At 39.0% G+C, this 72,089-nt stretch overlaps 2 protein-coding genes across 5 annotated transcripts in view; both read right to left on the bottom strand.

The window, feature by feature from the left end:
* The window catches only part of ZNF558 (zinc finger protein 558), a 19,923-nt gene extending 6,868 nt beyond the window's left edge, over positions 1-13,055 (bottom strand). The window contains exons 1-8 of one of the 4 annotated variants that reach the window (XM_068537064.1): positions 12,974-13,055; positions 12,073-12,160; positions 4,878-4,964; positions 4,646-4,755; positions 3,872-3,997; positions 3,225-3,313; positions 2,493-2,579; positions 2,155-2,281 (exon numbers count right to left, since the gene is read on the bottom strand). In XM_068537064.1, coding sequence (XP_068393165.1) covers positions 2,155-2,281; positions 2,493-2,579; positions 3,225-3,313; positions 3,872-3,902 — 334 coding nt within the window. In that variant the 5' untranslated portion in view covers positions 3,903-3,997; positions 4,646-4,755; positions 4,878-4,964; positions 12,073-12,160; positions 12,974-13,055. The remainder of the gene's footprint in view (positions 1-2,154; positions 2,282-2,492; positions 2,580-3,224; positions 3,314-3,871; positions 3,998-4,645; positions 4,756-4,877; positions 4,965-12,072; positions 12,161-12,973) is intronic. The other 3 variants (XM_068537065.1, XM_068537063.1, XM_068537066.1) reach the window with 3 other exon arrangements.
* Positions 13,056-33,115: 20,060 nt separating this feature from the next.
* On the bottom strand, positions 33,116-48,898 carry LOC137759065 (olfactory receptor 7E178-like). Its single transcript, XM_068534981.1, is given in 4 exon segments — positions 33,116-34,038; positions 34,041-34,078; positions 41,296-41,396; positions 48,749-48,898. Coding segments are annotated over 4 exon segments (1,212 nt in total).
* Positions 48,899-72,089: the final 23,191 nt, after the last annotated feature.

Here is a 72,089-nt window from a genome sequence, read left to right as displayed (position 1 = left end):
ATATCTAAAGACACTAACAGGTTGAAAGCCAACAAGTGGAAAAAGATATTCCATATAAACCACAGCTAAAAAAGAGAGAATGTGACTATACTAACATCAGGCAAAATAGACTTTAAGACAAAAATTCTCACAAGACACAACAAAAGATATTATATGATGATTAAAAGATCAATTAATCAAGAAGATATAATAATTACATATACGTATCTAACAACAAAGGTCTAAAATACACAAATTCAAAACTGACAGAATTGAAGGGAGAAATAGAGTTCTACAATAATAGTTGCAGACTTCAATGCCCCACTTTTAATAATGGGTAGAACAACTAGTTAAAAGACCAACAAAGAAACAGAGGACTTAAACAATCCTATAAACTTACTAGACCTAACAGACATAAAACACTTCACCCAACAACAGAATACACATTCATCTCAAGTGCATGTAAAACATGCTCCAGAATAGAGCACACGTTATTCCACAAAACAAGTCTAAATAAATTTAAAAACAATGAAATCATACAAAGTATCTACTCTGACCACAACAGAAGCAAATTAAAAATAAGCAACAGAGGATATGTATTGAAAAATTTAATATTGTTAAGATGACAATAATAGCCAAAATCATCTACAGATTCAATGAAATCGTTATCAAATTTCTAACAGCTTTTTTTACATAAATGGAAAGGTGATCCTAAAATTCATATGGAATTGCAAGGCATCCTGAATAAACAAAGCAGTCTTGAGAAAGAACTAAATAGGAGGAATCACACTTACTGACATCAAAGCAATGGTAATATGGTAATGGCACAATGCTAAACACAGATTAATGGAAAATAATTGAGAGAACATAAACTCGCATTTTATGGGCAAATAATTTTTGACAATTGTGCCAAAACAATTCAATGGGGGAAAGAATAGTCTTTGCTACAAAGATGCTGGGACAACTGGATTAATACATGCAAAAGAATGAAGCTGACAATTTCTCCTAAGCCATGTAAAAATTAACTCAAAATAGATAAAAGATTTCATTGAAAAGGTAAAACTATAAAATTTTTGGAGGAAAACATAGAGGTAAATTTTCAGGACCTTGGTGGCAATAACTAGGTATGATACCAAATGCATAAGAAAAAAAAGGAAAAAGTACATAAATTGGACTTTGTCAAAATTAAAACTTTTGTGTATCAAAGGATACTATCAAGAAAATGAAAAGATACCATACAATGGAAGAAATCATTTGCAAATAGGATCTAGTATTCAGAATATAATAAACCTCTAAAACCCAAAAACAAAAAAGATAACCCAACTAAAAAATTGGCAAAGAACTTGAATAGACATTTCTCCAAAAACGATATACAAACAGCCAACAATTACATGAAAAAAATGTTCAGTGTTATTAGTAATTAGGGAAATGCAAATCAAAAGAACAGTGAGATACCACTTCATACCCAAGAGGATGGCTATATTCAAAAAAGCAAACGTTGGGGAAGATATGGAGAAACTGGAACCCTCATATATTGGTGCAGCTGCTGTAAAAAACAGGTTGGCAGTTCCTCAGAAAGCTGAACATAGTAATCTATAACCCAGAATTCCACTCCTAGATACATACTGGAGAGAACTGAAAATAGGTGTTTGAACAAAGACTTGTACACAAATATTCAAAGCAGCATTATTTACAATAGCCAGTAAGTGGAAACCACCCAAATGTTTATCAACCAAATGAATGGATAAACAAAATGTGGTATATAGCCATAAAATAGCATATTATTCAGTCATAAAAAAGAATAAAGAAACTATACATGCTACAACATAGTTAAACCTTTAAACATAAAGTTGCCTGAAAGAAATGAGACATAAGGATCACACATTTTATGATTCCATTGATATGAACTGCTCTGAATAGGCAAATCCATAGAGACAGAAAGCAAATTAGTGGTTGCCAGTAGTGGGGAGTGGGGAAGGTAACAGGTACTGGCCACTTAATGGGTACAGGTTTTAGGGGTGATGCACAACACTGTGAATTTATCAAAAGCCACTGAGCTGCATACTTTAAAACGATTAAAATGGTGAATTTTATGTTATGTGAATGATACCTCAATTTTTAAAAAGTCTTGTTACCTGAGTCATTAAATAAATGCAGGAATGATGTCAGGCTTACCAAGTGAAGCCAGGTTCCTGCAGTTCTCCAGCATCACATCTCTGTACAGTGTTCGCTGAGAAGGGTCCAGCAGTGCCCACTCTTCCTGGGTGAACTCCACAGTCACATCCTCGAAAGTCACCAAGTCCTAAACCACCACAAACATCACGGCTTAGCCAAGGACCAACCCCACCAATGTTGACAGGAAAAGAGCCAAGGATGAGAGAGGAGTAGGAACAGGGAATCCAAAGCAGAAGCTGTATGGGCAGGGTTCTGATCTCTGCTCTCAACTGCTCCCAGGGTCAGCCCTGAACTCTCTTCTCCTGTCTATTCATGCCCACCCCCAATGTTAAATGTACCTCTAACACACAGGTGATTTTCTTTTCCAGTGAGACTGTGACATCCTGCAATCGAATTCCCCTCAACCTCAAAGGATGAGCATAGGCCTAGGACAGTGCAGAAATCAGAGAAGTACTTGGTAAATGGATGAATGATGCCCTAACGGCCATCACCAACTGCCTGAGTTTAGGGCACAGTCATGTCTTTCCTTAGCTTCCCCTTAAAACTCTCAGCAAAGGGGGAGGAGAGTAGGGAGGGAAGGATTGGGAGTTTGGGATTAGCAGAGGTAAACTATTATATATAGGATGGATAAACAGCAAGGTCCTACTGTATAGCACAGGGAACTATATTCAATATCCTGTGATAAACCATAATGGAAAAGAATATGAAAAATAATATATATATACACACACACACACACACACATATATATATATATATATTCTGTCACTTTGCTATACAGAAGAAATTAACATGACATTGAAAAGCAACTATACTTCAATAAAATTAAAACAACAACAACAAAAAACAAAAAAAAACTCTCAGCAGAACATGGTGTAGACAGTGACCCTGGAGGAGGCTCTACATTGCAGTAAATGCTGACATACGCTAACACTGTTTGGGTTGCCCCAAACCCTCCATCAGATGCCCGAAGACCTGATTTGACTCTGATGCTGCAGGTCACTGAAGGATAACAAGTCCAACTTCTGGTCAAAGGAATAATGATTTGGAAACAGGAATATCTGACTCACCTGTAACCAGTGTGTCAGGAAGCCATCAGCCAACCCTTCCTCCTCTGTGCATCCTTTCTGGTGAGAGGCTGGGTACGGGGAAGACTGAGCTGGAGAAGAAGAAATGTCCCAAGAATACAGGCTTGCCCCCTGTTCTCACACTCACAAATCTGGAGGCTCCCTCACCTACTTGTGATTGACTGCATCCCCAACAGACACAAATGACTATTCCCACACACAGCACATACCGACACCCAAACACCCACACCCAGCTTCCACAGGAAAACGGAACAGAGCACTCTCTCACCCAGGGCCAGAAAATAGGGCCAAGCGTCCCACCACGCTGGAGGAAAAGACTACTATTTCCATTTTGCGGATGAAGAAACTGAAGTCCCAAAGGACACCACTATTATTTTTTTTTTTCAGTTTATAGGAAGAATTAGAAGTATAATTCAAAAGCTCCCACACATTTGCCACGCAGGTGACATCTCCACAGACACTCAAACCAGCTAAGTCCCAAATCCCAAGAACCACAGAGTCAGGCACCAATGACGTCCAGGTTCCTGGGGTAACACACCCGCCTCAACTTCTCAGTCCCTTCCCTCTACCTGCTCTGTGGTGCAGGGGCCTTTAACACCGGGGCTCTGAGGGCTGACCCCCAAACTCACCACAAGTGGGGGACAGAACCATGGTGGCCATCCTGTGCTTCAGACAGTAAGTTTTCCTGGGCAACAGGGAGCGGAAGAACGAGGACGCTCCTCCTCTTATCCCCGCAGTGCACTCAGGACAGGGCTCTGGAATGAACGGGAAAGCACAAAGTGTTCACGACCAATTTCCCTCTCCAGGCTACTGAGGATGAATCTTTCTTAGCCTGTCCACCGTTTCCTCCTTCAAAATGCGTCTGCCTCTGCCCACAATGGTGGCCACTGCTCCATCTACCTTAAAACCTCAGCTTCGCTGAGTCTCAGGGCACATTCTTCCCATCCACGTGGTTGTCACAAACACATTCCCAGCTACAACCCCTCATTCACTGGAGACTGTGGCCCCTGACTCCCCATATTCTTTCAACCTCCCATCCTACCGCACTCGAATGACATCAGAGCACAGGAGGGTGACCCTCACAGTACTACGAAGTCTGTCCTCACTCCACCTTGGCCACGCACTTCCCCAGGCACCACCCCAGACTTTGTCATCACCCGACATGATTCTACACCTACAACAACAGTCCAGAAATTTCTCTCTCTGAAGCCAACCTCCCAAACTTCGACCTTGCTCATTCATGTTTTTCTTTCACTATATGTGTTCTTCTCCCACGCAAAGGGCTCAGTCCACACACTCTCCTACCCTCCTGCTAGAGCCACCTCCTCTCCTCATTTTTTACTTTCCCAGCTTGGGTCTCACCGTCCTTCATTTCAACAAATTTCTTCACCCCTACCTCCTACCTTCACTCTGGCCCAGCAGAACTCCAGCCAGGCATGATTCCAATCATCTGCCTGCTCCACGGCAACATCTGGGCAGACCAACCGGCACAAGAGTGGTCATGTTGCCACCTCTAGAAAAACACGGTCAGCAACGTGAAAAGAGCCCTCAACACAGCAGGGCAATTCTATAAGTCAATGTAACTTCCTACTCATGAACCCTTCTCTTATCTCTTTAAATCTCACACAGCCTCACCTTTTCCCTCTATGGTTATCAGCTTCCCGAATAGCTTGAATGATCCAAGCTTCCTGGTATTCACAGCCACACTGAATCAGGGCTGACCTGTGTGACCAACAGAAAATTGTGGAGGTGACTTCTGAGGGTAGAACCCTACAAGGCACTGTAGCTTCTGCTTGGTCTTCTGAACTGCTTGCTCTAAGGGAAGGCAGCTGCCATGTTTCAAAGACACTCAAGCAGCGCTGTGGAGAGACATACTTGGAAAGGAACTGTCCCCTCCAACAGTCAGCACTGATGTGCCAGAATGTGAGGGAACCTCCTTGGAAGTGAACCCTTCGGCACCAGTCAAGCCTTCAGATGACTGCAGTCCCAGCTGATAACCTCCTGCAGCCTAATGAAAGTCCCAAGCCAGAACCTTCCAGCTAAGCTGCTCCTGAATTCCGGAACGACAAAAACTGTGAGAGATGGCAAATGATTATTGTTTTAGTCACTAAGGTTAGGGATGATCTGTCATGCAGCAATACATAACAAATACACCCTCACTTTCAGCAGATGGTCCTGCACCTTACTTCTCAAAGTCATCTTCACGAGAAGGAATCTACCTTCGTATCTTGCCACCAAAACTATATTCTGCACCATGGTTTCCTGCCTCTCTCGTTATAAACCAGGACCTGCCTTTTCTATAACACTGGGCTCTGCAGTTCTGTTCTGTGTTCCACTCCATCTGCCTTTTTAGGAGCAGACACCATCGATTCTCTCTCCTTGACACTTCGCTTCAAGCTCTCCCACTCTACCAGACTCCCTCACACCATTTAAACTCAATGAAGTGTTTTTGGTAGTGAGACAAATTTATCCTAAGGGCATAGTTTTCTTTCTAGTTACCACCCAGTCTGTCTCTCTCATCTTTTTTTTTTTTTTTTTTACTCTCTGTCTCATTTCCTCATGTCCCACCCACTCTGAGACACAGTTTAATTTGGTTTCCACCACTACCAATTCAATCAGTAGAATCACCATTGATCTTATTCACAGAACGAAGATGTAGATTGCAACTACACTGATACCATTTCTTATCTGTCAGATCAACAAAGACACAGGGGACCACATCTTTCATTGGCAAGGCTGTAGAAAAAAGCACTCTCATACACTGTTGGGGTAGAACACCTGTGGAAGGAAATTTGTTATCCTCAAGCAAAGTGCAAAAACATTTATCATTGCCCTGTCAATCACACTACAAGGAATCTATTTGAAAGATACACAAATACTAAAAGACATGAGCAAGGTTATTCACTGTAGCATTATTTATAATATCAAAGGATTGGAAACAACACAAATTGCTATATATAGGAAATTGGTTCAGTAAACTACAGAATATCCACATAATGAAGAAGCATGAAGCCAAAAAAAGAAAGACACAATCTCTAGGTATTGATGGAGAGTTTTATCTCCAATAAATTTAAATGAAAAACAAAAACAACAACAACAAAATCAAGGTACAAAGCAATAGAAATGGAATGTTTCCTTTCTATAAGGGAATGCCTCTTCTCCCTGGAGTTACAGAATACAACGTAACTCCATAAAACCAGCTTCTCAAGGTGTCTGTGTTCTTCCTGCATCCAAAAGATAAAAGCAATAAAGTGAGTGTGTGCAGGGAGGGGAACACTGGACACTACGGTTGAGTGTCCAGGTGAAAAACTGTCGCAGACAGTCTTTGACTCCTGGGCCTGTGGGGTAGACAGATTAATGCCTCTGCCCCAAAGATGTCCACGCTCTACTCCTCAGAATCTGTGAATATGTGACCTTACATGGCAAAAGGGATTTTGCAGATGTTAAGTAAGGTTAGGATCTGGAGATGGAAAAAATTATCCTGGAATATACATGTTGACCCAGTGAAATCACAAGGGTTCTTCTTTATAAGAGGGAGGCAGGAAGGTCAGGGTCAGAGAAGGAGATGTGAGAATGGAAGCAGAGGTCAGAGAAAAAGAGAGAGAGAGAGATTTAAAGATGTTCTCACTGGCTTTAGAGATGGAGGAAGAAGCCACAATCCAAGGAATACAGGTGGTCTCTACAAGATGGAAAAGGAATGCAGCTCTGCCAACCCATTTAGGATTTCTGACCTCCAGAGCAAGAAAATAAATGTGTTACTGTAAGCCACTAAGTTTATGGTAGTTTGTTACAGCAGCCATAGGAAACTTGAACAGCCTCTCATACCAAATCTTCCCTGAGGTCTTAGTGTGACTCCAGCAGACCCAGATAACTGCTGAAGAACTTCTCCACTCTCTGCAGGTGGAAGAAGTCTACATTCTTCCCACCAGGAACCCAATTTGCCTTTAGGAATAGTTACAGTCATGAGCTGAGGAGTGACAGGAGGGGTGGGATCCAGACACCCCCAAAGCCCCAAAAGGAAAGCAGGCTGGGAAGGTGCCCAGGACACTCTCAGGTCCTGAGTACCCTCTCCAGGTCTTCTGGCAGCTGAAGTCTCCTATTAGGGGAGGAGGGGTCTCTGTTCAGTTTACAGATTCAGTGACTCCTGCACCTGGAGTCAGTGTTGAGAGAGGGTCAGAGGATGGGCCACTCTATACCAGTGCCGCTCAACAGAACTTTCAGGTATGATGGAAATGTTCTATACTTCTGCTCTGTCCAACATGGCAGTTCATATTTTCTATTTCTCTGATGAAACAGAAAATCTAAACAGACTGATCACTAGCAAGGAGACTGAATCAGTAATAATCAAAAACCTCCCAACAAACGAAAGTCCAGGACCAAGCAGCTTCGCAGATAAATTCTACCAAACATTCCAAGAAGAACTAATACCAATCCTTCTCAAACTCTTGCCAAAAACAAAAGAGAGGGGAGTTCTTCCAAACACAGTTTACAAGGAAAGTATTACCCTGATACTGAAAACCAGACAAGGATGCCACAAAAAAAGAAAATTACAGGTCAACATGCCTGATGAATACAGATGCAAAAACCCTCAACAAAATATTAACAAACCAAATTCAACAATAAATTAAATCATACACCATGGTGTAATCATACACCATGACCAAGTGGGATTTATTCCAGGGATACAAGGATGGTTCAAATCAATCAATGTGATACACCACATAAACAAAATAAAGAAAAAATATGATCATCTCAATAGATGCAGAAAAAGTATTTGACAAAATTCAACATCCATTTATGATAAAAACTCTCCACAAAGCAGGTATAGAGGAAACACACCTGAACATAATAAAGGCCATATATGATAAGCCCAAAGCTAACAACATACTCAATGGTGAAAAGCTGAAATCTTTTCCTCTAAGATCAGGAACAAGACAAGGATGCCCACACTTTTGCCACTTTTATTCAGCATAGTATTGGAAGTCTTCACCAGAGCAATTAGGCAAGAAAAAGAAATGAAAGGCATCTAAATTGGAAAGAAAAAAGTAAAACTTTTTAACTATTTGCAGATGGTATGATTTTACATATAAAACCCTAAAGATTTCATTAAAAAACTGTTAGAACTAATAAACGAATCCAGTAAAGTTGGAGGGTACAAAATCAATACACAAAAATCTGCTGTTTCTTTGCACTAATAATGCTCTATCAGAAAAATAAATTAAGAAAACAATCCGTTCACAATTGCATCAAAAAGAATAAAATACCTAGGAATTTAACCAAGGGTGTGAAAGACCTATATATTGAAAACTATGAGACATTAATGAAAGAAATTGAAGAAGACACAAATAAATGGAAAGATATTCTGTGCTCATGGATTGAGAATTAATGTTGTTAAAATGTCCATACTACTGAAAGCAGTATGTAATCCCTATCAAAATTCCAATGGTATTTCTCACAGAAATAGAACAATCCTAAATTTTGTATGGAACCACAAAAACAATCTTGAGGAAGAACAAAGCTAGAGGCATCACACGCCCTGATTTATACTATATAACAAAGCTATAGTAATTAAAACAGTATGGTATTAGCACATAGCTCAATGGAACAGAATAGAGAACCCAGAAATAAACCCACTCATATGTCCAATTAATTTATGACAAAAGAGCCAAGAATATACAATGATGAAAGGGCAGTCTCTTCAAAGAATGCTGTTGGGAAAATTGGAGAGCCAAATGCAAATGAGTGAAACTGGACCACTACCTCACACCATACACAAAAATTAACTCAAAATGGATTAAAGACTTGAACATAAAACCTGAAACCATAAAACTCCTAGAGGAAAACATAAGTGGTAAGCTCCTTGACATAGGTCTTGGTGATGATTTTTTGAATCTGACACCAAAAGCAAAAATAAGCAAGTGAGACTACATAAAACTAAAAAACTTCTGCACAGCAAAGGAAACCATCAACAAAATGAAAAGGCAACCTACTGAATGGGAGAAAACAATTGCAAATCACATATCTGATAAGGGGTTAATGACCAAAATATACAAAGAACTCATATAACTCAATAGCAAAACAACAATCAGATTAAAAAAAAAGGCAAAAGACATTTTTCCACAGATGACATACAGATGACCAACAGGTACATGAAAAGATGCTCAACATCATTAATCATCAGGGAAATGCAAATCAAAACTGCAGTGAGATATCACCTCACTCCTGTTAGAATGACTACTATGAAAAAGACAAGAAATAAGTGTTGGTGAGGATGTGGAGAAAAGAGAACCATTGTGCACTGTGAGAAATATAAACCAGTGCAAACACTCAGGAAAACAGTATGGAGGTTCCTCAAAATTTTTAAATAGACCTACTATATGATCCAGCAATTTTACTTCTGGGTATTTATCAGAAGAAAACAAAAAGACTATTCAAAAAGATCTCTCTCTCTCTCTCCATGTTCACTGCAGCATTATTTACAATAGCAAGATATGGGGAAACAACCTAAGGATCCATCAATGAATGAACGGATAAAGAAACTGTTATATATATATACAATGGAATATTATTCAGCAATAAAAAAGAATGAAATCTTGTCATCTGCCACACATGGATGGACCCCGAGGGCATTATGCTAAATGAAATTAATCAGACAAAGACAAATGCCATATGATCTCTCTTATACGTACAATCTAAAGAACAACAACAACAAAAACAAGCTCATAAAGAATAGACTGGTGGTTGCAAGAGGTGGGGGATGGGGGTAGGAGAAATGGGTGAACTGTTTTTTTTCTTTTCTTAAATTTTAAATTGAATAAAATTTTTTTTAAAAAAAGAAAGAAATGTTCTATACTGCTCTGTCCAACATGGTAGCTACTAGTCACATGTGGCTCCTTGAAATGTGGCTTGTAGGATTGAGAAAATGAATTTTTAATAGCATTTTTCATTGGTTTAACTGAAATTGCTACATGTGGCTAATGGCTACATGTAGCCATTAGTAGTCCAGCCCTAGACATACTCAGGTCTGCCCTTCTTCTAGCATGTGGAGAAGGGGCCCTGTGAGAGGCAAAGTGGGGTGAAAAGGGGCCTGAGTGAGGGGAATGCCTGCAAGACTGCACAGCCAGCAGCTGGGAGCACAGAAAGAGTTCTGTGCCACCTAACAAATGCATAAATGAATGGAAACACCAGGACATTCTCTCAGTTCTAAACTCCAAGCTCTCTTCTTTCCAACTCCACAGCCATCATCCAGGCTTAGGGAATAATCATCTCATTCCCTAAACTTCCCTAATATCTTGCCTCTTAAGTCTTCATTCGTAATCCTGAAGTCCATTCTAATCCACGTGCACAGTCCAATCATTCTTCTGCTCACACCTCTTCGCTGTCTTCCCCCTGGTCTTAGAACAGAGTCCACAATGATGTCTGACCGGACCCTGCCCACTCACCATTTCAGTCTGGTTCGCGCCCCTTATCCCATGACCGGCTTGCCTCAGCCATCCCGTCTTCTCGGGTCATGAAGCACACCAGGCTCTCTGCTTCGGAGGCTCTCCACATGCAGCTCCCTCCGCCTGGACTGCTCTGTTGAGCCCTATGACTAGCTAAATCCAGTCCCAACTTTAGCTCTTTTGTAAATGTCAGTTCTTCTCAGGAGGGCTTCCCTGTTAACCTCAGGTTGAGTTCTCTTGTGCCAAGCTCTCCCATCACTCTTGCCATTAATTGTTTAAAATCCAAACTCCGTATTAGAATATAAATCTCACAGAGGCAGGACAAAGTCTGTTTGGTTCTCCAGGGTCCCTATACATCTGGCCCTAGGCCTGACTCATGGAGAGGATAAGCCATCCTGGTTTGCCTAGAGTTCTAATCCTAATTTGAACCCAAAATATCCTGTGTCCTGGCAAACCTCTCAGTCCTGAATAAAAGAGCATGGTTGGTCACCATAAATAGTGCACCTGAAGAATATCTATTGCATGACAAGCAAGCATTCCCCTTAAGAATGTTACAGGAAAGACAGAATGACAAAGGTGCACGCATACACACACAACTGATAAAACCCAACAATATAAAATTACTCAAAATGACTATCTGCGATATGAATCACCAGACTGTTATTTCATAAAAGTTTAGAGAAACAAAGTTAATTCTTATAGAAGCCAAGTTGTAGATTACAATCTTTGGAAACTATTGCCCTACCCTTCAATCTGCAAGTTGTTGCTTAGTATTCCTCCAAGTGATTTTAAATATCATGAAGAAAAAAAAAAACAAACAAAAAACAAAACAAGAAACAAAACCAAACAGAAAACACTTGCAAACAGCAAATACATCTGGTTGCCGGTCAATTCAATTTTAAATTTCTGTTGCCAATATAAAGAAGTTCAAATTATTTTTCCCCCATGTACCCCTATATTTTGAATCTTTGTGGAAGATTATAGGGTTTTAGAAGTCAAACTGAACTGGGCCTAAGGAATGTTGTTGAGTAATCCTGATACACACATAAAAAATTTATATATTTATACTTATATATAAAATCCTAAAATTTTTAGTATTATGGAATGCAAGTAAATCTATATTTCTGTTATTTATAGTTATTTACATGCTTGTTTAATGTGTATTTATTTGCACATAACTGTATTTACTTATTTACACTCACATCACCACACACCTTACTATCTTTCCCTTGAATATAATCCATCAAAGATAAATCTTTTTTTTTTTAAGATGCCCTCACTCTTAGTGACTCCTTGTGTTTACACCTGAGCACAGGGAAGGCCTATTAGCAGTTCTGCACAGCTGAGGCTGCTGGCACCTGTTGTTACAAGTTCCACATGGTACTCACCTGGTCACACAGAAATCCACGGGTTAGTGAGGACAGGTGAAATTTGAGGCTGGTTTCAACTCAAACTTGAACTCCAGAGATAACTTGTCTGTAGGAAAAAAAAGAAGGGTACAAAGATTTCTTTTGAGGCCTTTTATAGGGCATAATACAGCTGCTGGATGGAAAAGCCACACCACTCACTTTTCTTTTTTTTATTTACTGTACTGATTTAACGTGTAATTGTTGGCTATGACTGGATTTTCCTGATTCCTATCCAGCCATCTGCTCTCCAAGTGGGAGAAAGCGGCTTCATGCGGTGTGCATTCATTCGCCTTGCTGAACTCATCTGGCTGGATAGTGATTTTTTTGTGACTCCAGACGCTTTTAATACTGCTTGTCACTCAGGGGCGCTAAAAGTGACTCAGCTAACCTTTAAGTTCATTCAGGGGTTTGAAGATTGTAAGACCCTAGAGCAGGGTTTCCAAACCTCGGCACTACTGATAATGCTTTGTCACGGGTGCTGTTCAGTGCGGTGTAGGATGTCCAGCAGCATCCGTGGCCTCCACACGCTAGATGCCAGTAGCAGCCCCTCCCATTTGTAACAACCAAAACAATGCCTCCACACGTGACTAAAAGTCCCCTAGGGGGCAAAGTCACACCGGGAAAAGGTGATGGGGAGAGGGGGAACTCTGAGGAGGGGACGGCGGCGCCCAGAGCTAGGAGGAAACGGACGCTATGGGCCAACCAGCGGGATGAGCCTCAGGCCCCAGGGGTCGAAACGCGGCTCGCGGGAAAGGGGGAGGAACGCCGGAGCCTGTGACGGGGGTGCCCCAGACCCATGCCCCTCCCTAGACTCCTACGGGAGCCCCGGGACTGCCCGCCGCTCACAGAGTCCTGACCCTCGCACTAAGGCCGAACGTACCACGTGAACCCAGTCCCCCGCGGAGAAAACTTTACACACAGCGCAGTGAGGCGCCCCGCGACTCCTTCCTCAGCACCGCCCGGCGCTTCCGCTTCCGGTCTCGGGCTGTAGCCAGGGACTTCAGTTTCCGGTACCTAGCAGCCGCGGACAGCGGGGCATTGCGGGGCTCTGGGTTAAGGCGGCGGGCGGGGCGGCGGGCTGGGCGGCGGCTTTGCCCCCAAGCCTCCGACGAGGTATTCTCGTTTGCTTAGTGAGTGCAAGGCTGGGCAGTGGGCTGGGTCAGCGCCAGCGACTGAGACCCACTCTAGGGGCGGGGCTGTGGGATGGTACCAGCTTGTGGGCGGAACTAAGCCCAGAGGGCAGGGTTGTGGGCGGACACCCGTTTCTCGACGGGACTGAGGGCGGGGCTGTGGCTGGGTACCGGATCTGGGGGGCGGTGCTAGAGTCTCAACCTGAAGGTGGGCAGAGACTAGGCCCAGGGGCGGGGATAAGGCGGGGGTGGGGCTTGGGTAGGCGGGCAGGAGAGTGGGAGAAAAATCCGCTCCAGGGACGTGGGTGAAGGCGGGGCTTTCCGTGGATTCCCCAGGCTGTACAGGTAGACGGATGCTAAACAACTTTTCTTCAAGCCTTTCCCCATGTTCGCGGAGCCTCACACAGCCCAATTAAACGATATGCTCATATTTAGGATTTTTTTTTTTTTACTGATGTTCTTACATTTTTTAAAAAAAATTGGATCATATATTCACCTTTCTCTTTAACTTGCTGTCACAAGCCGGTAGATAGGGATCTAACGCTATTTTTTTTAAATGTTTTTTTGTGGGGGAGGGGGCTAGGTCATAGATACACATATAGGAAATCTTCAAACAGTGGTAGTCAGTAAAATATTCTCACTCCCATACCGTCTCCCGGTCCTTTCTCCCAAAGATAAACATCATTTTCTACTCTATCCTTCCAGATACAGTGTGTATATGTATGTATGTGTGTATGTATGTACAGGCCCAAGAGGGATGCCCCCCAGCAGGAAATGAAGCTGGTAAATTGTCTCATTCATTTGGATCTACTGAAAAGAGATTTAAATTTATGTTGGAGAGGATGAACCAGTGATGAATTGATAGAAATAAAACAAAGAAACAAGGGAATTTTACCATTTAAAAAATCCAAAGAAAAAAGTGAGAAAGAGAATGTATTTATAAAATCTGGATCAAAAATAAAATAAAATAAAATCTGGATCAGATTCATATGTCATAAAATGGTAAACATCTATGTAATAAAATAATAGATACTGACTTTCGATTTATCCTAATTTATTATATAATTATATTGGGGGAGGGGAATTGTGTTTTAAAATAGCAAGAGAACTACATGCTAATTTTTTCAGAGAAGAAGGTAATTAGAAAAAAATCAAAAGCTGAAAAATGAAAAAGCTGTATAAGTAGCTAATTTAGAAATACAGAATTACAACCAGAAAAACAAATAAGTTGTTTGTGGGAGTCAGAATAAAGACTGGGGGACGCAGCTTTTCATAAGGCTTAAAATATTATTTGAGATATATGTGTATAGACACACATACACACACACAGAGAAACCTGAATTTTTATTCCAAAGGGATCATAAAACTCTAGGCAGAATTTATTTTTAAAAAAAGTTCACTTTGCAAAAATAGATTCTAAGAACCGCAGACTTCAAGCATTAAAAAAAAAAAGCTATAATCACCCGGGTGGAAAAAGGAATAGGCATTACATTCCACAATACATGACAAGCATTTTATGTACATTACTCCTGAGTATTTTCACGGAAACCCATAAGGAAATGCTATTATCTATCTCCATTTTACAGACAAAGAAATCAATGGAAGCGTATTGCTAAAAATGTTCATATTTCATTGAAATTTTCAACAGATACCATTTTATTTCAAAATCGTTTATTGAACTTTATTTTCATTAATAAAATATCTCATTCTAGCAAATAATCAAACAGTAAGTAGAAAACAGTTTAATAAAACTACAGTTTTCTTTTGATATAGTTAAATATATCAATCACTTTATTTTTTTTTTGGCTTTCTGCCTCACATCTAGGAAGGTACTTCCTATCCTAGAGGTTTACTAGAAAACTTTACTAAATATTTAAGAATCAGGGAAACCCATGTAATGCAAGCTTCCTGAACATACACACAAAAAATCCATTATAACAAAATATTTGATGCAAAAATATTAAATTATTAATGAACTAATATCAATACAAATCATAATTAGGCAAGATTTATCTATAGAGTAACAAATATTTACACTTTAGAAGTTTAGAAAGGTAATCTATGATACTAGTTAATGTATGTAAGAAGAATTTTTCCAGTCTCACTAAGTGCCAGGAAATCATTTGAGAAAATGCATTGCAGCATTATTAAAAATAACAAAGAGATGGAAACAACCTAAATGCACATTAATAGATGAAAGAATAAGGAAAATGGAGCATATACATACAATAGAATATTATTTAGCCTTAAGAAGGAAGGAAGGACTTCCCTGGCGGCCAGTGGTTAAGACTCCATGCTTCCAATGCAGGGGGTGTGGGTTCGATCCCTGGTCGGGGAACTAAGATCCCACGTGCTGCACAGCGCAGCCGTAAGTAAATAAATAAATAAATAAATAAACCGGAAGGAAGTCCTGTTATATGCTACAACATGCATGAACCTTGAGGGTGTAATGCTAAGCGAAGTAGGTCAATACAGAAAAACAAATATTGCATGATTCCACTTAAATGAGGTATCTAAAGCAGTCAAACATAAAAACAAATTAGAAAGGTGATTTCCAAGAGATGAGGTAAGGGGAGCTGGGGAGTTATTTGGTGGGTGTACAGTTTCAGTCATGCACAATGGGGGGTGGGCAGTTTTCTGAGGATCTGTTGCACAACAGTGTGCATGTGGTTGAAAATATTGTAATGTACACTTGTAAATTGTTGGCAGGGTGAATTTTATGTTGTGTTTTTTCGTCTGCCACAATAAAATAAATTTGAGAAAATATAATACCCATCCTAATATGTAACTCAAAGAATGGAAAGTTCTTACTCAATATGGAAAATATTAAAAGGGCATTAAACACTTAAAGAAAAAAAGGTGTGTCTTCTGGTTCTGGACAAGATGGTATACACTCACATTTCTTTGATAATCTGTACTAATACATTAAAAAATGTGGAAATAATTAAACAGGCAATTGTATGAAAACTGAAAGATGTAAAGAGGAAGGCAGACTGACAAAGGACCTCAGCACTTGAGGAATAACACAACTATGAGGTCTTTAGGTTTTATTTGAATCTCCTATTTATCTCCTACTGATCACCAGAGAAGCTTGCAACCTGGAACTGATAACAGGCACAAAGAAACAAACAAAAAGAACCCTAAGAAAAACATGTTCTCTCTGGCCAAAAGGTCAGGGCATGGGAATCTCAGGAGAACAGAAATATTTTTTACAACACTTTTCCTACCCCACCCAAACACCATGGATGACCTCCTCCATGATGTCAGTGGGGACTGATTAGGAAGTATAGATGCCTGTTACCCATCCAAGAGCATCAGGTAGCCCACGTGGGCACTTTCCTGCCTGCCCACCTGGTCTCCACTGACTCTCTAATCCAGCAGCACCAAGTGACCCAGGAAGTCACTCTCCAGTCCCACTGGGCAGCATTAACAAGAGCAAGCCAGATACCTGGTCTCCTGCTCACCCCACTCCCACCAGGCAACAGCAGGCAGGCCAGGTGGGTGCTTTCCTATTCAATGTACATCAGTGGGAGTCTGTCCTATTGTCTCCCCCAACAGGTGGTGTAGGAGATAGTCTACTGGATCAGTATCAGGAAAGACGGAGAAGGAAGTCTGCACATTTGCCCCCATGTGGTGGCAGCTGGCAACACAGGGAGGCACTGCCTTTCTCTTTTCTCGCTGGACATGGAGTAGGAATCTGAACTTCCACTCCCACCAAGGGTGGCATGGGGCATCCCTCATTCACCCAATTAGAGAGGAAGGGAGGATATTGGAGAGGAAGGAGTTGGAGAAAGAGACTCTTCAATGCTGCCCAAGAAGTGCTTGGCAGACACCTCATGATGCAAACATGAACGGATAGAATATGCCGAAGTGTAAAACCTGAACTGCAGTGTCAGAGCCATGCTGTATTTTCAGTGTCCTCCAAGCAGAGCACAAATGAGGCAGCACAGAGTACCACTCCATGGACTCTGAAAACTAAATTATCATGGGAATGATGGCACACAAAATGATATCAGAACCTGAGTGCTAAACCTAACTGAGATGAATGTTTGCTAAAATGGAAGATTAAATAGGACCCTGAGTCTCCCAATATAATATACGAAATGTCCAGAAAAGAATAGAAAAATCACGGATCATGTCAGGGACCAGGAAAATCACAGCTAGGACACAGACAGTCATAAGATGCCAACCTTGAAATGACTCTGATTTTTATTTGTCAATCATTCCTCAATAAAGCTGGAAAAAAGGGGAAAGAGAAGCATATCAACACATAAGATGGTTTGATTGATGATACAGAGATGATAGCTATGTGATAAAGCAAGTACAGCAAAACATGAATGGTAAAATTCATGTGGCAAGTATGTCTTGTTCACTGTAAAGTTTGTTCAGTTTTTCTGTATGTTTGAAAATGTTCACAATACAATCAAAATCTAAAACAAAATCTGATATAACCAAAAGGAGAAAGAGATGAATATAAAATAATAATTGGGGATTTCAATACTCTCCTCAGCAATTGACAGTACTGTTAGACAAAAACTCAGCTAAGATAAGGAAAACTGAACAATGCCTTCAAACACCAATAGTCAATTGATTTATAGAACACTAAATTGACATTTTTTGGACACTCCATTCAACAACATTAGAATAAACATTATTCCCATGCACCCATAGAAGATCCTCAAAAATAGAACATATTCTGGGTCATAAAACTCCCAGACTTAAAAATGGAAATCATACAGAGTATATTCTCTGACCATAATGGAAACAACCTTAAATCAGTAACATAAAGATAACAGGAAAATTTCAAAATAATTAGAAAGTAATCAACACATTTTTTGAAAAACCTAACGTTCGAATGAAAATCTCAAAAAAAACCCTTGAAAAACAGATTAAAAGTAAAGAACATGAAAATATAGCATAACAAAATTTGTGGGATGCAAATAAAATAGTGCTGAGAGGAAAATTTATAGCACTAAATGCTTACATTAGAAAAGAAGAAATGTAAAAGAGAGTAGGAATATAAAATCAGAGCAATCAAAAGAAAGGCAATAATAAACATAATAACAAATCAGTGCATTCTAAAAAAAACGCAATGGAAAAAGTGATACAAAACATGATTAAGCAAAGAGAGGAAATAAAAGCCCTGATTAAATAGATATGTACCATACTTATTAATGGCTATAATATTGTAAAAACCTCATTTTCCCCAAAGTACTTGAATCAAAGTAATAAAGTTAAAGCCATACTATAATTTTAGAAAGTAGAGATGTTGATCCTCAAATTCACAGAAAAGGGAATTTTTCAAGGAAAAATAAGAACTCTTCTGGGGGGGAAAAAAGGACCATAGGGAAAGATATGAAAAAAAGGAATATACCAAATACTCCCTAAAGTTTGTTATTGTGGGAAAGAAAACAATGTTCAATAGAAAAAAACGGTGCTTGGGGCTTTCCTGGTGGCGCAGTGGTTAACAATCCGCCTGCCAGTGCAGGGGACAGGGGTTTGATCCCTGGTTGGGGAAGATCCCACGTGCCACGGAGCAACTAAGCTCATGCCACAATTACTGTGCCTGTGCCCTAGAGCCTGTGAGCCACAACTACTGAAGACCACGCGCCTACAGCCTGCCCTCTGCAACAAGAGAAGCCACAGCAATGAGAAGCCCACACACCACAACAAAGAGTAGCCCCCACTCACCTCAACTAGAGAAGACCCGTGTGCAACAACAAAGACCCAACGCAGCCAAAAATAAATTAATAAAATAAATCTAGAAAAAAAAGAAGAAAAGGTGCTCAAGAAACAAGCTCATGTATATATAAAAGTTTACTATTTAATGAAGTTACCAGTTCAAGTAAGTTGGAAAAAGATGATTTAAAATGACTTAAGGAGAATACATTACAATTTGTAAAAACTGGCTAAGTACTACATTCAGAAAAAAATTAAGCCAAAATAAAACGTTTAAACTCTAAAAGATTTAAAACGAAACATGGGAAAATCAGATATAACGTAGAAGTTTTACCCAAGTATAAGTTTTTACCCTCACTGCAAACCGATGAACCAAAACAGAGAAGATATAATAAGAAGTAATCTGAAAAGTTCTTAGTTATAAAGAGGGGTTTCTGGGATAGAGGAGTGGCAGAAATAATAAGGATATGCTTTCTGTACACTTAATGATGGAAGAAATGGCTAGATTCAATAGCAAAAGCTTTGAGAATAGCCACTTATCTGATATAGAACACTTATCTATGAGTCTGCATGGCTGAGGGTAGTTGTACACCGATACTCTTAAAAAGAGATGGGAGACTTCCTTGATGAATAGAGGTAAAGCAGATTCGATGGTTTCTAATATCTGAATGAATAAACATAAACTATTATGTTTCTGATTGGTTTATTGTTCAAAACCAAAATTGTGATACAGACTTATGAAATTAAAACCTCAAAAAACACACTTTCCAAAGCATATGGAACACAGCAAAAGCAGTTGTTAAATGGAAGTTTATAAGGATAGATGACTATCTCAAGAAACAAGAAAAATCTCAAATAAACAACCTAACCTACCACCTAAAACAGGAACAAATGAAGTCCAGAGTCACAGAAGGAAGAAAATAATAAAGATTAGAGATAAAATAAACAAAATAGAGAACAGCAAGCAGGAAAAAATAAAACCCTAATGGAAAAATCAATGAATCCAAGACCTGAGTTTTGAAAATATAAACAAAATTGATAAGCCTTTAGCCAGGCTCATTAAGGAAAAAAATAGAGGATCCAAATAAACAAACAAAAAATTGAAAAAAACCCAAAAAACAAACAAAAGAAACAAGAAATAAAAGAGGAAAGTTGCAGCTGATATCAGAGAGTACAAAATAACCATAAGAGAATACACGGATCAGTTAGATGCCAACATTTCAGAGAACATAGAAGAAATGAAAAAATTCCTTGAAACTTGCAATCTTCCAAGAGAAAATCAGGAAGAACTGGAAAGTCTGAACAAACCAACCATTAGTAGTGAAACTGTATCTCTACTCAAAAAATTCTCAAAAGAAAAAGTTCAAGACCATATGACTTCACAGGGGAATTCTAAAAAACATATAAATAAGAATTCATACCTATACTTCTCAAACTATCCCAAACACTTGAAGAGGAGGGAACACTCCCAAATACATACTAGGAAGCCACCATTACCAAATACCAAAACCACACAAAGAAATTACAAAAAGAAAAGAAAAGAAAAAGAAAATTATAGGCCAATATCTCTGATGACTATAGATGCAAAAAGCTTCAAGAAAATCTTAACAAATTTAGTTCAACAATATATAAAAAGGATCATCCAAAATTATCAAGTGGGATTTATTCCAAGGATACAAGGATGGTTCAGTATCCACAAATCAATAAATGGGATACACCTCATTAGATAAAGGAATGATATAAATCACATAATCATCTCAACAGACACAGAGAAAGCATCTGACAAAATGTAACATCCAATTAATAAAAACTCTCATGAATGTTGGTAGAGAGGGAACATATCTCAACATAACAAAAGTCACTTAGGACAAACTCACAGCTATCATCAAGAGAAAGACAAGGATGTCCAGTCTTCCCACTTCTACTTAATATAGTATTGCAAGACTAGCCACAGGAAGCAGAGAAGAAAAAAAAAAAGCCATCCAAATTGGAAGGGAAGAAGTTGAACTATTTGCAGATGACATGATACCATACATATAAAACTATAAGGTCTCCACACACACAAAAAAACTATTAGAACTAATAAATGAATTCAGTAATGTTGCAGGATGCAAGATTAATATATAGAAATCTGTTGTTTTCCTATACACTAATAATGAACTAAAAGAAAAAGAAAGGAAGAAAACAATTCCACTTAAAATCAGGTCAAACAGAATAAAATACTTCAGAATAAACTTAACCAAGGAGGTGAAAGACCCATACTCTGAAAATGACAAAACATTGATGAAGGAAATTGACCATGATACAAAGAAATGGAAACAAATGCCAGGGTCATTAATTGGAAAAATTAATGTTGTTAAAATGTCCATAGTACACAAAGCAATCTACAGATTTAATGCAGTCCCTATCAATATACCTAGGACATTTTTCATGAACTAGAACAAATAATCCAAATGTGTATGCAAGCACAAAAAACCCAAATAGCCAAACCAACTTGAGACAAAAGAACAGAGCTGGAGACATCACTCTCTCTGACTTTAGACTATACCATAAAACTATAGTCATCAAAACAGTGTGGTAATAATGCAAAAGCAGACACATTGATCAGTGGAACAGAATAGAAAGTCCAAAAATAAATGCATGCACTTATGGTCAATAAATCTATGACAAAGGAGGAAAGAAAATACAATGGAGGAAAGACATTCTCTTCAATAAGTGGTGGTGGGAAACTAGACTATTACATTTAAAGGAATGAAATTAGAACATTTTCTCATCCATGAACAAAAATAAACTAAAAATGGATTAAAGAATTAAATGTAGGACCTGAAAGTATAAAACTCCTGGAATAGAGGAGTTTTAGGCAGAAAACTGGGGCAGAAAACTCTTTGACTTAAATCGTAGAACTGTTTTTTGGATCTGTCTCCTAAGTCAAAAGAAACAAAAGCAAAAATAAACAAATGGGGCCGATTAAATTTTAAAACTTTTGCATAACAAAGGAAAGCATTAATATAAAGAAAAGACAATCTACTGAGTGGGAGAAAAAATTGGGGAATGATATGTCCGAAAAGGGATTAATATCCAAAATATATGAACAGCTCATACAACTCGACATCAAAACCATCAAACAACTCAATTAAAAAATGTCAAAAGACCTGAATATATATTTTTCCACAAAAGACACAAATATGGCCTCCAGTCACATGAAAAGATGCTCAACATCTCTAATCATCAATGAAATACAAATCAAAACCACTATGAGATATCAACTCACACCTGTTAGAATAACTCTCATAAAAAGGCTACAAATGACAAATGTTTGATAGGAAATGGAGAAAAAGGGGACCCTGGTACACTGTTGGTGATAATGTAAATTGGTGGAGCCACTAAGGAAAACAGTATGGAGGTTTCTCAAAAAACTAAAAATAGAACTACCATATGGTCCAGCAATTTCACTCTTGGCTATGTATTAGAGGAAAACAAAGACACTAATTTGAAAAGCTACAAACAACCCAGTGTTCAATAGCAGCATTGTTTATAAAGGCCGAGATATGGAAGCAACCAAATTGCCCACCACCAGATGAATGGATAAAGAAGACATGATATTTTTATGTATCTGTGTACACACACACACACACATATATATATATATATATATATACACACATATATATGTATATATATGTGTTTGTGTATGTATATATTTACACATATATACATATATACACATAAATATACATACAAGCAATGGAATATTACTCTGCCATAAAAAAGAATAAAATCCTACCATTTGCAACAATGTAGATGGACCTAGAGGTATGTTGCTTAGTGAAATAAGACAGACAAAGAAAGACAAATGCTGTATGTTACCACTTATGTGTGGAATCTAAAAAAATAATACAAATGAATTGATATAACAAAACAGAAACAAACTCACAGATATAGAGAACAAAGTGTGGTTACCAGTGGCTCAGGAAGGGGAGAAGGGCAAGGTAGGGGTAGGAAATTAAGAGGTAGAAAACTATGTATAAATGAAGCTATAGTGATATATTATCCAACACAGGGAACATAGCCCATACTTTATAATAACTTTTAATGGGGTATAATCTATAAAACTATTTAATGACTATGCTGTATGCCTGAACTACTATATCAACATGTGAAAAAAAATGTAACAATAGGGAAAAAGAAGCATAGAAGTATCATAAGATCAAGCAATTCCCTTCTAGGTTTATACACAAAAGAACTGAATGCAGTACCTTGAAAAGACACTTGAAGAATTTTCTTAGCACCACTGCTTACAAGATCCAAAAGGTACAAACAACCCAAATGTCCATCCATGAATGTATGAGTAAACAAAATGTGGTATACTCATACAGTGGAATATTATTCAGTCTTAGAAAGAATGCAGATTTCTGACATAGGTTACAATGTGGGTGAGTCCTGAAAATATTATGCTAAATGACATAAGCTATGCTACAAAGGATGAATACAGTATGTATCCGCTTATAGGAGTTAATTAGAATAGTCAAATATTGATACATAGACTATGGGGGAGGGGAGAGTGGGAGTAACTGTTTTAAGGTAACAACAATGAAATTTGACATGATGAGTTCTGTAGACGGATAGTGGAGATGGTTGCACAAAAATGGAAGTGTACTTAATGTCCCTGAATAGTACTCTTAAGAATGGTTTAAATGGTAAATTTTACATTATGTATACTTTACCATAAAAAACCAAGTGTTCAAAACAATGAATAAATGCATGAATTAAGAAACTGGTGCATAATGACTCCTTTACCAACGCCTTCAGTTACCTTTTGGTTGGTAATAGTTAAGAAGTGGAGTTATCATAGGGTGATTATAAATTTTTATACCTGTGTTTGGAAATGTGTCTCTCTGGGCAAAAAGCACAAGTAAAACAGCAAATTGGCCATCCTTCTTGTGGAACTTTTCTGATCCTGAAATGCAACTCTGGCTACACACAGATTTTGGTGTCTGAAAGGAAAAATAAAGAGTCATTGGTCATAATTTTGCACATGATTAGCTGGTATCAGAGGATATCTATATTTCTCCCAGAAGAAGAAAGGACATTTCACCTTCTGTTACATCACTGTGTCTCCTCCTCAATCCCAACCTTGTCATATTCTCTAGATTCTCAGTATGAGATACTAAGTTACATTTCCACTTTCTTCTAAATTATTTACAGAGACAACCAAAATTTTACCAAAGTATTTCATGGTCTTTATTCCATACGTTCCTGGCAATATACCTTATTTTTCTTTTGTTTACCAACCTAATACAAAAACCCTGTCAGTGCAGATATCCATGTGGTCATGATACTGAAGTTTTGTGTACAGAAAAATATTTTACTCTGCTCTCGTATTGGCTGCATAGAAGGATGTAGGTTTTAGGTAAAAGAACCTAATAATGTGAAAAGCTGACACGCTACTAAAAGTAGCTTCATAAAGAATAAATGTAGGCCATAAAGAGACAGACTATGAGAGTGTGTTATGAAATGCCCAATTTGATGAACACAATTCAGGGCTCCTGATTGCCAGGTATGACACAGGCTTGTCAGAAAATTAGAAACATTTTTATATGTTAAATATTGAAAAGTCACACAAAGAATCATCTTAAAATTACCCTGGACTTTTCAAATGTGGGAAAAATTTTGAAAATAGTGGTCAATGCTTTGAGATACGAAGTAGAATGAAGTTTGATGATCACATAACATGCAAATAACCAAGGGAATGTGTAAATGGAATCTACAAAGTCATAGCTGACATCCATAACCTACTTGTGTTTAAATATAAGAAGGACACTTACCATACATAAATAAGGCCAGGGTATCCGATATATCCATTACCATTATTTATTGCATTCACCCAACTGCTGCAGGAATAGATACACTCAAACTAAAAACAATCGCCTATACAACCTGCTCCTTCTCGACGTTGCCTGAGAAAGTAGGTAAGATTACATACTATGAGTGAAAACGCTGCATTCAAAGAGTGAATTTAGTGCTCAGTTAAATGCGTGCACACTTCATCTGATAGGAGGATTCTACTCTGATAGCTTTACAATGTAAAAATCTAATCTTGAAAACAGGTCATACCTCTTTGAATCCAATAGGCCATTCTGTCATCCCTTCGTTGATCACCAAACCTTGATCATGTGAACTACTGGAGCCAAACTCTCCCACTTTCACCAAAAGCCCAAGACCACCTGGAAAACTCACAGCGTTCGGGATATCATACTGCACCACATGGCTTCTTTATTCATCTAAGGACATGTGCTCCCCAGCACTGTTTCTAAATTGGATTTTATCCAAGAATGGGTGAAGCTAGAAAAGAAGAAAGATTGAAAAATGGAAAGTGCATTCAAGTTAGAGATGGAAGGCTCATACTTACAAAGCAACCATTCTTTCCCACCTCCCCAGCCTCAAGCTTTCTTGTTGGTAGAAGCTAAGTTTTGTTTGGGTGTTTACTATCTCTTGGACTCTAGTGACATGAACTTTTCCTCTCATTCTAAAAAACAAAAAAGGTATTGAATACAATCAGGACACAATAAAGTATGCCTTAACCATGGATTTTGGTGCATCCCTGACAAAGTTTTCCTGAGGCTTCTGGAAGGAAGTGCCTGTACTGTAAATCAGTACTTCATGGAATTTTTTTCTCTTACATTTTTAGAATGGAAAAGAATATGATTTGTGACAATGGAGGGAACACTTTCTCTATGAGAGAAAACTAAAACCTACAACTCGTAGAGGATTAATGAGACTGTTGATATAGCCTTTTAATCTTTGAGCCCCAGAGCTCTTGACACTCTGTTGTGGGAGATAATAAATCTACAATGTTTCTTTTAGATTAAGGTAAAATTCACATAACATATACTCTGCCATTTTAAATAGTACAATTCGGTGGGTTTTACACATTCACAATGTTGTGCAATCCTCACCACCCTCTGATGCCAGAACATTTTCTTCATCCCAAGGGAAACCCAACACCAGTTAAGGAGTCCCTCTTCATGTCCCCTAAATCAGCATCTGTGAACGACTAATTGACTTTCTGTTTATAGACTGGCCTCTTCTGGACATTTCATATAAATGAATACATATCATACAATATTTCTCCCTCTGTGTCTGGCTTCTTTCACTTAGCATAATATTTTCAAATTTTATACAAGTATCAGAAATTCATTTCTGGTAATGGTTGAATCTTATTGCATTGCATGCATATACCACATTTTGGTTATCCATTCATTGATGGGTATTCGGGTTGATGGGTATTCGGGTTGTTTCCACTTTCGGCTATTATGCCCACTGTTGCTGTACATAGTCATATATACATCTTGAGTTGAACACCTGTGTCAAATTTGGGGGGGTACATATCTAGGAGTGAAGCACTAGGTCACAAGAGAATTCTATGCTTATTTTTTTTTCAATTCATGTATCATTAAGGTTGAAATAATCTACACAAAATTTATTTTCTTCCCTAAGTATAATACCAAATGTTCTGTATTATTCCTAGATAGACCACAAAACACTCATTTTTATAGATTCCAGGTTTGATTGTAAATTGTGATGAGGCAGCAGATATAGGCATGGAAAAAGACAGAGAAAATAGACAATTAAGTTGTCATTATCCATGACCTTGGATATTGTCTCAACTATTAAACAGAAGTATTCATCATGACTGCTCAAAAGCTTATGAAGATGTAGGCTCAACAAAGGAATGTATACAGCAACCACCAGTTAGAGTGTTTGAGCAGCAACCCTTGAGGGGTTCCTTCATGGGCCATTTCCATTCATTTATTTTTCCTAAGTATGAGTCATTCTTTCTTGTCTCTTTGATAAAAACTTGACATTTGAAATATTAGATCACATTCTAATGAGAAAACTACGGAAATCAGGTTCTCTCCCTACCCAACAAATGTAGTGATTGCTTATTGTAACAGTTGTTGTTAGTTAGTTTAGGGCATTGTCTGATCCAATCTTGTAAATTCCATATTCTTTGTCATGTATGGTCACTGAAGGCTTTGTTCCAGTAGCCTAATGACCAGCTAGTGACTAAAAATAGATTTCCTTAAATACCAAAAAGAAAAATAAAATAAAAAACCAAAGAACTATTTCTCTGTCTCTACAAGTGTGCTCCCTGGTGTGTTGGAGCAAACTTTTAACATTCAACATGGCAGTTTACAGCTCTGCCTTAGCCTTCACTTCCTACTTCAGTGAGGCCGGAGGGTCAGTCAGAAATGGAGCTTAGGGCCTTCTCAATGTTATTTTCTGATTATGAGCCAAGCACTATGCATGATCTTCTAGATTCCATGGAAAATGTGGGAGCTTTTTAAAGCCTTTATTATCGAAAGCATCTCTTTCCCCAGCCCTTCTTCCTATGCTTTAGAGTTTTTATATAGTTTTCCCCAACTGTTATCTCTGACCCCAGGTAGCAGGGAATCCATTTACCTTTATATGTTTTCAATAAACAGGACTCAGGTTGCCACCTCAGCCCTAGGAAATTTCAAAGACACATGAAATAAAGGAAGTCTTAGATTAGTCCTTCAGAGAGCCACCAGGTAAGTCAAAACAAACAACCCTCATTTTTTTAGAATAAAATTCATATAGCTCCTTCTGGTATGAGTAATCTGTACGAATAATGTGGGGTGTTGTTTAAGAGATCTCTTTTGACCTGGAAAGTAAAGAATGCAACCAGCATAAATGAAAACATCATGAAGTCTATACCAAATTTAGATCTGTTTTTGATCCTTCATTAAGCATTCCACATGTTGGAAGCTTTAGTTTGGATTCCAGAATTCAGACATGTTTGCTTTAAATTGATATTAAAAGCTATTAAAAACATATGCATTTTATTTGATCTGATTAGTTTATTTTATTTAATCAACAACTTGATGAAATGTATTTGTCCCTTGTGTATGAGGACAGAAATTTCTAAATATAGTCTGAAAAGGATTTGTAGATTCACAAAAGCCTGTGTTAAACTCCAGATGAATTCATTTCTAAACCATGGAACTTATGTTGAGCTGATAATCATCATCATTGTCCTCACATTTCGAAGTGTTTGCAAGTTTTGTAGGAACAGTTATGTCTAAAAATAATTCATTTTCCAGGGTCAGTGAAGGATATCAGGGAAACCCCATTTCTGTTTTTACCACAATCATTTCAAAGAACACTTGGCCCACAGCATGTACACCACTATAGATGAAAGTGTTGGATTCTGTTATGGTAATTATGTCAATATTTTCTGACATTGAGTACACTCCAAGGAAATGTATAGATTTCACTCATTTTGGTTCTCCTATGTTTTGTTAAGGCTTGTCTGGATATTTGACTGCATTACACCCTAAACTAGGAATATTTTTCTGGTATGATTTCTAATACAAATAATTAGAAAGTAAAGACAACCCCCCCCCGGTAGAGTTCTCCAAATAGAACTAGTAATTATAGATACATGTATAACCAATGTGAAAGAACTCAGCGTCCATTGGGCCCTAATCCTGTGGACCTTGAGACAAAAGTATGCTCATGATGCTGCATCTCAATAAAATACAACCAGATATCCTCCACCTGTCTATTCATGACCTGCAGCTGAAGGACATTTACCTTCCAGGGTAGAAGCATGGGTTGGTCTGCAGCTACTGGAGGTCCCATTTCTGTTTTCACCAAAAGCCTTTCGTGGAGTGCTTGGGCAATTGCATACACAGCATTATAGATGAGATAGCTGGGTTCAGACAAGGTCATCATGTCAGTATTTGTTGGCATAAACTCTAAGGAAGAATTTGGTGGGCAGTCTCCGATTTTTCCACAATGCGATCCAGCAAGGGAACACCCAAAAATTTTAAGCCACACACTACTGAAGTAAAAGTCTTCTGGGTATTAGGAAGGTTTAACTGTCTTGAGAAAGTGTTTAAAACGAGGGATTTCCCTTCTCTGGAGTGAGAAGGAGAGACTTCCATGCAAAGAGTGCACTATATAGTACACCTCACCCGAAACAATATCCCCCTTTGCTACAATAATCCACACCTTGTCCAGGGTTAAATAGAATTCTGCTCTTATGTCCATAAAAGAGAAGCATCCCACATCACTGTGTATGATATACACATTTGAAGATGAAATTCTGGGCCTGCTCTTTGAATTTACATTAGTTACTTGATACAATTCCCTACTGGAAGGAATTTTTTCACTAAAGGCCACACATATACTTTTTTTTTTACCTTCTCTGCTTTCAGGTCCCAGAGGTACTGTTCCCTTCCCCTACTTCAGAGAAAAATGCTGCCACCCACGTCCAATCAAAATGCAGCAATAGCCTGATCATTCCATGGATGAGAGAGCTGTCCTTGCTGGCCATCAGATAAAGAGATGAAAATTGGTCTTTATCACTCAGTGAAGGATCAAAAGGACCATATGTCACCTGAATAAGAAAACAAAAACATGATTCTGAGTTTAGTGGGATTGGGGCTGGTCTTTGGGGAGAGAGTGAGCCAATTCTCTCTGTGACAGGAAGAGTGACCGGATTATTTGATGAAAGGAAAGACTGCAGTGGACATTCTACAGTTCTCATTTCATTTTGGGCACACAGAAGACCATGTTTCCTAGACACCTTTCTTTTAGAAGAGACATGTGGCTTCATGAGACTGATGGTATCACTTTGAGCCAAGGTATAAAAGAGACTGTGTAAGGTTCCTATGTCCTTATTATCTCCTTCAATGGCAGTTGAAGAAGGCACGAGTTTCAGATGGTGTGCCATGAGTTTCAGGCGGTGGTGTCTCCATAATCCTTGCCCTGAGTGACTTGTGAAGAAGAGGTTCATTCATCCTAGGAACCTATGTTTCATGTAAATGGTGGGGGTAAATAAATCTTGTCTTATTAAATTCTACATGTTGGATTAAACTTATTACCATGGCATTACCTAGGTTCTCCTGGAGATTACAATGCCCTACTCACTAAGATTTCCTTCAAAAAAAATTCCAGAACAGAATTCTCCTAATCTAACACTCATATGCACATAAGTGATATCTCCTGCATGCTGGTGGTCAGGTCGGTCCCTGGAAAGACAACCTGAGATGGTGAGTTCTCTGTGCAAAGTTTAGGGAGGGTTCTCCAGAGATATACCTGTGGGAATGGAGCAAGGCAAAAATGGGAAAAAGGAAATGCTGAAACACAAAACAGTTGCAGCTGAGTCTCAGCCAATCCTCAGGGACCTCTGGAGCTGGGATGGCCCTTTAGCGTTGTCCCAAATTGACACTAGGGAACCAGGATTCTTATTCCCATATCTGCCAGACACTGGCTTCTGTCTGTGCCCTGAGAGGGTCCTATCCGTGGGTGAGGAGGTTCCCTATGCTGTGTGCATTTCCTATGACGTAAAGAGCTGTGAGCCGTCATCAGTCAGTATTCCCAGTAGCTGTAGAATGGATGTCTTGGCCCTGAGCATGAATCTGAACATTTAAGTGTGCACTGCACTTCTCCATCACCTTCCTCCTTTTCCCAACACATGTAAATATCTCATACTCTGAGGAAGTCTCTGGGATGTGTTTATAACTCTATGGGATGCATACACACAGCTTCCATCTTTCCCATTGATTGGATGAGAGGGAAAGGCATTGGGGAAAAGCAGAATATCTCTCACCAGAACTCAGATCCACTCACCTATGGGATTTTGTACAGCTCCAGAAGTGTTCCAAACTCAGCTGAAATGCCTAGGCTGTTACTGTAACAATGGCCACAGATTTTGTTTGTCTCTGGCAGTTGTAGTTAGACACAGTCTGATGATCACCAGAGAGCCAAAACAGGGCACTTGCCAAAGTTCTGTGGTCACTTTCAACGGCATTGTAGAGTTCATAACCCAAGGACTGGATGGGGAGTAGATGGGGGTTCTTGCTGATCTCCTCAATGGCAAAGAGAAAGGCCAGAACATATTGGTTGTTCTTGAAGTACCAGCTAAACAGAGGGGAAAGCATTAGGCAGAATGGCTTTGTAATTCAGGGATATACCCTAAGCCAAGCCAAGGGAAAGGAAGGGTTTTAAACTCAGGTTTCCCATTCAGAGATTCTCTGTCTTGTCATATGGATATGGTGTGAATAAGGTTCCAAGGGTTCTGGAAGACACTGGCGTGGCTCTCTTATTCTGAGGAAGCAGATTGTGGTAAATCCACGTAGAGAGGTTGGTAGGGCAGTGTGAGTGGGGTGAGGTGATATAGTTGTCAAGGGACCGATTTTCGTTAGCTCTTTAAAGGTGAGGTGCAAAATAGTAAGATATTCTCCTCTATGTGAGTAAGGAGTTAAAACACCATCTCGTAAACAATTTGGGAAAGATTTAGTTGAGTCTCAATTGTCATCTTCTCTTTCTTAGGGTTGAAAGCCTAGATACAATACTTCCCCCTTCCTCATGCTTGGAATGCACTAAATCGCACTAGACTTAACAGTTCTTAAAAATTGTTAGAGGATTTCTTTCTGACATCATATTCACATGAGCCATTTCAACGGCCTTTCCTATTATTTTCTATTCTGATTAGTCAGCTCTTAAAAAGCCAATTTTGTTAAATTATATTTTCCTTGAAAATTATACATTTCATCTATGACTTGTTTTTATTCATGGATTTTAGCAAACACTGTCCATAATATTTCTTCTAACATTTCTCACTTAATATTCGATTTTTCTTATATTTCCTCAATTCCATACTCTAAATATTTAAGTTACTTCATATTTAAAATAGTTCTAACATTTTTGGATTTCCTAAAGAATTAATGTTTGTTTTTTTTGTTTGTTTGTTTGTGTTTAACATCTTTATTGGAGTATAATTGCTTTACAATGGTGTGTTAGTTTCTGCTTTATAACAAAGTGAATCAGTTATACATATACATATGTTCCCATATCTCTTCCCTCTTGCGTCTCCCTCCCTCCCACCCTCCCTATCCCACCCCTCTAGGTGGTCACAAAGCACCGAGCTGATCTCCCTGTGCTGTGTGGCTGCTTCCCACTAGCTATCTATTTTACGTTTGGTAGTGTATATATGTCCATGCCACTCTCTCACTTTGTCACAGCTTACCCTTCCGCCTCCCCATATCCTCAAGTCCATTCTCTAGTAGGTCTGTGTCTTTATTCCCGTCTTGCCCCTAGGTTCTTCATGATCTTTTTTTTTTCTTCCTTAGATTCCATATATATGTGTTAGCATATGGTATTTGTTTTTCTCTTTCTGACTTACTTCACTCTGTATGACAGACTCTAGGTCCATCCACCTCACTACAAATAACTCAATTTCGTTTCTTTTTATGGCTGAGTAATATTCCATTGTATATATGTGCCACATCTTCTTTATCCATTTATCTGTTGATGGACGCTTCGGTTGCTTCCATGTCCTGGCTATTGTAAATAGAGCTGCAACGAACATTTTGGTACATGACTCTTTTTGAATTATGGTTTTCTCAGGGTATATGCCCAGTAGTAGAGAAGCTATGTGAAGAAAATAATCAGAAATAATGCGGAAAACACATTGCCTGTTACTACAGTAGGCTCTTCATATCTTCCCCCTTTGACCTCTGATCTCTTTCAGATCTTGGGCATTTGTCCATAAGCAGTTAGGACACAAGGCATACTGGTCACCTTTGAGTGAAAGATCTGACTGGGACCAGTAGTTCTCAACCTTGGCCACACGCTAGAACCACCTGAGTGGTTTTTTAAATCCTCATGCTCAGACCACACCCAAGTCCAGTTAAATCAGAATATCTGGTGGTGAGACCCAGTGGTCAGTATTTTTAAGCTTCCCAGATGATTTCGATAAAAGCCAAGGTTGAGAAGCAGTGACATGCATCCTCACACATAGCTGCATTCACAGATTGAAAAATAGAATTTACTATGGAGAATACATAAGAGCTGTGGAAAACTTGTAAATTTTCAATATATTAAAGGGAAATTAGTCATTTTTGAGGATGCTGGGGCTACCAAAGATAAACTATAGAATTTCCATAGATGTTACAAAATTAGTCAAGGAGTAATTATGACACCCAAAGGATCCTAGAATTCTCCCCCAGTCACATTAAACCATAAAGAGAAGCAATATCCAGGTGTTAAGCTAGGAGAGGCATGAAGGTCAAAAGAGCTACAAAAATGATGTGATGCGAGAGGTAGAATTTTCAGGTCTAGATGTTAATTTTGCTACATTTGCCAACCCACACTCCAAATGGATGACACAGGTACTAAGATTAGAATGTTTTGCTGAGGAACCTCCACATGGCCTTTTTGATGTCTCTGTTCCTCAGACTGTAGATGTAGGGGTTCAGCATGGGGGTGACCACAGTGTACACTACCGAGGCCACTGTATCCTTCCTGGGAGATTGTGAGATGGCTGAGCTGAGGTACACACCAAGGCTGGTTCCATAAAATACACAAACAACTGCCAGGTGAGAACCACAGGTGGAGAAGGCTTTATACATTCGACCTGATGAGGGGACTCTCAGAATGGAAAAAAGAATTTTATAGTAAGAGAAAAAGATCCCTGAGAAAAGGAGAAAAGCAAAGGTGGCACCAAAAAAATACAGGACTATGTTATTGGTGAAAGTGTCAGAACAGGCAAGCTTGAGGAGTTGAGAAGGGTCGCAGAAGAAATTAGAAATTTCCACATTCTTAAAGCAGGCAACTTGTAGCACAGTCAAATTGTGCACCTGGGAGTCCAAAAGGCTAACAAAAAATGACACCAAAACTAAGAAGCAACAGAGGCGTGGGTTCATGATGATCTGGTAGCGCAGTGGGTGACAGATGGCCACAAACCTGTCATAAGCCATTGCAGTCAGAAGCATACCATCCATACACACAAAAAGGATAAAAAAAGACATCTGTGTCAGGCAGGCTTCATAGGAGATGACTCTGCTATGAGTTTGGATGTTCACAATCATCTTGGGGACGGTGGTGGAGATGAAACTGATGTCAACCAAGGACAGGTTGGAGAGGAAGAAGTACATGGGGGTGTGAAGGTGGGGGTCAGAGGTAACAGCCAGGATGATGAGCAGATTCCCCAACACGGTGACCAGGTACAAGGACAGGAACAGGATAAAGAGCAAAGGCTGCAGTTCTGGATCATCTGAGAGGCCTGTGAGGAAGAATTCTGAGACACTTGTTACATTTCCAGTTCTGTGTAGCTTAGACACCTTTGGAAAAAGAAAAGACGGCTGGAAAAAAAAGGAAACAAGTCAATGGGCATGCGGCACTGTGTCCATATTTTGGATTCAAGCAATTCATTTCTAAGATCATACACCTCAGCACCTTCAGCAATATTTCTCAGTGTGACAAATACTATCTGCTTCGAATTGTTTCCTCATTGGTTTCTGTGTTTTTCACCTCTGTCTATTCACTCTTTCTTTATAAAACTTCACTGAAAATTGAACGGGAACAAGAACATTAGAGGTAATACATTCATGATCTCAGTTAAATACAACCTACTTTAGAAATAATACAGAATGCGAAATTCCCTTCCCTCTTTATGAAAAAATATAATTCGAATTTAAGAAGTTAAGTCATAGATATATAAATCTTATTTTACTCAAATAAAATTCTAGATATTTCTTTTATTTAGAATATTTATAAATCTCTATGAAATGAGGGAGTGTGTCATCTGGATTCTAAATTAAAAATAAAGGTTCATAATCAGAAAACATTTTTATGTGATATTCAGAGTTTTATCATTGGTTTCTCTGTCTTCCCTCCTTCATGAAATAAGTAATTACTCAAATATCAGGGTTGTGTTTTAAAAGTTATTAAGTATATAATTCATATCTTTGACTTTGGTGGACTTCAAATTTTGATCAGTGTGGTTTATTTAAGTACACATGATCAATCATACAGCATTGGTGACTTGGAATGCGGTGTTAGTGTATAGAACATTGTCAATGATTAAACGGTAATAAAATTTAAGAAACCCTCTTGAAATTTTTTATTTTATACAAGGTTATTTGTTTCAACCCAGTACCATGTTGGTAAAATGTCTGATGTGTGAAACCACTTTACTTTTTGTGAACTCTATTCTGTGCTGGGATAGTAGTAGTAGGATAATACTACTTCATTGTTTTCCTTTTTTTCAATTTATTGAAGTATGATTGACAAAATTGTATATATTTGGGTTGTGCAACATGAAGGTTTTAAAAAGATGTTCTAGATGATGATTTAATACACATAGATATTGGGAATGATTACCAAAATCAAGTTAATTAACATATCTGTCACCTCACATAGTTTCTACTTGTGTGTGTGTGTAGTAACAGTTAAGCAGATCTCTCTTAGCAGATTTCAAGACTACAATACAGAATTATTAACAAGTCATCAGGCTGTATATTAGATCCTCAGAACTTATTCATTTTATAACTGAAAGTTTGTACCCTTTGACCAACATCTCCCCACTTTCTCTACCACCTCCTCCTCACAACTACAGTTCTAATCTATGGTTTTCAGAATTTGATTTTCTTAGCTTGCAAACATAAGTGAGATCATACAGTATTTGACTATGTCTGGTGTATGTATTTCAATAAGCATAATATTCTCCAGGTCCATCCATGTTGTCACAAATGGCAGGATTTCCTTCTTTTTATGGCTGAATAATATCCCTTTGTTAATATATACACACCACAGTTTCTTTCAAGAAAATGAAGAGTACAAGAGTTCCCTTAAACTCCACATCCTCATCAACATTTGTTATCTTTTTTTTTTTTCAATAATAGCCATCCTAACAGATGTGAGGTGATATTTGATTTAGGTTTTGACTTATGTTTCCTGATACTAACTGATGTTGAGCACTTTTTCATATACCTGGTCTTGTTCTCATCATAAACCCTATTTATGGTTGAGGAGTTCAGCACCAGGGAAGGTCCCACAGCCAGGTCAGAACCCAGCCTTCTGATGTAGATGCAGCAGATTTTCATGTCAATTCTTCCTGATACAGGGATTGCAATTCCTTGTCTTCTCCTACCTGAAGGTAACTCAGTTTAATTATTTTGGCATGTCACACTATGATTTAATCTAGAATTATTCAAAATAAGTACTGTAAACACAGTTGGGCAGTTTCCTTATCTATGAAATTAATAATAATTTAACCTACCTAGTAGGAGTATTGGAAGAATTTTTTTTTTAATTATTAATATTGCTTAGACCAATGGTTTTCATCTCCAGCTGTTTGGTAATTTACGTGTGCTTATTTTAAAATTCACAGGTACCCTGGTCTCAGCCTAGGACCTATTTCAGGATCTCTACATGTGCTTTTCTTGGTCACCCTGATGTCAAGCTGAACTTGATAAATACCGCTTAGAATATTGCCCAACACTTATAAAAAGTTCCATTAATATTACCTATTATTAGTCTCATCAATAACCAAAACCTATTTTTAAATATAAACATTTAATAATACTTCCTTCAGATCTCAGCTTTTATAGAGGTTTGAACATTTACTCATAAAAAGGAACTTTCTTGGTATCTAGCTCAATCTCGTTCCTCTATATAACTGTCCCCCAAAAGCAACCATTGTCATGAAGTTGATGGGTATATTTCCCTGTCAATGCTTCTGTAATGTCAATATTCATTTATGTATCTAAACTGCATTCTTAAAATCTTCCCTAAACAGAATACTACACATATTTCCTCTGAAATGTGCTTGTTTACCACAACTTTGTGGTTAAGTCTCTTCGTGAAGTACATACAGTTACTTCAAACATTTACCCAATGCACATTATTACGTAAGGGAAAACATCATTTACTTTATAAATTTATATTTATACATATAAATTAACAAATTTATATTTCACATATATTTAAAATGTAACAATATAATATAATGTATTTTCACTACCTATTAAATAAATATTTAATTTACATTACATATTTTATAGTATATTATTATTTATATCATTTTCTTCTTACAACAATCCTATGAAAATTCTGTACCTCGCTCATATGCTATCATACAAATGAGAATTTGTATATAATATGTGAGTGGTGGCTAGTTGTGCAATTTCTAAGAACTGATGCATGTTCAGTTTTACTAATGTTGTCTGTATTTGTTTCAATGCAAATATCATTTTCTATCAACCACATCATCACTTATTAAGGTATCATTTGAAAATATTCCTGAGGTCTATCTTATGACTATGTCATGATACCTGCACATGACATTTTCATCTTATATAGGAAATTGTTTCAACCTTAGATTTCAAAACTGGACTCCACAACATGACTATTTATAGAAAATCCTATAATCCATCAAGTCAGTGCCATTCTGGCCCCTGTGAACTACTGGTGCATTCCTGTAATTCACAGATAGACTCACTGAACCAAAGAGGATGAATCAATTCTTCTACCTTCATTTCACTTTCTGGGCCAACAAACTAGGTTAGAAAAGAAATGCTATTTAGCTACAGTGGAGATGTCTGAGAACTGGTGTAGGAATAAGCAAATCGAGGATTGAGTCCTGGATTTTTCACCCCATGTATGTGGAGTGTGTATAAATTTCTCCTCCTCTCTATGCTTCTGTACCTTCCTGGAAAAAAAAAAAAAGAGTCTAATACCCAGCACTACACCATGTGTGGCACTTAAGGGATGTTTGTAACTTATAAATATTGGGTCATTTTTATAAAGAATGTCAATCATTATTGGGCTAGTATATTTATTAATTAAATATAATCCCCCAAATTTAATAATGTTTTATGGATTATATGGTAGAAAAGATCGAAGCCTTTCCTGGCTCAGGGCACTGGAGCATGGAATGATATGAAATCCTAAAATGTGTTTCAGCCCATGCATTAAGATGTGTAGTCCCCTCCTTTTCTGACTCTTTTTTCCCCATACTTATGAAAATTTCTGCAATGGCTTTTCAATGATTGAATCCTGCATATGCTATTAAATGGAAAGAAAATATGTCCCTTAGAAAGTCCATGACATAGAGAGAAACAAGCACTATTTTATCTTGTCTCTATTCCTATGCGACATTCTGAAAAAGATGAAAACACCAGCATGAATGGTCCACTGTGTGGAAGCTATATTGCCCACACGGTTTATTCAACACTTAACTGTTTTCTCTTTTTTTTAATCCTTGTTGCCTCTTCTGTGCCAACGAGGTATAGGCTCTGGGGAATCAGAAATAAATGAGCCTCAGTCATTTCTCTTCATCTATGAATAATGTACTTGTATAAAATAAAATAAAATGTCCTGTCAGGGATGTAGGGAAACCATAACATCAGACCAACAGATATTTAAATCTAATGACACGAGCATTAGCTTTATCATTATTAGTAACAAAATATCAAAAATGTATTTTGCCCTTTCTTTATGCATCCATCACATAACTATTGCATAGAGGGTGACCATTATTTGTTTAGTCCTGATTCAGTGGGTTTGAATCAATGAGGAATCAACTCAGTTGACAATACTAAGTCTCATGGATTCTAAGAAATTGTCCCATAACACACTAAGAATTAGTGGAGCATACACGATTCAAAATTAAGTTTTGTTTTTGTTTTTGTTTTTTAAAACATCTTTATTGGACTATAATTGCTTTACAATGGTGTGTTTAGTTTCTGCCAGAGCCCCCGAATCAGCTGCTCCAAAATTAAGTTTTTATTCTCTAAGTTCCATGCCCTAAATATCATTGTTTTCAGGCTTTCTGAAAGTTTTAAGCAGAGGTACAGCAGTCTAACGACAGACGCATCTCGGGTAGATTTTTTAAACTGTTTTCATTTTCCTGCATAGGAATGAACCCTAAGACTCTGATTTTATGTCTCCTTTCATGATTGAGTCAGACGATTATAAGTACAGAGGAGAAAGTGGACAGGTGATGTGAAATCCAGGAACAGGGTCAACAGAGAGATCTACCCTGAAATGTCAGCTGCCAATTATTTCTATGACTTCACCTGTGTTCGTAGACATCCTTCCTATAGTTGATGCAGCAAGTGTTATCTACTACCCTCCCCTGTGTCCTCCAGAAAACTCCAAATAAGAAGGGCAAAGTGAGCAGGGAATCTCTATGAGGACTGACAGGAAAGTAACATGACTGTTTGGGGTGGCAGGGGGAAAACTGCCCAGATGCCCTGTGTCTGGACTCAGTCTACCCAGAATGACTGACCTCAACACTTTCTAACTCATGACCTGGTACCTGCTACATAAAATGCTGTGCTTCTTTCCTCTTATTATAATAATACTTATGTGTGCACTTATAATTTGGGAGAAATTATGCAGATGTAATCAAACAAGAAACATAAAAGACACACCTCAGAGCCTGACACTTAGGAAGCCTTCAATAACATAACATAACATAACATAACATAACATAACATAACATAACATAACATAACATAACATAACATAACATAACTTAGGGGGAAGTTTACAGAGACCCATTTGCTGCTACAATGGGGGAGATGCCAGCCAGAGCCAGAACCAGTGAGGGTGGAAGTAGATCTCTGAATGAGAGTTCTCACACCCCAACCAGAACAAAGAACGTAAGCTTCAAAAGGCTTTATTCCAAAACTGTTTGTATTCGTGCCCTCTCATCTTTCTATACCAAATATCATATCTGTCCTCTTGAGGAGGAAATCCCAACCAGAACCAAGAACATAAATGTCATAGGGCTATAATCTGAAATTTGTATACTGGTCCCCCCCCCCATCTTTCTGTCCCAACTGCCGTGTTTGTCTTGTTGAGGAAAAAATCATGCTCCCAACACTCCCTTCATCCATCACTTTCTCCCTCAGCACTTACTGGGCTGGGCTGCATCTCTGCTGGAGCATGACCAAGGAGCACAGATTCACTGCCCCTCTCCTGCCTGCTGTGTGATGAAGTCTCAGGGTGTGCCCTCAGGACTGGCAGGAAGACAGACTCAGGCTGGGACCTTCTGATGCAGCTTCCTACAAAGGATGGAGACACAGGTGGGGAGTCACAATGTTAGAACTGGCCAATTAATGAGCTGAAGACACTGGCCAATTATTTACAATGATATGACCTTAGGGCTCAATGTCCAAAGCTCATAATTAGCCAGGTGGTCCACATTGTCCCAATCTCTGGAGACTTGCTAATATTAATGGAACAGGAAAAGGATAAAAGTGAATGTCCTGGGAAGGATCTAGGTCCCTCTTCTCCTCAAGAGGAAATTCACCTGTACTCTTGCTTCTTACTTCTAACTTGCAGGATTCTAACATAAAACTCAGACATTTTTTTTTCTCAATTTAACCACTCAATGTGTGGTTTTGATATCTACAAATCCATTGTATCAATCATGAAATCTATGCAGCACTAGGTCTATACCAAGGATGAGATACTTTCCATTTTCACAGGTAATATTTGTCTCTAAGGATAACTTCTTATTTTCATTTCCTTACCCTTGCTCAGCTGGCATTAGATATGGTAGAGATTACTGGGTTGGACTTTTTTCTTTCCTTTTTTTTTGTGTGTGTGCTAATTTGAATGAATCTTCATGTCTAAGTTTTTTCTCTAAATGAATTACATTGGCATATTAGAAAACTATTGACTTTTACTAATTCTTTAATACCTGATACTTTAATTAAATATTTCAGTGGGCCTCCCAGAAGGTTGCAGTCAAGATCAGCCAGGGCTGCAGGCATCTCAAAACTGGATCAGAAGATGTCCACTTTCAAGCACACTCACGAGGCTGTTGGTAGGATTCACCTGTTCACAGAATATTGTCCAGAGAATTCTTTCAGTTCCTTGACACATGGCCTCCTGGTTGGGCAGTTGGTTTTTATCAATATGAGCCATCAAAAATGCAAGAGAGAGGCAGCAAGAAGAAAGCCAGATATTTTTTACTCTATTCTCAGCAGGGACTTCCCAACCTTTCTTCCACATTCTCATTGTTGGAAGTGGGTCTCTATGTACATCTCACCCTCAATGGCAGTAAGATACACAAAGCAATGAAAACCAGGAGTTGGGATCAGTGAGAGTATCTCAGATACTGCCCACCACACAGGGCTCATCCTCTATAAAGTCTATGTGCTCCAAGCAATTCAAGACTCAGGCCCTGTTCATCTACTTTTCAGCATATCCCCTAATTAGTCACACCACCATGATCTCAACAAAAATTCCCTGGACACAAACTAGCATATGGGTAGAACTTTCTCTCCATTGGGTACTGCATTTGGTATGACAGACCCCACTCTACTGCTTCAGGTCATGCAGTCTCAAGTATACCCCCTTGTTTCTGATGCACGAGGAGAGACCCTCCAACACCAGGCCAATCTACAGCTATTCCATGGTCAAACGTAGCAAATGTTCCCAGTGAACATGATTTCTTCTAAGTAGAGATGAATCAACTCACTCCAGAATATATATTTTCGTTAGATTTCATTGTGGTCTTAGATCTTGAAGACTTTAATAAATAAAATGTGGTTGGGCTCACCTGTTTTTTTCTACAGTATAAAGTGGGATGTAGGTGGAAAGTGGAGTGATGTAACCTTCTAAATCCTGTCCATGCAGCCTTCCTGACTCAGAGACCTCTTTCTGAGGAAGGCAGAGATTGGTTTGTCATTGATATGAAGAAAACTTTATACCAAAATCAAATTGGATATGGAGAGAAGGATGTTATTTACCTTGTGGGGATAAGTGACAGGGGGTATTTTTAGGGTAGAGCACATGGTGGATAGGTACAGGTGGATATGAGAGGGAGAGACTATGTGTTGACATATTTAAAATAATTCGTCCACGGCAAAAATGTATTACTAAACTGCAGTTATTTCATAGAGAGTGAAATGAATAAGTTACTAGAGTCAACGACAAAGTTGAATTTATAGGAATTGGGATATTAAAACAAAAGGTACTTAGGTTGCTTCCATGTCCTGGCTATTGTAAATAGAGCTGCAATGAACATTTTGGTACATGACTCTTTTTGAATTATGGTTTTCTCAGGGTATATGCCCAGTAGTGGTATTGCTGGGTCATATGGTAGTTCTATTTTTAGTTTTTTAAGGAACCTCCATACTGTTCTCCATAGTGGCTGTATCAATTTACATACCCACTAACAGCGCAAGAGGGTTCCCTTTTCTCCACACCCTCTCCAGCATTTATTGTTTGTAGATTTTTTGATGATGGCCATTCTGATCAGTGTGAGATGATATCGCATTGTAGTTTTGATTTGCATTTCTCTAATGTTGAGCATTCTTTCATGTGTTTGTTGGCAATCTGTATATCTTCTTTGGAGAAATGTCTATTTAGGTCTTCTGCCCATTTTTGGATTGGGTTGTTTGTTTTTTTGATATTGAGCTACATGAGCTGCTTGTAAATTTTGGAGATTAATATTTTGTAAGTTGCTTCATTTGCAAGTATTTTCTCCCATTCTGAGGGTTGTCTTTTCATCTTGTTTATGGTTTCCTTTGCTGTGCAAAAGTTTTAAGTTTCATTAGATCCCATTTGTTTATTTTTGTTTTTATTTCCATTACTCTAGAAGGTGGGTCAAAAAGGATCTTGCTGCAATTTATGTCAAATAGTGTTCTGCCTATGTTTTCCTCTAAGAGTTTGATAGTGTCTGGCCTTACATTTACGTCTTTAATCCATTTTGAGTTTATTTTTGTGTATGGTGTTAGGGAGTGTTCTAATTTCATTCTTTTACATGCAGCTGCCCAGTTTTCCCAGCACCACTTATTGAAGAGGCTGCCTTTTCTCCACTGTATATTCTGGCCTCCTTTTTCATAGATTAGGTGACCATAGGTGTGTGGGTTTATCTCTGGACTTTCTATCTGTTCCATTACCTATATTTTTGTTTTTGTGCCAGTACCATACTGTCTTGATTACCGTAGCTTTGTAGTATAGTCTGAAGTCAGGGAGCCTGATTCCTCCAGCTCCGTTTTTCTGTCTCAAATTGCTTTGGCAATTCGGGGTCTTTTGTGTTTCCATACAAATTGTGAAATTTTTTGGTTCTAATTCAGTGAAAAATACCATTGATAATTTGATAGGGATTGCATTGAATCTTTAGATTGCTTTGGGTAATATAGTCACTTTCACAATATTGATTCTTCCAATCCAAGAACATGGTATATCTCTCCATCTGTTTGTGTCCTCTTTTATTTCTTTCATCAGTATCTTATTGTTTTCTGCGTACAAGTCTTTTGCCTCCTTAGTTAGGCTTATTCCTAGGTATTTTATTCTTTTTCTAGTGATGGTAAATGGGATTGTTTCCTTAATTTCTCTTTCTGATCTTTTGTTGTTAGTGTATAGGTCTGCAAGAGATTTCTGTGTATTAACTTTGTATCCTGCAACTTTACCAAATTCATTGATTAGTTCTGGTAGTTTTCTGGTAGAATCTTTAGGATCTTCTATGTATAGAATCATGTCATCTGCAAACAGTGACAGTTTTACTTCTTCTATTCCAAGTTGGATTCCTTCTATTTCTTTTTATTCTCTGACTTCCATGGCTAGAACTTCCAAAACTATGGTGAATAATAGTGGTGAGAGTGTGCACCCTTGTCTTGTTCCTGATCTTAGAGGAAATGCTTTCAATTTTTCACCATTGAGAATGATGTTTTCTGTGGGTTTGTCATATATAGCCTTTATTATGTTGAGGTAGTTCCCTCTATGCCCACTTTCTGGAGAGTTTTTAATCATAAATCAGTGATGAATTTTGTCAAAAGCTTTTTCTGCATCTATTGAGATAATCATATGGTTTTTATTCTTCAGTTTGTTAATATGGTGTATCACATTGATTGATTTGCCTATATTGAAGAATCCTTGCATCCCTGGGATAAATCCCACTTGATGATGTTGTATGATCCTTTTAATGTGCTGTTGGATTCTGTTTACTAGTATTTTGTTGAGGATTTTTGCATCTATGTTAATCACTGATATTGGCCTGTAGTTCTCTTTTTGGTGATATCTCTGTCTGATTTTGGTGTCAGGGTGATGGTGGCCTCGTAGAAGGGCTTGGGAGTTTTCCTTCCTCTGCAATTTTTTGGAAGAGTTTGAGAAGGATAGGTGTTAGCTCTTCTCTAAATGTTTGATAGAATTCACCTCTGAAGCCACCTGGTCCTGGATTTTTGTTTGTTGGAAGATTTTTAATCACAGTTTCAATTTCATTACTTGTGACTGGTCTGTTCATATTTTCTATTTCTTCCTGGTTCAGTCTTGGGAGACTGTGTCTTTTTAAGAATTTGTTCATTTCTTCCAATTTGTCCATTTTATTGGCATACATTTGCTTGTGGTACTCTCTTATGATCCTTTGTATTTCTGTGGTGTCAGTTGTAACGTCTCCTTTTTCATTTCTAATTTTACTGATTTGAGTCCTCTCCCTTTTTTCTTGATGAATCTAGCTAAAGTTTTATCAATTTTGTTTATCTTTCCAAAGAACCAGCATTTAGTTTCATTAATCTTTGCTACTGTGTTCTTTGTCTCTATTTCATTTATTTCTGCTGTGATCTTTATGATTTTTTTCCTTCTATTAACTTTGGGTTTTGTTTGTTCTTCTTTCTCTGGTTGCTTTAGGTGTAATGTTAGGTTATTTGAGATTTTTCTTGTTTCTTGAGGTAAGATTGTATTGCTATAAAGTTCCCTCTTAGAACTGCTTTTGTTGCATTCCATAGGTTTTGAGTGGTTGTGTTTTCATTGCCATTTGTTTCTAGGTTTTTTGTTTTTTGTTTTTTTTCTTCAGTGATCCATTGGTTATTTAGTACCATATTGTTTACCCTCCATGTGTTTGTGTCTTTTTACAGTTTTTTTTTCTTGTAATTTATTTCTAATCTCATAGTGTTGTGGTCAGAAAAGATGCTTGATGTGATTTGAATTTTCTTAAATTTACTGAGGCTTGATTTGTGACCCAAGATGTGGTCTATCCTGGAGAATGTTCCATGTGCACTTGAGAAGAAAGTGTATTCTGCCACTTTCCAATGGAATGTCCTATAAATATCAAGTAATTCTATCTAGTCTAATGTGTCATTTAGGGCTTGTGTTTCCTTATTAATTTTCTGTCTGGATGATCTGTCTATTGTTGTAAGTGGGGTTTTAAAGTCTCCCACTATTATTGTGTTCTTGTTGATTTCCCCTTTTATGGCTGTTAGCATTTGCTTTATGTATTGACATGCTTCTATTTTGTGTTCATAAATATTTAAAATTGTTGTATCTTCTTGGATTGATCTCTTGATCATTATGTTGTGTCCTTTCTTGTCTCTTGTATCAGTCTTTATTTTAAAGCCTATTTTGTCAGATATGAGTTTTGCTACTCTAGCTTTATTTTGATTTCCATTTGCATGGAATATATTTTTCCTTCCCATGACATCCAGTCTGTATATGTCCCTAGGTCTGAAGTGGGTCTCTTGTAGACAGCATATGTAAGGGCCTTGTTTTTGTATCCATTCAGCCAGTCTATGTCTTTTGGATGGCACATTTAATCCATTTATATTTAAGGTAATTATTGATATGTATGTTCCTGTTGCCATCTTCTTAAATGTTTTGGGTCTGTTTTTGTAGGTCTTTTTTCTTCCTTTCCTCTTCTATTCTCTTCTCTTGTGTTTCTTGCCTAGAGAATTTACTTTGCCAATTGTTGTAAAGCTGGTTTGGTGGTGCTGAATTCTCTTAGCTTTTGCTTGTCTGTAAATCTTTTGATTTCTCTGTCGAATCTGAATAAGAACCTTGCTGGGTAGAGTATTCTTGGTTATAGATTTTTCCCTTTCATCACTTTAAATATATCCAGCCACTCCCTTCTGACCTGCAGCATTTTTGCTGAAAAGTCAGCTGATAACTTTATGGGGATTCCCTTGTATGTTTTTTGTTGTCTTTCCCTTGCTGCTTTTAATATTTTTTCTTTGTATTTAATTTTTGCTAGTTTGATTAATATGTGTCTCAGTGCATAGAGAATGGACTTGAGGACACAGAGAATGGGAAAGGTAAGCTGGGATGAAATGAGAGAGTGGAATGGACATATATACACTATCAAATGTAAAATAGAGAGCTAGTGAGAAGCAGCTGCATGGCACAGGGAGATCAGCTTGATGTTTTGTGACCACCTAGAGGGGTGGGGTAGGGAGGGTGGGAGGGAGAAACAAGAAGGAGGAGATATGGGGATATATATATATATATATATATATATATATATATATATATATATGTATAGCTGATTCACTTTGTTATAAAGCAGAAACTAACAGACCATTGTAAAGCAATTATACTCCAATAAAGATGTTAAAAAATCAATATGTGCCTCAATGTGTTTCCTCTTGGGTTTATCTTGTATGGGACTCTCTGCGCTTCCTGGTCTTGGGTGACTATTTTCTTTCCCATGTTCGGGAAATTTTTGCCTATGATCTCTTCAAATATTTTCTCAGACCCTTTCTCTTTTTCTTCTTGTTCTGTGACCCCTATAATTCGAATGTTGCTGTGTTTAATGTTGCTCCAGATGTCTCTGAGACTGTCTTCATTTCTTTTCATTCTTTTTTCTTTATTCTGCTCCTTGGCAGTTATTTCCACCATTCTGTCTTCCAGTTCACATATCTTTTCTTCTGCCTCAATTATTCTGCTATTGATTCCTTCTAGTGTATTTTTCATTTCAGTTATTGTCTTATTCATCTCTTTTTGTTTGTTATTTATTTCTTCTAGGTCTTTTTAAAACTTTTCTTGTATCTTCTCATTCTGTGCCTACATACTATTTTTGAGATCTTGGGTCATCTTTCCTGTCATTACTCTGAATTCTTTTTCAGATAGATTGCTTATCTCCTCTTCATTTAGTTGTTCTTATAGTATTTTATCTTGCTCCTTCATCTGCAACGTATTTTTTTGTCATCTCTTTTTGTCAAAGTTACTGTGTTTTTTGGTCTCCTTTCTGCATGCCGCAGGATTGCAGTTCTTCTTGCTTCTGGTGTCTGCCCCTTGTGGGTGAGGTTGGTCCAGAGGCTTCTGCCATTATCCCCTTGATAGGACATTTGGTTGGTGTTGTGATCAGAGCCTGCCCTAGATACTGAGCAAGGCCTCCCCTTTGCTACGTGGTTGTCACTGCCCTGTCAGGCTCAGGGTCTGCTCCCTAGTTGTTGGAGTAGAGACCCCCAGATCTGTTTCTTAGCTGTGTTTCTGATCTGCAGTGTGAGGTAGCCAGGATTGGAGCACTCCCATTGGGAGGGAAGACACTTAGTTTTCCTCCTTTGGAGATGTTCACCTGTGAATGTGCTCTGTTGTGTCCCCTTTCACCTGTTGTGTGGGCTCACAAAATATACTGTTGTTGGCACTGTTCTCAGTCCCACCTTAACTGTGGGTATGCTGGGAATTTGTCCTGGTGACTCTCAGGCATTTTTTTCACCTGACCACTGGTGCAGATCCACTGAGGTCAGGTCCCAGGACTGCAGTAGTTGTGCACCTGGACCCACTGTGGGAGCTATGGTGGCAGCTCAGACTCTGGCCTGGCCCAACTCCCATGTATATGTGCCCACAAATCCCACAGCTGTTAAAGCCAGACCCATCCCAGCTGCAACAGCACGTGTTGTCCTTTTGGATGTTTTGCAGGTGCTGAATTAAGGAAGCCATCAGCAGAGGTGTAACTCTGCAGTTCACACAGCCACGAGGAGAGATTCACCTCTTCTTCCTTAGTCACATAGCCCCTGGCTCTCAGCTGTGGTTTCAGCCCCTCCTCTGGGCAAATTTCCTAGTGGGGGGAGCTTTCTGCAACCTCCCAAGACTGCAGGGCAGGTTGCAACACCTACTGGTGGATTTCCTAGTAGCGAGAATTTCTGCATGCTCCCAGGATGGCGGGGCAGATCCTGGCACCTGCTCACAGATTTCCTAGTTGGGGGAGTTATCTGCACCTCCCAGGACAGTGGGGGCAGGTCCTGGCACCCACCGGCAGATTTCTCAGTAGCAAGAGCTATCTGCGCCCTCCCGGGGCAGTGGGGAATGTCCCAGTACCCACTGGCAGATTTTCTAGTAGTGAGAGGTTTCTGAGCATTCCCAGGACAATGGGAGCAAGTCCTGGCACCTGCTGATGGATTTCCTAGCGGGATGAGTTATCCACGCCCTCCAGGGACAGCAGGGGGTTTCAGCACGCACTGACAGATGTCCTGGTTGTGGAAGTTATCCGCACCCTCCTGGGACAGCAGGGCAGGTACCGGCACTCACTGACAGATTTCCTAGTAGCAAGAGCAGGGGCGGGTCCTGGGGTCTGCTGGCAGAATTGTTAGTGGCTGGATCTGCATGTGCCCTTCCGAGTCAGTGGGGACAGGTCCTGTGACCCGCTGGCATAATTTCAAGTTTTGGGAGCTGTCTGCTCCCTTCCAGGTCAGCAGGGGCAGGGTCTGGCATCTGCCTGAGGGTCTGGAAGAGGTGGCCAGTGCCTGCCTCAAGAGTCCAAGATGGCAGCGGTGACTTGTACCCGCCCCTAGAGCTCCTCTAGGTGGTGTCCTGTTGCCTGGGAGCTCTCACAGAGATAGACGTTCTTATGGTTGTCCCACCCCTTTCCTTGTGCACCTCCTAATAGTGGTGTCTTGCATCTCTGGCAGGCCCAGGCTTCTTCCTAGTACACCCTCAGTTGCCACAGCCTGACACTTTCAGACTGTTTCTGTACCTAAGCCTGGTCCTCTCCCTGGGACTGAGCTTCAGAGTTTGAGCTGCAGCACCCAACCTCACCCTCACTGACAGAGGAGTCTCTCAGGATGGGGAACACAGGATGGCTATGCCAACCCCCTGTGCATGTTATTCTTTGTTTTGGCTTCCACAAATTGGTTGCTGTTCTCACCTTTTAGACTCCAAAACTCCCCTTCTGTCCAGTCTAATTTCTCCACTGGTGAGGAGCCTTCCCAAGGTGCAGGAAGTTTTTCTCCTTCACAGCTCCCTCCCCAGGGCACAGGCCCCATGCTGATTCTTTCTTTTTCTTATTCCCTTTGTCCTACCTGGTTACGAGGACGTTTTCTTGTCTTTTCGGACATCTGAGGTCTTCTGTCGGTGCTCAGTAGCTGTTCTGTGTGAATCATTGCACTTGTAGATGTATTTTCAATGTTTCTGTGGAGGGCAGTGAACTCTGCTTCATACTCCTCCGCCATCTTGGTCGCATCTCTATCCTTTCATTATTGATGGACACATTGGTTGTTTTTATCTTTTGGCTGTTGTGATTAATGCTGCTATGAATATTGGTGTGCAAGAATTTGTCTGAATTCCTGCTTTCAATTCTTTGGGGCATATACCTAGGCAGAATTGATGAATCTTGAAAGTCTACCTTTAAAAGCATGCCAAATGATCAGACATTTGAGTAAACACTGTCCCAGGACATCGAAGAACAAATCCTGGAAAGTCCCAGTGACCCCTATTCTTCACTTTAGTAGTCTTGAAGAGGTAAAGCATTAGGATGTCAGATCAGTGGATCTGGAAAATTTTGATAGGCGTTTTGCACCTTGGTGTGTCATAAGTTAATTGCTCAAATCTTTACTGAATGATTTAGGCCAGGTATTGGTTGATCATGCACCCTGCAATCGTCTCCCTCACGCTGTCTTTAAAAACCTTTCCCTGAAGGCCAGCAGGGAGGTCTGGGTCTTTTGAGCATTAGCTGCCTATACTCTGTGCTTGGTCTTGAAGTAAACGCTGCACTCTCTTTCACCACCACTTGAGGTCAGTAGATTGGCTTTACTGAATGCAGGAAAGAGGACCCAAGTTTTGTCCAGTAGCAGGATGGCCACCCTGAACATCCCTCCCTCCAGCATGCAGAACCTTTGGGAAGTATAAATTGGTGTCAGGCAGAGGCTAAGTTGGACAGTGTATGAGACAGATGGACCATCTGTTTCCTGTCTCTCCCCCAGAGTTTGATCTCTTAGGACTGGGCAGAGAGAAGAGAGAATTGAATATCTTGAATTGTGGAGACTGTATCTTTCTCTGAGTCAATGCCCTCAAAATGGCAGGACCTTCAATGGGGCTAATTGATGCCTGTTGGGACAAGAATAAAGCCAAGGCCTGTGGTCTTGGAGACAATTGCAGAGACACTGGCAGGGATGAAATGCAAATTCAGATGAGACACAGGTGAGGCCATAACGCTCAGAAACATGGAATGCCATCTGTTTCATGGATAGAAAATAAGGACAGTGTAATTGGGTGACTGCCTTGCAGAAGAGGTGAACAGTTTACCAACTTACTTCTTTCTCTCTGTCTCATTTTACATCTTACCAATTTAAGAGCTTTGCAGGAACACTGCGATTCTCCATGTAGCTCCCTCGGTAAAACCATATAAATTCAAATTGTGGCAGCTTTAAAACATGGCTCCCAAATTCTTTGATATTCCTCTCATGAGACTGGAGCCCATGTCCCCTGTCTTGACTCAACTTGTAATGCTAAGTATGAGTTGTAGTTGAAACTACTTACTATCTTTGAAAACTTTAAGTTATCCAGCCTATTGAAATGTCAGTTTCCTAGTTTTAAAATGGGGCCAATAATAATTACAATTTTCCATAACTTTTTAAAAATCAAGAATCAAATATCCCAGCTATTTATTTTCACATGCTACCACATTGAATGGCACAGGTATAGATCCCCCCTTTTTTTTTTAATCTCTGTCAACTCTATACAACTTAATTTTGATTTCATGCAAGCCGTTTCTCCAGGGACTAGGGGTGGGGAAAATGGGGGGGGGGCTATTAGTAAAAGGGTACAAACTTCCAGTTAGAAGATGAATAAATTCTGGAGATCTAACTACAGTCAGCATGGTGACTATAGTTAACAATACTACATTATACACGTGAAAGTTGCTAAGAGAGTAGATCTTAAATGTTCTCACCACATATTAAAAAAAGTTAATTATGTGAGGTGATGGAGGTGTTAACTAACCCTATTGTGGTAATCATTTTGAGATATATGCATGTAGTAAATCATCACATTGTACACCTTAAACTTACACAATAAGTCAATTATATCTTGACCAAGCCAGAAAAAATAATTTTTAAACTGATTATAACTCAGGTAAAAGGAGGAATTGTCATAGTATTTTTTATTCTGGCAAGAGCAATGTCTCCAAAATACAAATTTGACCAAATCACTCCACCACCACGTGGATCAAGAAGTCACATCACTGGCTTCCAGTGGCTCTTGAGAGGGAAGTCAATTTAGTTACCATGGCCCATAGGGTCCCACATGAAATTCAGGCTCTTCACTCAGAAGAGAATGTTTTTTCATTTTTCTGGAATGCGTTTTCATTCTTTCCACCACTAACTCCACTCATACTCATCATTTACTTCTATGCTGTGCCTGACTCTCCCATCACCCACTTCCTAGTCACCTGCAGTTTTCCTTTCTTGCACGTATTGCAGTTGAAATATTATAGTACTTTAAGGATTTCTTAAATTTATATATTCCCCCTCCATCATCCCAAATATAAACTTCATGTAGCCAGAGACGTCTCTTTTTGTTCACCATCATATTCCCATGATCTTGCAAATTAGATGCTCAATAAATATTCACTAACTAATAAATGAAACGAGGCTTAAAGCTGTCAAATAAAATACAAAAGAAAATAATTGATAACTAATATCATGAGTAGAGCTGTAAAATATGATATAAAATATTAAATACATTTGTCTATATTGTCAAAGTAAAAACTGCACCAGAAAAAGTAAAATAGCAAAGAAGATTTTCTTTAAGACTACTGCAAAAGAGGAGAGACCCTGAACTGAACTCTGCTGGAATATACGGCAGGAGGGGTTTTGGTGCTGGGTGAACTAGTGCAAAAGTACTGGAGGATGTTGGTGGGGGAAAGTTGATCAATGGGATGTGTCAAGCAAATGGAGTTATTCCTCAGTTTGCAAATGTTTTTCTCTATCATTAAGCAATCTGTATTTGCTAATTGATGCCCATAGAAGTTAGGCTCTTACCCTCCTACAGACACTGGGAAATAGGGGTGCTATCTTCTTTTATGTTTACATTTTAAAAAGATGGGTCCCAAGTCATTGAGAGAGGCATTTTCTTGGTTGTAAAACTGGCAAGAGGATGGGAGAAAATGTACATATATGTCAAAGGGCAGAGAAAAAATTTACAGCTGCAAGTTTTCTAAATTAAATATTCTAAGAAAAGAGAAGTCAGGGGTCTAAGATCAGGAAGAAACCTGTCTAAAATTTACTCAAGCTGAGGGGAACATTGAGGCAGTCTTGGTCAGTATATTAAAGAACAATACACCATGGGCCACCAATGCTTATTCCAGGAATTTAAATATGCTTCAACTTTAGGAGGTCTATTTACATTAATTTATTGCATAAATATATCAAAATAAAAGATGGCAAGTTTGATAGGAATCAAAATGTATTTGTTAATTTTTTTTTATGCAAAACACATTTTTTTAAACATCTCTATTGGAGCATAATTGCTTTACAATGTTGTGTTAGTTTCTGCTGTATAACAAAGTGAATCAGCTATACTTACACATATATCCCCATTTCTCCTCCCTCTTGCGTCTCCCTCCCACCCTCCCTAATCCACCCCTCTAGATGGACACAAAGCACCGAGTTGATCTCCCTGTGCTATGCAGCTGCTTCCCACTAGCTATCTATTTTACATTTGGTAGTGTATATATGTCCATGCCACTCTCTCACTTCGTCCCAGCTTACCCTTCCCCCTCCAGTTATTGTTGCAAATGGTAATGTGTATATGTGTGTGTATGTGTGTGTGTGGGATGTGCAGACTCTCAAGCTAGAAAAATAAAGATATATCTTTAAAATAATAAACAATCTTGATGTTTAAATGAGAGGTAATGTTCAATTGGACGTGGAAGCATTAAGAAATGGCAATTAATGAACATCATATAGCAAATATTACTGCTATAAACCACAGTATTTAATATTGTTTTGATAATTCAAACAAATGCATGAGATGAAAAAGAAAGGGGGCATAAGCATTAAAGTCAAAAAACAAATGTATTATCATTTGTAGATCAGATTTTGGAAGCAGAAAGCTCTCAAATCTCTGAAGATCTAGGCTTGTGACGGTCTTTCATCATCCATTCCAACATATCCCCTAGGGCAGTTATTTTCTAATTGTAGCCACACATAGAATCCACCTGAATGTCTTATTAAACACAGATTGCTGGGCCTGACCCTGAAATTTCTGACTTAGTAGATCTGGGATGAAGGCCAAAATGTGCATGTCTAACAAGCTCCCAGGTGATGTTGAAGCTGCGGGTCTGCAGACAACCCTAGGAGAAACACTGTTCTTGTTTGTGTCCCTAGGACACTGTTTAATAAAAGTTTTCCCTCCAAGGCTTACATCTCCTCTCTTCTATCCCACCCCCAGCCTTTACTAGGATGCACTGGCTCTTTCAGATGGCATTAAGGAAAACCCTGGCTGCCTTGGCTCTTTTCCCACTGTGGCTTTTCCTCCAGAAAGTACAGGGAGATTATCCAAGAAGGGAATTCATACCATATCTCTGGGAAGCCCAAGATGCTTTGCCTTGGGGACACTGAAAGCTTATTTCAAAAGTTTCCAGGACTTCACTGGCTGAATTCTCAGATTGCCTCATTAAATAAATTGTTCTGTTGTCATTATACTCTTTAAACAATTAAGCTCCCTTGGGGTAGAAGGAGAATAACAGAAAAGAAACTTTCTGCCATTGCTGTTTCCCTGAAGATAGCTGTGAAGAAAGGCAAATTTCTTTCTTCCATTTATCCCTTCTTTACCTGGTATGCTCAAACATTTGCAGTCCAGATCATTCCCCTGGAGTTTACAAAGGCTTCTTTATGAAGAAGTCTGCCAGGTCTCCTTAATATATTGCCATAATTCTTGCTTCTCCTTCACAGGATTTAATTTCAAAGTTAGAAGTTTCTCCCTGAGCGATGTGTTAGTGTTACAAGTTGCCCTGTAGACTTGACTCTGGAAATCCTATTGTAACAAAAATAAAATGCATGAGAAAGGTCCCTATTTCAAGAAAGGGAATGCAGCCGTTAGTGATATTGCTACTGGAAAATCAAGCATTTTGAAGAATGGAAATATCCCTTAGAATGTATTTGGCACATGAGATCACCGCAGACCTCAGGGAAGGCAATTGTGATGGAGGTAGAAAGTCTCCAGATGAGTTGGTTGAGGAGAGAATGAGCAGTGTGGAAATTGAAGTAGCAAGAATAGACCAAATTCTTTAAAAGTTTGGAGCAATACCCAAAGGGGAGTATGGGCCTTTGAGTGAGTTTTATTTTAATTGAAAGAAATGGGGATGTGGAACATTGGATATTATAACATTGCATGCGGACACTGGAATATAAAGGATTAAGAAAGGAAGTGATAGTGTAAGTTCTCCCCAAAAGTTAGAAAGTGATAGAATCCAAAACTCAGGTGAAGGTTTTAAAGATGCAGTCATTAATAAAATAACTGTACAAATAATTATGTAATTACAATGGTGGCTCATGTTGTGATGGATGGTGTAGTGACCAATGAGATCATATATCCAGAGGAGGCCCTACAACTGAGAACTGAAGCATCATGGATAGGATTCAGTCAAGCATCGGCTTGTCTTTCTAACTCCTGACTTTCTCAGCAGGAACTTCTTCTGTCTGTATAACGAATTGACTTGTACTGCCACCTGGGCAGACTGATGATAGCCAGACCAATGCATTTGACCTCTGAGATAATAATGGAATGTTCTGTGGGCCCCTCAACTCAACGTTTCCAGGATTAAACTGATGTTTTATCCTCCCTAAAATGTTGCTTTTTGTATTATCCCATCTCTTTGAAAGCATACACCATCAACTCTGGTATCCACAGAATTTTGTTTTACTCCAATGTTTTCAGCTGAGCTGATTTTGCCCCCTCTGGAACAATTGCAATAACAGGGGACATTTCTGCTTATCATAACTCAGTGCTGGCATCTAGTGGGTAGAGGCAAGGGATGCTTTTAAATATCATACAATATACAGGACAGTGCCCTATGAAAAAGAATACAGACCAAAAATGTCAATATTGTTGAGGTTGAGAAACCCTGGTCTAGACTGTTGAGGAATGATATTAAAATTTTTATCTAAAAAATTCCAACCAATCTCTATTATTTTATAATGACATTGAAAACGTTATCTGAAATAAATCTCAATCTTTCTCCATTATTTTGCGCTACTTAATGTTTTTTATTGTGGTTAAGTTTATATAACATGAATGTAAAAGTATGAAATTAGAACATTCTCTAACACCATGTACAAAAATAAACTCAAAATGAATTAAAGACTTAAATGTAAGACCGGGTACTAAAAATCTCCTAGAGGAAAATATAGGCAGAACCCTCTTTGACATAAATCACAGCAATATTTTTTGGATCCATCTCCATCTTAACCATTTTTAAGTGTATAATTGTGTACACTTGGCATTAAACACATTCACATTGTTGGGCAACCATCACCACCATCCATCTCCAGAACTTTTTCATCTTCCCAAACTGAATCTCTGTACCCATTAAATGCTAATGCTAATTCCTCCCTTCCTCCAGCCCCTGGCTGCCACCATTCTATTTTCTGTCTCTTGCTACCTCATGTGAGTGGAATCATATAATATATATCCATTTGAAATATCTCAATTTTGACATTTCAAACTTGAATCTCTAATGTCCCCTTTCCTTCCGAAATTTGCTCCACCCACAGCCCTCCCTGTCTCAATAGATGCAATTCCATTTTTTCAGTTGTTCAGACCCCAACCCTGGAGACATTCTTGTCTCCTCTCTTTCTCTCACACCTGTATCCTGCCTGGAAGCAAACCCTTTTGGCTCTGCCTTCAAAATATAGCTCACCAGACCGATTCTCAACCCTTACACTGCTATCCCCACCTTGGTCCTACCCACCTATATCTCACCTAGCTTGCCTACAGGTAAACTCCAAGCAGGCTTCCTCACATCCTACAATCCACACTCAACCCAGCATCCAGAATAATCTTTTAAAATTCCTAATCATGTCGTGTGTCTGCTCTAAACCCTACAATTATTCCTCACATCACTCAGAGAAAATGAAAGCAAAAGTCCTTCAGTGGCAGAGAAAGCCTCCCACAATCAGCCCCTGATACCTGTTCTCCTCTTCTTCTGTGCTCCCCCTCACTCGCTCTGCTCCAGCTACATTCCCCCCAGGCAACCTCTCACCTCAGGGTCTTTGTACTAACCTTACCCTCTGCCTGGGGCACTCTTTCCCCAGATACCACTCACCTAAGTCATTCACCGTCTTCACCAATGTAACTTTCTCAATGAGTTTACTAGGACCACCCTTTTTTAATAGGACAAGCTGTCCTCCCCATACTCCTGATCGTCTTTATCCTGTGGTAGTTGAGCCTAGAATAATGACTGACACATAGTAAATACTCAGTAAAAATAGGTTTGATAAATTGAATAAGTGAATGTTGGTTCTGAAGGGGCTGCCAGTCACACTGTCACTTGACCGCAGTTGATTTGTCCAACGTGGAAAGAGGACATGACTGTAACAATCAGAATTCTTTTCTGATGTATAGTTATAGATATAGATATATAGATATATGTGTTCAGTCCTGAGCAGCTAAATTGAATCCAGTTCCTCTTTAGTAGTGAAGCTACCAGGTATGAGGGGTGAGAGCTGCTGAAGCTGAATCTGGCCTCTGTACACCGAAAACTGAATTAAAACTTGGAGACAGAGTTTTGGGTGAAGTAGAAAAGAATAGCTTTATTGCTTTGCTAGGCAAAGGGGGCCACAGCAGGCTAATGCCCTCAAAACTGTGTGTCCCAACCTGCAGTGGGTAGTGAGGAGTTTTACAATATGGTTCAAAGAGGGCATGATCAGCTCGTGGACATTATTCTGATTGGTTGATGGTGAAGTGAGAGTCACTGTCATCAACCTTCTGGTTCCAATCGATCTGGGATCTACGTGCTTGTGGGCAACACACAGTCAACTTCTTCCACCTGGTGGGGTTTTCAGTATCTGCAAAACAACTCAGAGATATTGTTATGTATATTCCTGCTCCAAGGCTGCACTATTGTTTCTTTTTTTTAAATCATCTATCTATATATATATTTTTTAATTATTTATTTATTATTTATGGCTGTGTTGGGTCTTCATTTCTGTGTGAGGGCTTTCTCTAGTTGCGGCAAGTGGGGGCGACTCTTCATCGCGGTGCGCGGGCCTCTCATTCTCGCAGCCTCTCTTGTAGCAGAGCACAGACTCCAGACGCGCAGGCTCAGTAATTATGGCTCACGGGCCTACTTGCTCCGTGGCATGTGGGATCTTCCCAGACCAGGGCTCGAACCCGTGTCCCCTGCATTGGCAGGCAGATTCTCAACCACTGCGCCACCAGGGAAGCCCAATCATCTATATTTTTAAAAATAATACTTAAGATACAAACATATCTGTTTTACCTATTAAGTATTTTTACAGGAAAATATGATGATAGATTATCTTTAATTTAAATCTCCTCTGTTTTAAAAAGATTTTTTTTAACATCTTTATTGGAGTATAATTGCTTTAAAATGTTGTGTTAGTTTCTGCTGTATAACAAAGTGAATCAGCTATACTTACACATATATCCCCGTATCTCCTCCCTCTTGCGTCTCCCTTCCTGCCTCCATATCCACCCCTCTAGGTGGTCACAAAGCACCAAGCTAATCTCCCTGTGCTATGCGGCTGCTTCCCACTAGCTATCTATTTTACATTTGGTAGTGTATATATGTCAGTGCCACTCTCTCACTTCGTCCAAGCTTACCCTTCCCCCTCCCCGTGTCCTCAAGTCCATTCTCTACATCTGCGTCTTTATTCCTGTCCTGCCCCTAGGTTCTTCAGAACCATTTTTTTAGATTCCATATATTTGTGTTAGCATACTGTATGTTTTTCTCCTTCTGATTTACTTCACTCTGTAGGACAGATTCTAGATCCATCCACCTCAGGACAAATAACTCAATTTCGTTTCTTTTTATGGCTGAGTAATATTCCATTGTATACATATGCGACATCTTCTTTATCCATTCATCTATAGATGGACACTTAGGTTTCTTCCATGTCCTGACTACTGTAAATAGAGCTGCAATGAACATTTTGGTACATGACTCTTTTTGAATTACGGTTTTCTCAGGGTATATGCCCAGTAGTGGGATTGCTGGGTCTTATGGTAGTTCTATTTTTAGTTTTTTAAGGAACCTCCATACTGTTCTCCATAGTGGCCGTATCAATTTACATTCCCAGCAACAGTACAAGAGGGTTCCCTTTTCTCCACACCCTCTCCAGCACTTATTGTTTGCAGATTTTTTGATGATGGCCATTCTGACTGGTGTGAGGTGAACCTCATTGCAGGTTTGATATGCATTTCTCTAATGATTAGTGATGTTGAGCATTCTTTCATGTATTTGTTGGCAATCTGTATATCGTCTTTGGAGAAATGTCTATTTAGGCCTTCTGCCCATTTTTGGATTGGGTTGTTTGTTTTTTGATATTGAGCTGTATGGTCTGCTTATATGTTTTGGAGATTAACCCTTTGTCAGTTGCTTCGTTTGCAAATATTTTCTCCCATTCTGAGGGTTGTCTTTTCGTCTTGTTTATGGTTTCCCTTGCTGTGCAAAAGCTTTTAAGTTTCATTAGGTCCCATTTGTTTATTTTTGTTTTTATTTCCATTTCTCTAGGAGGTGGGTCAAAAAGGATCTTGCTGTGATTTATGTCATAGTGTGTTTTGCCTGTTTTCCTCTAAGAGTTTTTAGTGTCTGGTCTTACATTTAGGCCTCTAATCCATTTTGAGTTTATTTTTGTGTATGGTGTTAGGACACATAGCTGTCCAGTTTTCCCAGCACCACTTATTGAAGAGGCTGTCTTTTCTCCACTGTATATTCTTGCCTCCTTTATCAAAGATAAGGTGACCATAGGTGCGTGGGTTTATCTCAGGGCTTTCTATCCTGTTCCATTGACCTGTATTTCTGTTTTTGTGCCAGTACCATACTGTCTTGATTACTGTAGATTTGTAGTATAGTCTGAAGTCAGGGAGCCTGATCCCTCCAGCTCCGTTTTTCTGTCTCAAGATTGCTTTGGCTATTCGGGGTCTTTTGTGTTTCCATACAAATTGTAAATTTTTTTGTTCTAGTTCTGTGAAAAATGCCAGTGGTAGTTTGATAGGGATTGCATTGAATCTGTAGATTGCTTTGGGTAGTATAGTCATTTTCACAATTTGATTCTTCCAATCCAAGAACATGGTATATCTCTCCATCTGTTTGTATCGTCTTTAATTTCTTTCATCAGTGTCTTATAGTTTTCTGCATACAGGTCTTTTGTCTCTTTAGTTAGGTTTATTCCTAGGTATTTTATTCTTTTTGTTGCAATGGTAAATGGGAGTGTTGCCTTAATTTCTCTTTCAGATTTTTCATCATTAGTGTATAGGAATGCAAGAGATTTCTGTGCATTAATTTTGTATCCTGCTACTCTACCAAATTCACTGATTAGCTCTAGTAGTCTTCTGGTAGCATCTTTAGGATTCTCTGTGTTTAGTATCATGTCATCTGCAAACAGTGACAGCTTTACTTCTTCTTTTCCGATTTGGATTCCTTTTATTTCTTTCTCTTCTCTGATTGTTGTGGCTAAAACTTCCAAAACTATGTTGAATAATAGTGGTGAGAGTGGGCAACCTTGTCTTGTTCCTGATCTTAGTGAAAATGGTTTCAGTTTTTCACCATTGAGAATAATGTTGGCTGTGGGTTTGTCATATATGGCCTTTATTATGTTGAGGTAAGTTCCCTCTATGCCTACTTTCTGGGTTTTTTTTTTATCATAAATAGGTGTTGAATTTTGATGAAAGATTTTTCTGCATCGGTTAAGATGATCATATGGTTCTTATCCTTCATTTTGTTAATATGGTGTATCACATTGATTGATTTGCATATATTGGAAATCCTTGCATTCCTGGGATAAACCCCACCTCATCATGGTGTATGATCCTTTTAATGTACTGTTGGATTCTGTTTGCTAGTATTTTGTTGAGGATTTTTGCATCTATGTTCATCAGTGATATTGGCCTGTAGTTTTCTTTCCTTGTGACATCTTGTCTGGTTTTGGTATCAGCGTGATGGTCATCTCGTAGAATGAGTTTGGGAGTGTCCCTCCCTCTGCTATATTTTGGAAGAGTTTGAGAAGGATAGGTGTTAGCTCTTCTCTAAATGATTGATAGAATTCGCCTCTGAAGCCATCTGGTCCTGGGCTTTTGTTTGTTGGAAGATTTTTAATCACAGTTTCAATTTCAGTGCTTGTGATTGGTCTGTTTATATTTTCTATTTCTTCCTGGTTCAGTCTTGGAAGGTTGTGCTTTTCTAAGAATTTGTCCATTTCTTCCAGGTTGTCCATTTTATTGGCATATAGTTGCTTGTAGTAATCTCTCATGATCCTTTGTATTTCTGCAGTGTCAGTTGTTACTTCTTTTTCATTTCTAATTCTATTGATTTGAGTCTTCTCCCTTTTTTTCTTGATGAGTCTGGCTAATGGTTTATCAATTTTGTTTACCTTCTCAAAGAACCAGCTTTTAGTTTTATTGATCTTTGCTATTCTTTCCTTCAATTCTTTTTCATTTATTTCTGATCTGATCTTTATGATTTCTTTCCTTCTGCTAACTTTGGGGTTTTTTTGTTCTTCTTTCTCTAATTGCTTTAGGTGTAAGGTTAGGTTGTTTATCTGAGATGTTTCTTGTTTATTCAGGTAGGATTTTATTGCTATCAACTTCCCTCTTAGAACTGCTTTTTCTGCATCCCATAGGTTTTGGGTCGTCGTGTTTTCATTGTCATTTGTTTCTAGGTATTTTTTGATTTCCTCTTTGATTTGTTCAGTGATCTCTTGGTTATTAAGTAGTGTATTGTTTAGCCTCCGTGTGTTTGTATTTTTTACCGATTTTTTCCTGTAATTGATATCTAGTCTCATAGCATTGTGGGCGGAAAAGATACTTGATATGATTTCAATTTTCTTAAATTTACCAAGGCTTGATTTGTGATGCAAGATATGATCTATCCTGGAGAATGTTCCATGTGCAGTTGAGAAGAAATTGTATTCTGTTCTTTTTGGATGGAATGTCCTATAAATATCAATTAAGTTCATCTTGTTTAATGTATCATTTAAAGCTTGAGTTTCCTTATTTATTTTCATTTTGGATGATCTGTCCATTGGTGAAAGTGGGATGTTAAAGTCCCCTACTATAATTTTGTTACTGTCGATTTCCCCTTTTATGGCTGTTAGCATTTGCCTTATGTATTGAGGTGCTCGTATGTTGGGTGCATAAATATTTAAAATTGTTATATCTTCTTCTTTGATTGATCCCTTGATTATTATGCAGTGTCCTTCTTTGTCTCTTGTAATAGTCTTTATTATTTTTTTTAGTCTTTATTTTAAAGTGTATTTTGTCTGATATGAGAATTGCTACTCCAGCTTTCTTTTGATTTCCATATGCACGGCATATCTTTTACCATCCCCTCACTTTCAGTCTATATGTGTCCCTAGGTCTGAAGTTGGTCTCGTGTAGACAGCATATATACAAGTCTTGTTTTTGTATCCACTCAGCCAGTCTATGTCTTTTGGTGGAGCATTTAATCCATTTACATTTAAGGTAATTATCGATATGTATGCTCTTATTACCATTTTCTTAGTAGTTTTGGGTTTGTTATTGTAGGTCTTTTCCTTCTCTTGTGTTTCCTGCCTAGAGAAATTTCTTTAGCATTTGTTGTAATGCTGGTTTGGTGGTGCTGAATTTTCTTAGCTTTTGTTTGTCTGTAAAGGTTTTAATTTATTCGTTGATCTGAATGAGATCCTTGCTGGGTAGAGTAATCTTGGTGGTCGGTTTTTCTCCTTCATCACTTTAAATATGTCCTGCCACTCCCTTCTGTCTTGCAGAGTTTCTGCTGAAAGATCAGCTGTTAACCTTATGGGGATTCCCTTGTGTGTTATGTGTTGTTTTTCCCTTGCTGCTTTTAATATTTTTTCTTTGTATTTAATTTTTGATAGTTTGATCAATATGTGTCTTGGCATGTTTCTCCTTGGATTTATCCTGTATCGGACTCTCTGTGCTTCCTGGACTTGATTAACTATTTCCTTTCCCATATTAGGGAAGTTTTCAACTATAATCTGTTCAAATATTTTCTCAGTCCCTTTCTTTTTCTCTTCTTCTTCTGGGACCCCATCATTCAAATGTTGGTGCGTTTAATGTTGTCCCAGACGTCTCTGAGACTGTCCTCAATTCTTTTCATTCTTTTTTCTTTATTCTGCTCTGCAGTAGTTATTTCCACTATTTTATCTTCCAGGTCACTTATCCATTCTTCTGCCTCAGTTATTCTGCTATTGATCCCTTCTAGAGAATTTTTAATTTCATTTATTGTGTTGTTCATCATTGTTTGGTTGTTCTTTCGTTCTTCTAGGTCTTGGTTAAATGTTTCTTGTATTTTCTCCATTCTATTTCCAAGATTTTGGATAATCTTTACTATCATTATTCTGAGTTCTTTTTCAGGTAGACTGCCTATTTCCTCTTCATTTGTTAGGTCTGGTGGGTTTTTCCTTGCTCCTTCATCTGCTGTGTGTTTCTCTGTCTTCTCATTTTGCTTAACTTACTGTGTTTGGGGTCTCCTTTTTGCAGGCTGCAGATTTGTAGTTCCCGTTGTTTTTGGTGTCTGTCCCCAGTGGCTAAGGTTGGTTCACTGGGTTGTGTAGGCTTCCTGGTGGAGGGGACTAGTGCCTGTGTTCTGGTGGATGAGGCTGGATCTTGTCTTTCTGGTGGGCAGGTCCACATCTGGTGGTGTGTTTTGGGGTGTCTGTGGCCTTATTATGATTTTAGGCAGCCTCTCTGCTAGTGGAAGGGGCTGTATTCCTGTCTTGCTAGTTGTTTGGCATAGGGTGTCCAGCATTGTAGCTTGCTGGTCGTTGAGTGGAGCTGGGTCTTGGCATTGAGATGGAGATCTCTGGGAGATTTTTGCCATTTGATATTATGTGGAACTGGGAGGTCTCTTGTGGACCAGTGTCCTGAACTTGGCTCTCCCACCTCAGAGGCACAGCCCTGACATCTGGCTGGAGCACCTAGAGCCTGTCATCCACACGGCTCAGAATAAAAGGGAGGAAAAAAAAAAGAAAGAAAGAAGAAGATAAAATAAAATAAAATAAAGTAAAATAAAATAAAAGTTATTAAAATAAAAAATAAAAAATAAATAAAATAAAATAAAATAAAAAAGAAATATTAAAAAAATTTTAAAGTAATAAAAAAAATTTTTTTAAGTAAAAAATAAAAAAGAAAGAAAGAAAGAGAGAATAGAGCAGCCAAACCAAAAACCAAATCCACCAATGATAACAAGTGCTAAAATCTATACTAAAAAAAAAAAAAAAGGACAGACAGAACCCTAGGACAAATGGTAAAAGCAAAGCTATACAGACTACAAGCATACACATACACACTCCCAAAAAGAGAAAAAGGGAAAAAAAATATATCTTTGCTCCCAAAATCCATCTCCTCAATTTGGGATGATTCGTTGTCTACTCAGGTATTCCACAGATGCAGGGTACAGCAAGTTGATTGCGGAACTTTAATCCGCTGCTCCTTAGGCTGCTGGGAGAGATTTTGCCTTCTCTTCTTTGTTCGCACAGCTCCTGGGGTTCAGCTTTGGATTTGGCCCCGCCTCTGCGTGTAGGTCACTTGAGAGCGTCTGTTCTTCGCTCACACAGGACGGGGTTAAAGGAGCAGCTGCTTCAGGGGCTCTGGCTCACTCAGGCCGGAGGGAGGGAGGGGTACGGATGCGGGGCGAGCCTGCGGCGGCAGAGGCCGGCGTGACGTTGCAGCAGCCTGAGGCGCGCCGTGAGTTCTCCCGGGGAAGTTGTCCCCCGATCACGGGAGCCTGGCGGTGGCGGGCTGCACCGGCTCCCAGGAGGGGCAGTGTGGAGAGTGACCTGTGCTCGCACACAGGCTTCTTGGTGGCGGCAGCAGCAGGCTTAGCGTCTCATGCCCGTCTCTGGGGTCCACGCTGATAGCCGCGGCTCGCGCCCGTCTCTGGAGCTCCTTTAAGCGGCGGTTTTAATCCCCTCTCCTCGCGCATCAGGAAACAAAGAGGCAAGAAAAAGCCTCTTGCTTCTTCAGCAGTTCCAGACTTTTTCCCGGACTCCCTTCCGGCCAGCTGTGGCGCACTACCCCCCTTCAGGCTGTGTTCACGCCGCCAACCCCAGTCCTCTCCCTGGGATCTGACCTCTGAAGCCTGAGCCTCGGCTCCCAGCCCCACCCGCCCCGGCGCGTGAGCAGACAAGCCTCTCGGGCTGGTGAATGCTGGTCAGCACCAATCCTCCGTGCGGGAATCTCTCCGCTTTGCCCTCCACACCCCTGTTGCTGCGCTCTCCTCTGTGGCTCCAAAGCTTCCTCCCTTCGCCACCCGCAGTCTCCGGCCGCGAAGGGGCTTCCTAGTGTGTGGAAACCTTTCCTCCTTCACAGCTCCCTCCCACTGGTGCAGGTCCCGTCCCTATTCTTTTGTCTCTGTTTTTTGTTTTTTCTTTTGCCCTACCCAGGTACGTGGGGGAGTTTCTTGCCTTTTGGGAGGTCTGAGGTCTTCTGACAGTGTTCAGTAGGTGTTCTGTAGGAGTTGTTCCCCATGTAGATGTATTTCTGATGTATTTGTGGGGAGGAAGGTGATCTCCACGTCTTACTCTTCCGCCATCTTGAAGCTCCTCCTGATTCCATTTATTTAAAATTCTAGAAAATGTAAAAAAAAAATCTATAGTGACAGAAATCCAGTCAGTGGTTGCCTGGTGGGAAAGGCAGAGGGATGGCAAGGAGGAATTGCGTTGGACAAAGAGGAAACTTCTGGGGCTGATGAATATGTTTATTATCTTGAGTAAGGTGGTGGTTATATAAGTATGTACACATGTCAAAACTTATTAAATCATGTGGCTTACTGTATATCAATTATACCTCAACAAAGCTCTTAAAAATGTACTTATGCTTAATTATATAAGAAATTGGTAAATAAATTCTGGTTATCATAAATATAACTTTAGAATGTTAAAAACCCACTTACTTATCCAACTTCTCACTAGCTATTATGGAAGAACATTTACAGATGTAAATGAGGAAACATGTACAAAAATATTAATTGTGCATTGTATGAGATTGCAAAAAAATTGGAAATACATTTAACTCACAGATTCTAACTGAAGCCCCATATGATTCTGCATTTGCAGAAGCAGTATTGCTTAGTGATTAAGAATATTGGCCCTGAAGCTAGACTGCCTGGTTCGAATCCAGATACTAGACTACTAACAATGGGCCATGATAGTTACTCAATCTTTCTTTTCTCCCCCCCCCCCGTTTTACTGAGATATAATTGACATACCGTAATGTATAAGTTTAAGGTGTACCACATAAGTTGACTTCAATACATCATGAAATGATGACCATAATCAGTTTTGGTGAACATCCATCTTCTCATATAGATACAACATTAAAGAAATAGAAAAAAGTTTTTTTCCTTGTGGTGAGAACTCTTAGGATTTACTCTTTTAACAGCTTTCATATATAATGTATAGCAGTGTCAATTAGCTTTGTCATGTTGTGCATTACACCCTTAGTACTTATTTATTTTATAGCATAATGTCTGCGCCTTTGACAACCTTCATCCAATTCTCCCTCCCCCACTCCCAATTTCTGGTGGCCACAAATTAGATCTCTTTTTCAATGAGTTTGTTTTATGAAGTATAATTGACCTACAACACTATGTTAGTTGCTGGTACACAATATAGTGATTTGATATTTCTATACATTTCGAAACGTTCACCATGACAAGTTGTCATCTGTCACCATACAAAGATATTACATAGTTATTGACTACATTTTGCACAGTGTACATTTCATATCTGTGACATTTATTTTGTAAACTGAAAGTTTGTACCTCTTAATTTCCCTCTCCTATTTCTATCTCCCCCCACCCACCTCCCTGACAACCACCTGTTTGTCCTCTGTATCTATGCCTGTTTTGTTTAGTTACGTTTATTTGTTTTGATTTTTAGACTCCACATACAAGTGAAATCATACAGTATTTGTCTTTCTCTGTCTGACTTATTTTACTTAGCATAATACCCTCGAGGTCCATCCATGTTGTTACAAATGGCAAGATTTAATCCTTTTTTATAATATTCCATTGTATATATATACATACTTATATATATGTGTATATACATATATATATATACATATATATATATATATATATATATATATATATATATATATATATATATATATATATATATATATATATATATATCTTCTTTATCCATTCATCTGTTGATGGGCTCTTAGGGGCTTCCATATCATGGCTATTGTAAATAATGCTGCAGTGAACATAAGGGTGCATATATCCTTTTGAATTAGTGTTTTCATTTTCTTTGGGTACATACCCAGAAGTGGAACTGCTGGTACTTCTATTTTTAATTTTTTGAGGAGTCTCCATACTGTCTTCCATGGTGGCTGCACCAATTTACATTCTCAACAAAAGTACAGGAGGGTTCCCTTTTCTCCGCAACCTCATCACCATTTATTATCTCTTGTCTTTTTGATAATAGCCATTCTGACAAGTATGAAGTGATATCTCATTGTGGTTTTGATTTGCTTCTCCCTAATGATTAGTGATGTTGAGCATCGTTTCATGTATCTGTTGGCCATCTGCATATTGCCTTTAAAAAAAGTCTATTCAGGTTTTCTGCCCATTTAAAAATTTTTTTGGGATGTTGCCATTCTATCACCATTTTATTGTGTTACAAGGAGAGGTAGCCTATGCAAAAGGGAAAAACCACAATGATGAATAATTTACTTACTAGAAGATAATATACTTCTACTCAAGAAAAACAACTAGAGACACTCTTAGAATAAAGAGTGCTAGACAATGCAAATATACAATTTAATTATTTTCTACTATGCCAAAATAAACCAATTTGGAATAAATAAAACCAAGGATGTAATTTAAATTAGCAACAAAAAATTAATACGGACTAAACTCTACACAGAATGAGAAGGACTTATATTGAGAAAACTGTGAAGGTTTTCTTGCTCATTTAAAAATGTGCAAACATGGAAATATTTTCGGATTCTAGCATGGTAAATGTTAACAATAAAGATGCCAATATTCCTGATATTATTTCATCATGAATGCAATTTCAGTAATCAATATTGCAATTGAATTTTAAGCTGAGGAAATGATAAGTCTGATCTTTACAAGCAGGGCCTTTTGGATATGTGACGAGGGGAGGCCAAGTGAACTTTCCCCTGGGAAGACATGGGGCTCAGAAGTAATTGAGCTGAACCATGGACACTGACTTTTCTCTTCTTGTGGTTCTCCCAAGGTTGTGAAGTCTTCAGGAAATGGAGGGCATGGACAAATCTAGCTAATTAGGGGCTCTGTGCATCAAGCATTCAAGGCCCCACAACTGTAAATAGTCAGCCTGTGTCTCCAGCCCTTCAGGTTGCCAGTCTATGTCTAGCAGTCTTCACACCTGTGTCTCCCCCTCCCAGAATGGTTATCCCCATCAGGAGGCTCTGGCTGGAGTCTGTCTTTCTGCCAACTCTGAGGATAGAGCTTCAGCCATCATTGCTCACCAGGCAGAGAGGGGCAGCAGACTGGCCCCCCTTGGGCATGCACCAGCAGGGTCTCAGCACAGCCCAGTGAGTGCTATGGAAGACAGTGGATGGAGGAGGGGTCGCGGGAGTGGTGTTTCCTCATGGTCAGAACAAGCAAAACAGTTGGGATAGACAGATGGTAGGGCACTAGTGTGCAAAGTTTCAGCTCCGGGCACTGTGACGTTTATGTCCTTGGTTCTGGTGGGGTCCAAGAGCTCTCATTCAGAGTTCTGCTTTCCTCCCACATTAGTTCTATTTCCCATAGGCATTACCCCCACGATAGCAGGAAGCAGTTCTCTCTAAACTGTCCCCTAAGTACTCCAAAATCATGAAGTGAGGATGTGGATGAGGATAAGACAGTAAACATGGTATCATGATTCTTCATTGAGGATTTCCTAGGTTCCAGGCTCTGAGCTAAGTGTTCTATGTAGCTTGTTTCATTTCATCTGCATAATCACCACCAAGAAAGAGGAATGAGCAGTATTGTCACTTCACAGATGAATAAGGGAGCACAGCATTTAAATATAACTTGTATTAGGTCCTGGGATAAAATAGGAGTGAATTCACGTTTGAATCCAGGCATCCAGCCTCCAGACACAGGGCACTTAGCCAGAATTCTCTCCTGTCATTTTATTTGCCTGGTCACTTGAGGCAGAGACCCCATATTCACTGCCCTCTGTCCTTTTAGGGGTTCCCGGTAGACCTCAGTGGAGGGTAAGGGGTACCCTTGCTGCACTGACTCTAGGAAGGAGAGCTGAGATCAAGGGAGGACTCATAGAAGGATCAGAAGATTGTAATGTAGCACAGATCTCTCTCTTGCTCCTGCTCCTAGATTTCGCTTCAGCTGTCCATGTCCTCCTTTATTCTTGTACTTTAGTCCTTCTCAATCTCTAAAGGAGACATAAAGGCAGAGTGTTGGGTTCCATTCTTAGTTAGGAAATGGAAATCAGTTAAAAGATGTTTCTTAGCTGTGCTTTTAGTTAAGACCACTGTACTTCTGTGTTGTACTTTATGAAGTGCATGGAAACAAAGTGAAGATATTTAGTGTATGGGCATCAGAGACTGAGAATTTAATTTTGTCTCCTCTATTTATTATCTTGAGTGATATGGGGCAAGCTCTTAGTATCTCTGAACCTCAGTGTTGTCATCTGAGTCAATCCCTAGTTGATACAACTGCTTTGTTGTAAGAATTAAACAGTATAGTGGAAACTACATATTTAATTACATATGTAATGAATGTACACAGGGCAAAATAAATTTCAGATACTATTTACAGGCTAGCTTCATACTATTCGATTAAAATAAATTGTCATCTAAAGTATGAATATCTCTGGATCAGAGGAGATATTTTATTTTGTCCTTATCCAAGTAGATACTGAGTATTTGGAGGGAAATAGACTGAGTCTCATTCATTTCTGATTCCTCAGAGCCTATACTTCTTTGGCACAGAGTAGGCAACAAAAACAAACAAAACTCTGTTAAAAAAAAATTAAATAGACCCTTAGTTCACATGAATGCAGAGTAGGCAATACTCTTTCCACCCACTGGGTACTTTTATTTATTTATTTATTTGTTTGTTTACTTTTGTTTGCGCTGGGTCTTCGTTGCTGGGCGCGGGCTTTCTCTAGTTGCAGCGAGCGGGGGCTACTCTTCATTGCGGTGCACAGCCTTCTCATTGTGGTGGCTTCTCTTGCTGTGCAGCACAGGCTCTAGGAGCGCGGGCTTCAGCAGTTGTGGCACATAGGCTCAGAAATTGTGGCTTGCGGGCTCTAGAGCACAGGCTCAGTAGTTGTGGCGCACGGGCTTAGTTGCTCCGCAGGATGTGGGATCTTCCCAGACCAGGGCTCGAACCCGTGTACCCTGAATTGGCAGGATTCTTAACCACTGTGCCACCAGGGAAGCCCCGACTGAGTACTTTTCTGCCTGTACTTTCATCTTTCCAGGAATATCCCATCAGACTAGAGACAAGATACAGTGGGGCTTGGGTGTTTTTATGGCATGGGCTTTCTATGAACCTATTATTTTCCTTTTATAAGACACACGTCATTCAATTATCAAAAGTTGTGGAGATTTGGATGAAATCATGTCATTTGCAACAACAAGGATGGACCCTGAGGGTATTATGCTAAGGGAAATAAGCCAGAAACAGAAAAACAAATACTGTACAATCTCATATGTGGAATCTAAAAAACAAATGAACAAACAAAACAGAAACGGACTTTTAGATACAGAGAGCAAACTGGTAGTTGCCAGAGGGGAGTGTGGTGGGGAAAAGAGCAAAAAAGGTGAAGAGGATTAAGAGGTACAAACTTCCAGGTACAAAATAAGTCAAAGGGATGTAATATACAGCATAAGGAATATAGTCAACAACACTAATAATTTTTGTGGTGACAGATGATTACTAGACTTATCATGGTGATCATTTCATAATGGATTTGATTGTCAAATCACTATGTTGTACACCTGAAAGTAACCTGATATCGTATGTCAACTAACTTCATTTTTTAAAAAATAAATTTATTTATTTATTTATTTATGGCTGTGTTCGGTCTTCATTGCTGGGCACGGGCTTTCTCTAGTTGCAGTGAGCAGGGGCTACTCTGTTGCGGTGCATGGGCTTCTCATTATGGTGGCTTCTCTTTGTTGCGGAGCACGGGCTCTAGGAGCGCAGGCTTCAGTAGTTGTGGCACGCTGGCTCAGTAGTTGTGGCACCCAGGCTTAGTTGCTCTGCAGCATGTGTCCCCAGCATTGGCAGGCAGCTTCTTAACCACTGTGTCACCAGGAAAGTGCCCAATATATATTTTTTAATGTATTAAGGGAAAACAAGACAGAACAAAAATACAAGGATTACTGCAGGCAGACGTTCATCTTCAAATCAGAAGCACAATCAATACATAAAATTAAATCTTGCAATTCATTTCTTAAAGTAAATAATAAAAAGATGATTCGTGTGTGTGTGGCACGTGGTAAATGTTTAACAAATGTTAAGTATATGAAGTTATTACTATTTGGAAGTGTACTTTGAGTTAGCAAATGGACCTAAAGACTGTCAGCACTTGTTGCTGTGCAACAGAAAAAGTACTATTTCCACAAATTCCTCTTTTGAGTACAGTTGACCCTTGAACACTGGTTTGAACTATGCAGGTCCACTTACACACAGACCATAATAGTATGTGATCGGTTGGTTGAATCTGCGAATACAGAATCACTTACATGAAGGGTCAACTGTAGTAATACATGGATATTCTACTGCTCCATGTTGGTGCCCCTAACTGCAGCATTGTTCAAGGGTCAACTGTAGTAACACATGGTGGTTACACGTGTGAATTCTGAGGCCAGGCAGATTTTAGCTGCCAGTTGTGTGACCTTGGGCAAACTCCTTAGTTTCTCTGCCTCAATTTCCCTATCTGTGAAATGTGGATAATGACAGCATCTATCTCAAAGTGTTTTGTGTGTGTGTGTGTGTGTGCGTGTGTGTGTGAAGAGAAAATGCATTAGAACTATAAAGTGCTTCAAACAGTGCCTGACACAGAGCTCAATAAACCTTAACTAGTTCAGTTGAATCAAGCTAATAATGTTTATATAATGCTAACAACAAGCATATGTTTTCACTCAAAGATAAAGCAATGTTGGTCTCATACTTTATTGACTGGACTCTTTCCTTCCCTTGTAACCACACTCCTTCCATAATATAAGGAGCCCATATGCTGTGGATGGTTGAAAAGATATCTGGTGCTTGCCCAGAAGATGCTAAGTGAAGGTTACATGAAAATGCTCTCAGCCCCAGCTGACCCTAATAGTTCCCTGTCCAACCACACACAAGCCTGATTGTCCTAACTGGTTCTTCAGAATTCTTTGATCTCTGGAGGCAGTATAGTACAGTAATAAAAACCATGGTTTCTGGATTCAGACATAGTTCCCCTACGTACTAAATATACAACGCTGGCCAATTATTTGAGCTCATTTCTGCTATTGCACTATGGTGTGTTAGGTGGATAATAAGTATCTGCTTCATAAGGTTTTTGTGATGATCAAATACGTTAATATATAGAAATATCTTCAATATTAAGATAGTGAATGACACAGAGTGAAACTCATGAAATGTTAAATATTATTTTCTCTTACTTCTTCTCTCTTATCATAAAACCAAGTAAGCCCCTTCTCGTCAAAGCTCTCTCTAAATCTGTCTTCTAAACTCCTCCATGGTCTAAAAACTTGGGACAGAAAAGGAAGTGTTTCTGATCCCACAGAAAGGATGTGGTCCCACCGCAGCCACTGCAGTAGCACTTCCTATGTGCACCTTTGATGCTACTGAATGGCTTTGATTTAATTTACGGCTAGTGTTGATAATATATCTGTCCTAGACTAAACACAAAAACTGTTTCTTGTCCCTTGTCTATTTTTAAACACCTTCCAGATTAAAAAAAAAATATTAGCCTTAAAATATATTTTATGATTGAGAAAGGTAACAGAAAAGCAGGTAATTTAAAGCGTCTCTGGATAATCTGGCCTCACAGAGGGAGGTGCTGGGTTTAGAATTCTTATCATATTTCACAAAACAATGTGTATGATGAATTGCAGGATAGATCTGATCAGAACACTGTGTCCTATATACCCTATTAGCAGAAATCACAGGTAAATGTATTTATTCAACAAATGTTTGAGTCATTATGAAGTGTCAGTCGCTTTAAA

Source organism: Eschrichtius robustus, chromosome 2, assembly GCF_028021215.1.
Source record: "Eschrichtius robustus isolate mEscRob2 chromosome 2, mEscRob2.pri, whole genome shotgun sequence".
Classification (NCBI taxonomy): domain Eukaryota; kingdom Metazoa; phylum Chordata; class Mammalia; order Artiodactyla; family Eschrichtiidae; genus Eschrichtius; species Eschrichtius robustus.
This window is presented reverse-complemented; position numbering and strand designations above follow the sequence as displayed.